This window comes from Oryx dammah, unplaced genomic scaffold (assembly GCF_014754425.2).
Source record: "Oryx dammah isolate SB20612 unplaced genomic scaffold, SCBI_Odam_1.1 HiC_scaffold_11081, whole genome shotgun sequence".
NCBI lineage: Eukaryota > Metazoa > Chordata > Mammalia > Artiodactyla > Bovidae > Oryx > Oryx dammah.
The window spans coordinates 423565-495653 of NW_024080475.1; the positions used below are offsets into that span (position 1 = coordinate 423565).

Here is a 72089-nt window from a genome sequence, read left to right on the forward strand (position 1 = left end):
TAAAACAGACTAATTTAAAAGTCTCTAGCCACATTGAAGACATTTTTTTAAACTAACACGCCACAACCTTATTTTGACCTTTGAAAATCTAGAATGATTCTTTAAAAATGTAGTCTTAATAACTTTGGGGATATATACAATGATAGTTTATTTCCCACAGGTCTCTGGCAGTCAGTCAAGAATTAAGTAAAAAGGAAAATAGGCCCCTGGTTATCAACATGTTGTATCAAAATTTGATAAATTTATAGGACTCATCCAAGTATTTTCTTCTACTTTACACAGTGTTATAAGTATCTTATTATCTTATAAATTCAAATTGTTTAAACTACACAGTAGGCACAGAGAGTTTTTTTAATGTTTAATTTTATTTTTTTAATTACTTTTTATATTGCACTCAAATACATTAAGCAGAAGAGAATAAACCCCACAGAGGAAACCTTCTTATGTACAGCATCCCTTTACAGTATCGTCTATGGTGAACCCTTGTTTTATGCAAGAATTAGAAACACCACAGTGAAGGTCCACAGATGGGGGACATTTCCCAAGGTTTCTGTGTTTGCTAAGTAATACCCTTTTTCTTTGAAAACCCCACATTTTAAGGCATTTTTTATCTTCCACCTTTTACAGCCTTGGGCCCCCCTGATCCCTAGAGTGTAACCCAGGGCCTCTTTATCAACTAGATATGAAGTTCATTTTCCTGGTCCAAGTCTCACCAGCTCCCAAGAGCCTCTGAATGGAGGAGGCTGGGGTGATATGTATTAAAGCACAGAAGAGACCCTGAGAGACCACTCATTGGTAGGAAAGGGGCTTCAATTACACTGAGCCCCTGTGTAATGTTCCAGACTTCTCAGGGTGAGAGAGCTGTAGTGATCATCCTAGTCCTGCCAGTTTCTGAAACAGGTTTACCTAAGGCAGTGAAGTGACCACTGGGACCTTTGCAGGAAAGGGGCGATTCGTCTTTTCTTTACTGAATTGATCATTATAACGATAAGTAAACATTTAACATAGTGGGCTTCCTGAATGACAGTCATCTTTATTTCAAAAAATATATGAGCTGCTCTTTTCTAAACCATACGCATATTTTGTATTAATGTCAACAATACAGAAATAATCAATTACAGAGGCCAAAACTTAAAAGCATAAACATTAATTGAAGAATATAGACCTTCAAAAATATATGAATACTTTTAGTAAGGGTTCACATAGATACTTTAAACATATTATAGTCCAAAAACAGTAAAAATGCATGAAACATACTACGCACTAGTACACTTTAACTAAAATTGCTATTTCACTTCTTCCCAGGTATTCTCATATCTCTACCATCGCTTTAGCACGTTTTAATATGAAATATACACTATGCAGATGAAATAGAAATTTCTGATTTTCAGACATTTAGAATTATTTTACTCCCTTATCGATACTGTAAGAAATTCTGCAATAACGTTGGCAGCTGGAGCTGTGGGATAAGGTGTAATCTTGGTCTACCGATGTAGTTTCTGATACAGAGTCTGCAGAGCTGGCATAGAGAGCTTGGGGTGGCTGTAAGAAACGTGAAAGTATTTGTTCATTAAAATAAAAATGGATTTTTCTGTGTTGTAAGACACATGAAATCAAACCACATAAAAAAGACAGTGCTTTGCAATAAATTAGGGTAGTATGACCATTGCGTGTGGGTGCATGCTTGGTTTTGTCTGACTCTTTTTGCCACCCCATGGACTGTAGCTCACCAAGTGCCTCTGTCCATGGAACTTCCAGGCAAGAACACTGGAGTGGGTTGCCGTTTCCTCCTCCAGGGGATCTTCACAACCCAGGGACCGAACCCAGCAATGTAAGCGTATACTTTACCACTACCCCACCTGGGAAACCCATTAACCTAGGGAAACTTATAGAAGCATATGTATTGTTTTTATTTGTAAGACTTTATTATAATTGAGATATAATCCATGCATGTTCTTTAAAATATTTTAATCTTCGGGCTTATGAAATTATTGTTGTTTATAAAGCCTCAAAAACAAGGCTTTTTGCTTTTTGAAGGAGATATAAATCTCCTGCTTTATGAAGGACATATAAATCAAAAGCTCCGAGAAGTGTTATGCACTAAAAGGGGAATTTAAAAATCTTTTTTTCCTCAAATTAGGTTAACTATTTAAGCCAAAGCAAATTCTAATCTAGTGTCTAGACCAGGCTTTAGAATTTCTGTTTTAGAATAAAAATTCATGATTATGTTTCTATAACTCATATAGATGATGCATATCCTTATAAAATGGGGCATATTTCAAGATATGTATTAATAAATATATATTTAAACAGAATCAACATATTGTTTACTGTCAAAAATAATATATTTAACTTAGACTGAAGGAATACAGAATTTAGGTAAGATGAGAACAAAGGAAATCAAAATCCTCATGCTACCTTCTTTATGGATGCAGCTCAAGTTAAAAAGTTATCTTCCTTCAAAAAATATCTCAAATGTTATGCCATTGTTATTTTACATGCCAACAAAAAGTCTTCTAAATTTCATCTATTTCAAGCCCTTCAAAATGTTTTTAATGCCCTCATAGATTCTTCTTACCTTCATGTTGAAGCAATAATCTTTCCACCAAACTACTAGAAGTCGCTACATCGACAGGTCGCAGAAGATCTGTGTTTTTGGCATTGATATCCGCTCCAAATTCTAGCAGTAAGTTTACAATTTCTGTACAGGACTGTTGAGCAGCAGCGTGTAATGGAGTATCCCAATATTTGCCTTTTTGTACATCAGCGCCTACATGGAAATGAGGAGTGATGGTTTGTGAGACGGAATCACCTACCTCAGCAAGGGGAGGCCGGTGTGTCAGCCACAAAGAGGGCCTCAATTCTCTATAATAAGCTACTTCTTTGTATGCAATATATATGCACAATGCAGATTTCACAAATATGCTTCATACATATATGTATTAAATCTTAAAATGCAATACACCTGGATGGAGAGTTCACACTTTTGTTAAGTCCTCTAATATTTTTCTCTATGCTTGAAAAATCTCATAATAAATTATTTTTTTAAAAAATTTTAAACAATTCCCAAAGTAATCATATTAACTAGTATTTATAGTGCACAATTAGGTTGACATATCCATTTGCCTCACAATGGATCATTCTTAGGATTATTCAAGAGCTTATTGTTCTTATTCTTTTCATTTATTTTAGGGCAATAGAGCTCTTTGGTTTCTCAGAAAACTTATGACTGTAGATATGTGAGTTCTTTGGGTAAAATGTATACAGATTTGTCCCCCTCTCACTCAGGTAGTTTAATTCAATAAATATATAAAGGAACTGAGCCTTTTCAGTAGAAGAGCACATTATATTTCTGCATTCAAAGTAAGTTTTTTAAATGCTTATATTAAAATATCCTTCCATGTTAAATTACCTATTACACAGTTATTTTATCTTGGTGCAAACCCCTGGCACATGGTGGTCATTTGACGCATGTGCAATGAATATGTGCTGTTAATACTGTAAAGAATAATGATCCCATTTTCCAATACATAAAAAGTTACAACACCAAGACAGGCCTGTTAATAAAAATCCATTAAGTTCTTCTCAGCTCTGCTTTCTGACACCATCAATAAAACCGATGATGTTTATAAGAAGCAGCACATTTTATGAGTCCCTCTATGGCCCTCCTGATACTCTCAAGTTTCAGTAAATGTATTTGTTTTCAATATTTTTAAACCAAATGTAAAAGATTTAGTTGAAAACATTATATTCCATAACAAAATCTCCACAGAGAAAGCATACATTTCATTGGTTATACCAATTTTATGGGAGATCAGAGCCTGAAAATAACAACCAATCCACAATTACTAACAATACTGCTTCAGATTTTTTTTTTACCCAATATAAAAATATTGGGAAGAGAATAATATTGCAAGCAAAATAAAGCAGGTTGTAAAAAATAAACTCTTCTGGTTATACAAATTTATGGGTGAGCATAGCCAAAATATAACAATCTGCCAGCCATTGTTAGCAGAACTCATGTTTAAGACTCTTACTAGGTATAAAGAGAAAGAAAGAGTGGATACAGACACTGCTTGAAGAAGTGTATAATTTAGCCAAGATGAAGTGAGTAACACATAATAAGCTTACTAAACATATATGTGACTTCCCTGGTGGCTCAGATGGTAAACAAGCTTGCCTGCAATGTGCGAGACCCCAAGTTCCATCCCTGAGTCGGGAAGATCCCTTGGAGAATGGAATGGCAACCCACTCCAGTATTCTTGCCTGGGAAATCCCATGGACAGAGGAGCACGGAGGGCTACAGTTCAAGGGGTCACAAAAAGTCGCACACGACTGAGTGACTAATGCTTTCACTCTCATATATCAGAGTCTGAATGAGTGTCATAAACAAAAACCACAGAAATCCATTTACTCATTTTATGTATATTTTGAGCACCTGCCACATGAGAGGCATTGGGCTAGAGGGAAGAGTTGATGGAAAAAAAAGATATAATTCATATCTTAAAAGGGCTCGCAGTCCTAGAGTGGAAGATACCACATGGTCTCAGAAGATTATGAATAGTTTCTTAGGGATGAAGATGAACTTTAAGGAATCGGCTTGTTTCAAGAAAGTGAAAGGGTATTAAGTGTTTTTGGGGAAATTACAAAGTGGGGCAAAGTCTTGAAAGACAAGGTTACCTAATCAGTTATAATCTGTAACATTTCTTTTGATAGGTTTGCTCACAGAGATAGAGATATTGGGCACCATTATATCCAACCTTGAGGATTTTAATTTTATAACCTTTTATAGGTAGGACTTTTGGAGTTTTGAGGTCAAGTGGAGTTACCACAAATGTGCTTCCTTTTATGGATTTTAGAGTTATAGGTGAGGATGCTTAGGATAAGAACATTTTTATCCATGAGGTGTAATTTTTAAAGAAGCTTATTTAGAGAAGTTAATACGAAGCTGAAGAACTGCTTGTGTGTACAGACAGAATGGAAGATGGGGTATAGAAAATTACCAGCGTAAAGAAGCTTCCGGACACAATGGAACTGCTGGGACATGCAAGCTACATACAGAGGGGTTCCCAGATGAGGAATGTCTTGGTCAACATCTACACCCCAGGATATCAGGATTTCCAGGCATTCGTGGTGACCTGCCAACACAAAGCACAGGTGAGTTTGCATCTCCTGAACACCTGTTCCCCCACCTCCAACACACAGCTGCCCCCAACACCCGCCCCAGGCTTCTCCCTGCAGCCTTATTGACTATGCCTGTGGCTGAAGGAGCTTTCTCTCCTTGTCACTTCACCCAGTCACAGTCACCTTTGCTGGCTGCCTCGTGCATAGGGGAAGGAAGGCAGGACTCCAGCTGCGGTTTGGCGCCGTATTCCAGGAGCAGTTCCGTGCAGCTGGTGCTGCCTTGTGAGCACGCGTTGAATAAGGGGGTCACGCCGTCTATGGTGATCGCGTTTACCTAAACCAAACCAGAGCTCTGAGAATGAGAGTCCCGGAACCACTCGCCATTCCTGGCAGGTATGTGCGCGGAAACAGGTATTAACTGAGAAGGTGTGTGCAGCAAATGTGACAAACCCTGTCTAAGCGCACACATCCGTAAGCAGAGCTTGAACACGCTAAGGGATAAATAGAAACATGATGTGGAGGACAGTCGACAGGAGTGGGCATGGAACTAGTGGAATTATGGAAAGAAAATACTCTAGAATCAAATACACAGAAATGAACTAAATGATTAGGTACTTTGTAGTTAGGGGAAAAAAAGGTACAAATGTAATAGTGATGAAGCCACTTTGCTGGTTGGCAGCTGAAATTGGAAATCCTATTTCTGAGAATTTATCTAAAAAAAAAATTTCAAAAGATGAGCACGCATTACAGCTTAAAGATGTTCATCTATTGTTATTTAGAATCGCAAAAGCAGGAAATAGCCTGAGGGATACTCCATACCCTGCAGCGTGCTACCCATCTTTTACAAAGATTGGAAATCGTGCTTGGAGTGCTAGCGGGCAATTTGAGAGCTTTCTTTTTGTTCCGCTTTTGAAAACTACTAAAAAGGCGAGAGAAGCGAAATGAGGACTTTGCCTGCTTCTCTCAGTCAGCCCATGTGGGACGGGGAACGCTTTTTCGGGGCACTTACGTTGGCTCCGGCTTGCAGAAGCGTCCTGGCGCAGGCCGCATGATCTCCAAGGCAGGCTTCGTGCAGCGGCGTGACATGGTCTATGGTTACTGCGTTGACATTATAACCCTAAATATGACATCAGTAATTTTGAAACGTGAGCAGAAAGTCAGAGGAAAATCCCCTGTGTAAACGGTCATTAGAAGGTGACGGCAAAGACCAGAACATCTCAGGAAAATCGGGTTTCAGTTTAGCAGGCATGACCAGCTCAAACCCCCAGAGCCAGGCAGCTGTCAGATCCCCTGAACCAAACTGTTGTAACCACCATATTGCATCCCACACAGCCTTAAGGGGTTTGTCCAACAGATTCTGAGCCACCTTGACATATTTGGGGCAGTCCGCTCTGAGCCCCATCAACTAGATTAAATGCTGGTGGTTAACAAGTCTCAATACAGAGTCAGTTAGATGTGAGTTTGAAGCGCCATAATGCAGCATTTTTTTTAAATTTGGATTGCTACTCTAACCTCTAAATTTATTGGTACAATTAAATGAGATGATACATGCAAAGCAATAATGATTAAAATGCCCAGCATACAGAAAATGTCTTATTTTATTATTCAATCAAAATTAAGTAAAATCTAAATATTTTTATTCCAAATAAACTAATGATATCAGTCTAAAATATTTAACTGTTGCTAGGGAAAAAAGGTTCCTTGCCTTCCTGCTATATCTGATAATTCACTCTATGGACAATCATACTACCATCATCACAGGAAGATTTTTGTGGCCAAAGCCCCATAGCATCTTATAGGTTACCATGATCTATAATAACACCAGGAAGGACATGAAGAATCTTGAAATGAAGGCAAGAAAATAAATATGACCCCAAATCTTTGCTACTAGGGAGTGGCAATTTTTTAAGATTCCTTGAATCACCCTGTCAGAGGTTTCAGATTGGCTGGTCTGTAGCCAGACCTGGAGAGCTGATTCCCAGCCACTGCCCATGAGGATGACCGATGACAGAAGCCTCTGAAAGGTCCAGGTTCCGTCTCACAAGGGCTCTGGACACATCCTCTGACCCTCTCAGCTGGCCTGTCTGTGGACATGCGCTTACAAATCTCCTAAGACTCCTCCTCTCCAAGAACTGCATGATCCTTTCAGAGGGGTTGCCCTTCAGCAGTTACTGATGTTTTGCAGTTTTTATTGTATATTTCATCAAGTGATGAGCAAACCACATAGTCACCAGATTATCCCAGAACTGGAAGGCCCTAAGGAGTGTCTTGTTCTGCAACCTCAGTTCACAGGTGAGTAAAAGGAAGCTATGACATGCTGTGGTTCACCTCAAGTGCCAGCCAGCAGTCCAGGTGACCGGAGCCCAGGGCAGTGTTACTTCGAGTGAGTGACACAATCTTTTCTCCCCTCATAGTCATCTGAGAAAACTCATGTCTCCCTGATTCTGAGAAGCACCAGGACAAGGACTTCCAGATCTGGGTGTGCATTCATATCCCATTGGCCAAGCCCGAGTCCCTTATACTTCAAAAGGAATCTGTGCTTTTCTTTTTTCCTCCGGTGAGTCTGATGATCACAGAGGTGTAAAAATGACTGTTCTGTGGCGTTCATAGGCAAACCCCATAACATACTACAGATTACCATAATGTAAAAAAGCAGTGTTACAGCATCTGGTCTGATTATCCTTTTTTGGATATTGTATGACCTAACTAAGCCTGCAATTAACTGCACACCATTGTACCGATGTAAGCATATTTAAAATGTGTGATGAAAAAAATAAATAAATAAAATAAAATGTGTGATGAATAATACATATATCCAATTACTTCCTGCTTAAATATGTCTATCAGTGAACAAATATACTGTGTGAGAAATTTGAAATACTAAGGCATAAAACTATACCAAAATATTTTTAAAGATGTTTCAAAAGATAAATGAGAAACTATGGATTTGGCTAAAAATATGAGTTAAAATAAAAAGCTAGTAGAAGTTATCAAGCACTTTTGCTGGTTTTGAGTTGATCACTATTGATAATGAATGCTGTATGCTCAGGGAAGAGAGACATATTTTAAACTATAGGTTATATCATAAACTTATGTATTATAATATATTACGTTATAAAATTATATGTTATATTTTACCTGTGATAATAATGTTCTCAGAGCTAGAAGACGACCTTGACTGGCTGCTTCATGTAGTGGTGACCGATCTGCCCAGGAACCTTCCAGAAAAGAAAGAAAACAAAAATCTGTGAGTTAGAGCAACCCTGATGGTGGTGGTTGCTGTCAACTCTTTTTAACCCTATGGAAATGGCAACCCACTCCAGTATTTTTGCCTGGAGAATCCCATGGACAGAGGAGCCTGGCGGGCTACAATCCATTAGGTCTCAAAGAGTCAGACACAGAGGAGCACGCACGCACTCGGCACCAACTCTTTGAGATACGTATCATTATTATTTCTGTTTTAAAGTTGAGGAAGTAAAAGCTCTAGAAGAAATGAAAACATTTAAAAAGAGTCACATAGTCTAATTGCAGAACTGAATTATTACAACTCCACTGCCATTGTTTTGCCTTTCCATCCAGCATTATTTCCTGCTTATCCAAAAAATTAATAAGCCCAACATCCAATTCTTTGAATTATCAACTGAACAAAGAGTTATCTTTTATTAGTTTGGGGGTATTGTTTCTTTCCAGGATGCAACACTCCCATATCATATTAAAAGCAGAATTGAATTAGTGTACCCCAATAAATATTGGTTAATAGGGCAAATCTGGCAGGAAAATAATAATTTATAAAAATTGAAGCCTTATGTTCTCACAAAATAAAATGCTAAAGTCACCATCATAAGTAAGTCTTTTGGGGAAACAGTTATGTTTCAAGTTCCATCTATGAAGATAAAATTCAATGCTTTCAAAATCATATGCAATTGTTTGTTTTATCATTAAACAACTTGACTGCAGAGCACAACTCTGGAGGACTTCAGAACATATATCAGTTTTCATGGTGAATGTTTAAATAAGCAAATTATTAACTTCCCAAACAGACTGCATGTGTAAAACCACTGTGTTCATTTATTGAGCACAGTGGTAGTAAATTAACAAGGTTTTAAGTAATCAATGCTTAAATAAATGTTTGAATTTAAATATTCATTTATAATATTTGTAATGATTTATAATGCTCCCTCCTTTATAAAGGGTTAGTAAGTTTCATTATCCTTAATTTATCACTGAACGCTGTATGCTGAATTATATGAGGCTGATCTGTTATCAGTTCTTCCACCGTCACTGGCTAATGTGGCGATTAACCAGATGCTGGCACTCAGAACAGTCTACAGAAATGGCCTTTTGGATCCATTTTTGGACTCATTTCTTTCTAGTAAACTATTAAGACTGTAAGGGGCAGCAAAATTAATAATACTTACAACTGAGGGGTACTAGATATTCCTATTTTACATACAATTTATCCATCAAAATGATTTCATTAGTCTTCTGGACCATTCAGCATTGCTTGCTGTTGTTCACAAAAGACAGAAAAAATGAAAAAGTGTCATTCAGAAAATAGGCCACATCAGGGCCAAAATAAAGAAATGTTAAGTGTTTACTGAATTTACCACCCATCACCGCCCCCTATTCTCCTCCATGATGGTCACAGAGCTTTCTGTACCCATTGTCATTTTCTTTATTACCAAGCCTCAAGTCCTTTACAGTGGAAGAAAAAAAAAACAAAACTGAAGCCAGAGTTTTGTATGCGCATTTGCTATTATCTCTATTCATAGGCCCTCCACCGGCATGAAAGGGGAGTGAAATGTCACACGGTCTGCAGGAGAGTGTGGGTGGTGGCCAGTGAGAAACCCACTGGGAATACATGGTATGGGCGAGGGCTCCCTTGGCCTGAAAGGCAGGGGTCCGTCTTCTGAGAGCCACACCCTGTTACTAATGTTTTCCTGGATGAACTCAGCTCTGCTCACCTGCCCAGGAGCCCAGCTGCTTGTGGCCTAAAAGCAGTGGGGTGGGCTAGAGGAGGAGGAGGTGAGAGAAATGGAGACCAGGAGGAAGAGAGAGATGAGATGCAGGTTGGAGCCCAGAAGGGTCATGGAGGAAAAAGACTGAGGAACTGGGCAGGCCTGGCCTTGAATCCCACATTAGGGTGGTGGCCTTCAGGGAGGACCTAATCTCTCTGCGGGTCAATTTGCTCATAAAACAGGAAAAATACTACCTGTGAGACAAGATTGAGAGCAGGCTAGAAAGGAGCATGCTAAGTACAGGCCTGCCCTGTAAATGCACAAATAACACCTAGCATTCTTAGCTAAGTATGAACTGATAAATACAGGAGGTTTTTAATATGAATTTAAAGGAACAATTCTTCTCCAAAATTAGGGGAACTCAGCATCTATTGACCAAAATGATTTTCAGTGCTATCAGCTTAATTAAATAAACCATATAAAGCAATTGAATGATTCATAAACGTATTTAAGCCAATGATCAACACTGTTGCTATCTTTTTCTTTCCTAAGTAAGCGCTGAGAAATAAAGTCATAGCAATCCATTACAGGAGTAATTTATAGCACATGCTGGCGAGTCAGTGAAAAAAGTTATTGTTTTGAATTCTGCTTACTTAACTCCCAAGCAACCCCACCTGGTCTGCTTCCTTATAATTCCTTAGATGAATTTCTATAATTAATCTGGTAACATGTGAGAATCAGAGGATCCATCACGCTCCAGTTTCTGTTTTGAGCTAAACCTTCATCCCTCCCTGCTGCTCCCTTTCAAAATCTGAGAATCAACTGCAAATTTCTATTCAGATATATTCAATATTAAATATCTTACTTTTCAATACAGATATGCTTTACAGTAGAAAGATTTATAAGCTTTCTCAAGACCAAACAAAAGATAAATATCTTCATTTACAACTTTTTAAACTCTACAATCTTGTTAGACTTTACACTGGGTATCTAAGATTTAAAAAATAAAAGTTCAGTTGAACTCCTTAGGATAAATTACTCAATGGGAAAATGTTTTACAAAAAGTCTGTAACTTTCACCAGCTAATCTAATGCCCACTGCTTTGGTCTCTCTGTAGCAACACAGGAGGCCAGTGCCTATATTTAGAAATAACACCGGTTCCAGGGCATCTGGTATATAATTTACAAGGAGAGAGCCTGTCGTATTCTGTAAACAACCACCTTACCAGAGCAAAAACATTCACGTTCTCAGATATTTATGGGTCCGTAGGGGTCTATAACATACCTAAATCACCATCTCCCCACGGCACTTCAAGCCAGCCACTGTTGAGGTAAATCCGACTCATATCTTTTTTTTGATCAGCATTAAAAAAAAAAAAAAAAGTCACTTGCCATGTATGTGTTAGCTCTGTTCAGCCATTTTATGCAGCTCTAAGCTCCTTGTAACGTAACCTTTTACCTCCAAAAAGAAAAACAGCTTTTAGAAAATCAGATTTCTTTTCAGAATTGCCTCTTACTATTGCTCACTGCTCTTTGAGAAACTGACTGTTCCCAATTCATTTTTCTCCTCTCCTTACATTATGTGCTCTGCAATGAAATAAAAGTATTACACTTGGATCTCTGCCCAGGGTTATGATGAAACCATTTTATTTTTCAGAAAGTCTTTGCCTTCTGCCCATCCTAGTCCCATCAGCAGATGTGGAAGCAGGACTCATCAGAGAGCAAATTTAGGAGCGGTGCAGGGGGCTCTCTGGGTTTGGGTCACACCGGATTTTCCTAAGTGGTCCCAAACAGGAATGTCAGGACGGTCATCTCAAACAGGAGATGACAAGGAGAGGTGAAAAGCAATGACATCTTCATATATGAATCAGAGAGCAAACTACTAATACACTTTACAGACTGCTGGTCTTAAATCAATAATTCTCCTTGTGATGGATGTGGATTTACTGTGAAGTCGAGAACCTGGAACTTCCACGGCCACTTTTTAAAACTATGCAATTTCATGTTATTTGTCTTAAAGAAGATCCAAAGATGTGGCGAAGTTTCAGACTCAACGACATCTAATGCATCCCTATCCACAGATTTATAAAATACTTTAAAAATCACCGGGGATTTACTGACCCTTACTGAGTACTTTTCTGTTGAGCAGATTAATAGAGCCATACAAATCCCTGAGGACGTGGTTGATTAGGGAAGTAACATGTTGCCAAAACCAGTTTCTTCAAAGACTGAGACTGTCCTTGTCTTTCCACTCAGATTATGTCCTTGTCGTTAATTTCCTGAACATAATGCTAGTCCGGATCTGAGACCACCAGAGCGAGCTGTACCCTGGAAACTTCGAGTACATGTGCGGACTTGCGTGGACCTGCGGACTTACTCTGATTGATTTCCTGCTCTGATCCAGAAGCCCTCCGTTATCTTACAAGAATACAGGGTATGGGCAGGAACAGGAAAAAAAAAAAAAAAAACCAACACCCACACAGATAAATGAAAGCATTGCTGCAGTTTGTCTCAAGAAATAGGACTAAATTTTTAACGAAGTAAAGATAGTAATTCTCCCGTGAATATCCAAAATCAAGGGAGAAAGACTATTTAACACACTTCATAAAAACCAGTGACCATTGCTGCTGTGGACAGAGCCTGCTGGACTTCATCACAGAGACCTGAGCTCAGAGACCTGAGCTCAGAGGCCAGCACAGATGGACTCTTGAGCCTCAGTTTTCTCACCTTTAAAGGGAAGGATAATTCTGTTTCCATCACAGGATTGTAGTGAACGAGAATGTACTCAGCACATTTGTACTAAATGCATTTGAAATATGACAACACAATCCAAATTCCATTTTAAACAAATACCTCTGTATGTCTGTCCTATGAGCTTTTCACTACATCTTCTATACAGGAAATAGAGTAATTTAATTTATTTAAGATAAGAAAGGGCTTCCCTGGTGGCTCAGAGGTTAAAGTGTCTGCCTGGAATGCAGGAGACCTGGGTTCGATCCCTGGGTCAGGAAGATCCCTGGAAAAGGAAATGGCAATCCACTCCAGTACTTTTGCCTGGACAATCCCGTGGAGGGAGGAGCCTGGTAGGCTACAGTCCATGAGGTCACAAAGAGTTGGACACGACTGAGTGACTTCACTTTCACTTTCTAAGATAAAAAGACTTTAGCTCATCTTATTCCTCTTACATGTATCTGTAGGAGATATAAACGGACAGGGAACAGTCAAAATTCAGAGACAGTGGTCACATCCACACAGAGAGCTCGTCAATTTTTGTGACACGTTACAAAACTTAATTCTGGACACTCCTGTAGATATTTTGTTGGCATCTCAAGACATTTCTAAAAGGAAAGTCATCACCTTTCTCTCAAAACCAACTATTCTTTTTGCTTCTTCATTGCTTTAAGACAGTGTTACCATCCCTTCTGTCACCTGGCACTAATAATACGGCCTTAAATTTAAGCACAGCAGTTTAAAGGGAAACTTCATATGTCTTAACTATTTCCTTTGCTTTTTGCAGGGAGGCAGTTATTATTAAACCAGTTACTTCTCCTCACTCTTATTTTTCGTGGATCCGCATCTCAAGCTCAGTTCTTGCCTCATCTACACTCACTCTTGGGAGGATCTCTTCTTCTAGTCCCATTGATGTAAATATTATCCACATGTTGATCACCCCAAATTTGTATCTTCAGACCAGCTCTGCCCTCTAAATTCAAGATGTTTATTTCCAACTGACGCTTCACCTTTTCCGCTTGGCTATCTAAGTAGGCCTTGCAACTGAACACGACGAAGACTGAACCTTGGCTGTGACCCTCCCAGCTCTCCTTCCTATCAGTAAGTGGCAACACCGTCACCCAGGTGCTTCAGCACCAACAGCCTTCGTGTATTCCTGAGTTTCTATTTCTCACACCCCACAGTCAAACACTGGTAGGTTCTTTTGCCTCAACCATTCAAATATAATTCAGCTTTGACTATTGTCATAACCTCCACTGCTACTACCCTAGTCCAAGCCACCATTATGCCCGCCTGACTTAATGCAAACGCCTCCTGACAGGTCTGTGTGTTTCCACCCACGTGCTTCCAACAGTCTATCCAAAACACGAGGATCCTTGTAAAGTGAGAAACATTCCAATGGCTTTCTTTCTCCCCCAGAGTAAAATCCAAGGAATTTCTGACCAGTGTGACCAGTTCCATCCCTCCCCTACACCCGTGGTCCTCGTTCAGCCATGCTAAACATCTGGGCTTCTGGGCCCTCTGCCTGCGACGCTTCTTTCTGAGAGACACACATGGCTTCTGGCCAGCTTTTATTGTCCACTGGAATCGCCTCATAGGGGAGCTCTTCTCTGACCCCCTTTTATGAGACCCTCCTACCCCTATGACAGTACTCTTTCTGTCTCATTTTCCTGCTCTGTTTCTCTTCGTAGAACTTATTGCTACTGCAGTGGAACATTTTAGAAAGTGGGACTTGCTACAGTTTGCTCACTGCATATCCTGAATACCTACCACGTCAATAATGTCTATTGATGGATGAATAATTGTTAAATTATCTTTTTTGTAGTCACCTGTTTTTTTTTATCCATGCTAATTTGTTCTCAATCTTTATTGATCACCATATTGTTAAAAAGTAATGAAAAAGAAATGTATGTTGGGCTGGGTGGTTGGGGCGGGGGAAAAATCAGATTGCTTTCTCGGCCTACTAAAGAAATGAGTATTTTATCCTATTTAAAAATACGATTTGCATGTTTTACAAATTTATAACAATTTCTAAACAATATCCATCAGACCCCAACTATTCTATAGTAAATGTGACTTTTACATTGTAGGGGGGTAGGGGGTTATTTTTATCTCTAAATCTGCACTTCCAACATTAAGTCTATCATCGACCATATTGATGTTTTACAAAAGTGTACACTTGTTCTTTTAAAAAATAACTCCCTTACACAGTTCCTTTTTGGCACTGTGCTCATTCTCCTCCATGGCTTTCATATTTTTATTATTAAAACTAAGAGCTCTATGCCAGGGCACTTTAAGGAAGTGCTTCTGTTCATTTCCTTGCCTTCTACCTTAAATGTTTCGAAATTCCCATATTTAATTGCTTGGAAATACTCTTTTCTTGCTCAATAGCAGCTTTCCTGGCTCCCACACCAACTTAGAAACACCTGCTGAACTGGAAAGGTAAGCAACCCAGGGACTACTGAGTTTACCCGGGTGTTTAATACACAGTCCTAAGAATGAGTCTGCAGGGGCAGTTTCCAGACGCTGTAAGGTGAAGGATACAGTGCAGCCCTTGGCCATGCCATACATTTCCAGGTCAGAGTCCACATTCTGGAAAGCACCCACAGCTTCAAGTTAGTACTTGCAAAGACAATATCGTTTATTTCAGGACACCAACAGACTTGCAATGGCCGCTCTACTAACCTTGACTGGTCAGAATACCCCAGCTAGCTTTTCGCTTAGAAGAACATTCTTCTACGCTCGCTAGCCTTCTTTTCGGGAGGGTCTGCTTAATGCAGTTCCCTTCAACAGAAGCACCGTCTGAGGGCATAGTGGGGTTGGCGTTTCTGCCTGGACAGCCAGGGTCTCGAGGCAAGGCTCCAGCCAGCAGCAAGGTCAGCAGCTGGATTTCTAACTACTTTCTTTCCTTCCCTTCGTGCTTTCACAGAGATTCCTGTGTGCTCACTGGAGGAGGGCCTCCACGTTGAACTCTGTGCAGAAACACGGGGAGCAGGGCTGGCAGGGGTGGGGGCTGGGCCAGGAAGGCAGTAGCTTTTCTATTTTTAAAGTGGAGACCCAGCTGTCGCCAGAGGGATTTAACTATCTGCGTGACACAGAAAGCAAAAATGTGCAAAAAAGTCACCTTCCCTAGTCAGAAACAGAATAGAAATGTGCTCTCTCTTGCAAGCATGAAAGCCTGTGTGAAATCTCTATAGATCCATCCAATGTAAAGTCGCCGGTTGATAACAGCAGTAAACAGCCTTGCAGCCAGAAAGCTCGGTCGTGACGGGTGACCGGCAAGCCTGTCTCCTCCATCCTCAGGAATAAATAGTGTGTGTGCATTAGGGTCAGCTGGTAGCGAGCTCATGTTCTCATCTTGTAAGGATCTAAGTTTAGAATTGGCCTCTGTACAAAATCACAGTCTTCCTATTTATATAGGCATAGTTCCCTATTGTGATTTTTTTTTTTTTTTTCTGGAGGTCATTTCTAGACCAAAAGACGTCAGGAGTCAATTTAAGTACAGCTGAGATTTTTCACCCTAAAAGGCAGAGGATGGAGCAGCTGGACAGAAGAGAGGAAAAAAGCGAACCTGTGTCTGGTATTTTTTTGTTGGCATGTAAAGCAGAACAAGGAACATGGTCCACGACTGAGTCAAGAGCAGTGGCTGAACCATGACAGGGTGCCAGGGATTAACTGAGCTGGTGATCCTGTTACATGGTATTCACCTACTGAGATGGGTCTAGATGAAAAATGGTTACAGATTCCATTATCTCCATTTTTCACCCACTATTATTAGGTTCTACTTTCTGTTGATATAATGGGGAAAAAATTATTGGGGTACTACTTTCTTATAACAAGCTGGATAAGGGAAAAAAAACATCTCATGAGTAAGATTATTTCCCCTGTTAATATCTGCTGCCACATTGCATTGCCAATATTTACTTCAAAGTTATCGTGAATGAATACCAAGAATATCTTTTCCTTATCTCGGATTAATCTCTAATCCTTGGAACTATGTGACCTGGGGCAAATAGCATGGTGATACCTCAGTTTCCTTTTCTATAAAATGAGGAGCTTGGAGGAGATGGTTCCTTTCTGGCTCCAACATTCTTTGATTCAGAGTCTAGGACTGATATAAAAGGGCAGGGTGGTTATATGAGCTCTGGGCATATGATATCACTACACAAGAGGCCAAACATTTCCAATAAAACTGGAACTTGGAATCAGCTTAGTTGAGTCTATTTGTATGGGGGAGACATTCCTAGATGGTGAGAAAATCTTAGAGGGTGGTCTAGAAAGGGGCTTTTAGAGTCCAGCATGGTTGCAGGAGGCAGTTGTTACAAACCACTAGTTCTTCACCACAGGCTGGTACCCATAAACAGAGTTCAAGGATCTAAACAAGATGAACAGTAAAAGTAAATACTGATCTTTGTTTCTAAAAACAAACTTCCATTTTAAGCTTTTGACATTTCAGCTTTGCACTTTTCTTTTGTTGTTGTAAAATAAATATAGAATCCTTTATTATAAGAATTGGGGCAGCTTTTGGTCTTAACAATTTTGGACTTCTGGTCTTATAAGGGTCTATTTCTACATCTGTCTCCTCTACGAGGCTGTGAACTCTGAGTACGTACATCTGTCATTCGACAGGTCCACCACTGCACCTTTTATAATGGGCAATCAAAAAAAATGCTAGTTTAAAAGAGTAATTTGAATATAGGATTCCCAAGAAGCCTCAAGAAGGGCTTTCTATAGTCCATATTGGGGAATAAGCAAATTTCCAGTGCAGTGGGGGGGAAAAAAATCACTGGATTTGACTATAACTAATACTTAGTTAGATGAGATGTGTGTGGCTTGCGGAATACCTATAATAATTCACATAAATAATTAGGAGAACAAAGGAGATCACAATTACTTCTTCCAAAAACTTTACATACATCAAAAGTATAAGTAATTTTTTAAAGCAACTCCATGGAATTGAAGGAAAATGTTTCAGTTAATTTGCTGGAGAAAATAAAAGATGAAAGATTGAACTGATTGTGCACAGCTGTATGATTTCATTAAAATATGCACAGTGAAGAGAATATGTTTGGGACAGCATCATTGAAATGCTGGGTATCTATGCTCATATGAATAAGAACGCACTGTGAAATCTTCAGATGTAGCACCTTCCCAAGTGTAAATAAAAAAGTGGATTAGATAAACCACAGGATATTTTCAGGCTCTGAGTAGGCAGATGTTTTAAAGCAAAGCAGGATTAGATAAAACACTAAGGAAAAATAAGAAGACTTATATTTCATAGATCATATTGGGCTCTGAACATGTGTCTCAGAAAAAGTATCTGAGATAGACTATAGACTGGAGATGGCACTCGATTACTACCCACGAAGACGAAAATGAAATTTTACACCTTGTAGGAAGGATGTGGGAAGTGAACCAGGTCAAGTCTCTTCCCAGGAGTCATTCTGTTCCTGTTTTAACAATGCTAGTGTATCTGAAAACACCAGGACCTATGTTTGGTCTGGTTACCAGTCCTCAGTGATAAAGCGACAATTAAAGTTGAAAAATCAAACTAGTCAATCCTAAAGGAAATCAACCCTGAATATTCATTGGAAGGACTGATGCTGAAGCTGAAGTTCTGATTCTTTGGCTACCTGATGCGAAGAACTGACTCACTGGAAAAGACCTCAATGCTGGGAAAGATTGAGGGCAAGAGGAGAAGAGGGCAGCAGAGGATGAGATGGTTGGATGGCATCACTAACTCAGTGTACATGAGTTTGAGCAAACTCCAAGAGATAGTGAAGGACAGGGAACCCTGGTGTGCAGCGGTCCACGGGGCTGCAAGTAGTCGGACATGACTTAGCAACTGAACAACAAAGTTGAAAAATCTTCACAGAAGGACACTGAAAATCATCATAGAGATGGATGGGCTTCTGTAGGAGAGAAATCTTATTACTTTTAGATACTTCAAAATAGAAAGTTGGAATCTAAGAGGGATTATGATAGAAATCTACATAATCATATAAGCCGCAGTTAAGTGTGAACAAACTTTTTCAAGATATTCTGAAACACTAGGAAGTTGGATCATGTTCTGACAGTTTTAAAACCTATATCTAGGGGACAAATGTAAACTCCTTTTTTTGTTTAAGTTTACACAGTTACAAACTTCAGGAGCTCGCTGCTCCAGAATGGTGGTATTTAGGTAAACTAATGAATGAGTCAGAGGTTAAAGCGTAACCAACAGGTAAAGATTTTTGAGGGTGTATTCCTGAGCTGGGGGACTTAGATCATTGGAGATCCTCCACCATCAGGAAAAGAAGACTAAGATGAACAGACTCCTGCTTGGATTGGGGTTGACACCTTCCCTCATTATAACCACAAAATATTTCAAACACACATGCCATCCATCACCCAGGTTCAGTTACCAACTCACGGTTAGTCTTATTTCACCTACAGTTGACCCCTGTCCCTCCCCATCTCTATTCCTATGATTATTTTGAAGCAAACCCCATCATGTCTTTCCACCTACAAATATTTCGGTATGTATCTTTAAAAGATGCAGGCTCTTTGTAGTTGTAACTACTATATCATAATCTCACAAAAACACTATTTCCCCAGTATATCAGCTTCTACAGGTCAGCAGTTCTTATTTTCTAAGGAGCCATCCAGTTCATAAGCTGCCCCCATGCCTAAATTGATTAAATCCTTTATCTTGGGGCAAAAATCTGTAGTCTCTCCCCTTTCTAAATGTCTTAAAAATATAAAATTCCTATTCTTAGAAAAAAAAAAAAAAGAATGCCTGTTTTCTCTAAGGTACCAAGGGTTCACTAGCTACAGGACACTATCATCACCTTAGGTCATCACCAAAATACAGCAGAGTCCCCCTTACCTGTTAGTGTCAAATTTCCACCCTTGCAAAGTCGCATCTGGAAAAGGCCATTATTCAGTTCTTGGTGGCTGCCTTGCTGTGGGCTTCGTTACAAAGCTATGTGTACATATAAGTCTTAAGCGTCATTGCTGAGCCCCATTCTTGCTCCATTTTACTTTTTAGTGTTTTTTCTAAACATGATTATCCACATCTAATGGCTTAGTGATGGGGATAAGGGCAGATGGGGTCTGAAGGTAAACTTGATCAAAGTTTCTTGGGAAAAATAGAAGGGATTGTTACCTAATAGTCAATCCTTGTTTCAAGGGTCATCCACCTCTTATACAAAGGTTGCTGGAAACCTACAGTGACATCTTGTGGTCCATGACAGCTCCTGTCTTAGTAGGAATTGAGTGGTGAGGAGAGGCCAGGGGGTCAAAGAAAAATCCCAACTACCAAAAATACAGTTGGTGTCATTACAAAACACAGCAGTGCCTAGATGCTGTGGTGAACGATACTTTCTGAGTTTGAGTGCATAAGAGTTTGAGAATAGATGTTATATAAGAAGGTCTTCCCAATTTTACCAACCTTGGGGGCTATGATTAAAAAACTTAAAGCCTAATTAAAAATTCCAATTAAATATAGTTTGAAACAGTAATATATATGCACACACAAAACATCTTTTCATGGTAGATCCTGAAACAAGATGGTAAACGGCTTCTGTTGAGGAAAATATAGTCTCCATTGTCCAGGGAACTAAGCAAGGAGGAATCATTCTCCCTCAGCTGTGCTTACAGGTGATTTCCACCAAACTCCAGTGTTTGTTAACATTGAGAGCTAAACATTTTGAAAACATCTTGTATAACATTATAAGTGAAATATCAGCAAAACAAATCTAGCATGAAAAATAATTTTTCTAAGAAGTCCCCTATAATAAGGTTTCCTGTTTTTAAATAACATCCAGGCCCATAAACAGAGCAGAAAGATAATGTCCTGTTAGGAGATCCAACCTTGCTTTTGCAGAAGTACACCAAGCTGCCAGAGTTATCTTGGAATGCTTCTGAAGCAGGTAACTAAGCTGACACCAAGCAAGAGTGTCACAGGTAGCAGGGCACTGAGTCCATGGGAAGAGAGGGGCTAGTCTCTCGGTTTCTCTACTGTCAAGGTTCACTTATTAGAAATATTTCTGTTATTATCTACGATGCTTGGTAGAAATCATTGATAAAATCATCTATTCTTAGAGATTTTTTGAGGAAGTTTAGAAACTAGTGATTATATTTATATTGTGATTTTTGGACTATTTAGGTTCTTCATTTCCTAAAAAAGTCAGCTTTGATAAATTGTGCTTTTTAGAAAATGGTCTATCCCATCCAAATAGTCAAAATTGTTGGCACTAAGTTGTTATGTAACAACCACTTATTGAAAAATCTCAGTAACATCTGTTATTATGGTCTCTAATTCCATCTGTTGTTTATTTGTAGCTCTGATCCGACAGAGGTATGCTAATCTTAGTTTTTCAACAGACTATCTTTTAGTTTTGTTTATAGTTTGTTTATAAAAAGTTACTTTATTCATTTCTATCTGCAGCTTTATCATTTTCTCCCCTCAGTCTCTGGAAGTGGATTGTGTTATTCTTTTCATAATTTTGATTACTTGACCTATGAGTTACTTAAAGATATTTTCTCAGTCTCCAAACATAATGAGCTTTTTGTTTCTCTAACTGCATTCTGTTAATGATTTCTACATTAATTTCACTGAGAGCAGTGGATGTGTTCTCTATCAGAGGTCAGCACACTGTGGCTCCTGGCCCAAGTCTGACCTACCATCTGTTTTGGTAAATAACGTATTATTGGAACAGAATCAAATCCATTCTATTGTACATCATCTGTGTTTACTCTAACACTATAACTGCAGAACTGAGACTGCATGGCATAACAGTAACTAAAATATCTATTCTCTGATCCTCTGCAGAAGAAGTTTGCCAACCTCTGGCCTATATAATACTAGACATTTGAAATTTCTTGAGACTTGCTTTATGGTCCTCTGTATACTCAATTTTTGTAAATATTCAAAATATACATGAGAAGAATGTGAATGTAGAGTTCCATTTCTTAGTAAGATCTATGTTTTAAATTTCTCCTATAGCTATTGAAACTAATATTGCATGGTTTAGATGTGGAGCAAGTTCACAAACAGAAAGGCATGATAGACCCTACATTTACTCAGAGCAGGCCCTGTAGCAACTGTAAATCATAGCATGTATGGCTGACTTTCCACTAAATGATGCGAATATAATTAGGTATCCACTTAGGAAAAACTGGACTTACATCATTCCAAAAATCAATTCCAAGCGGATAACTGGAAAGGAAAGCTTTAAGAAGAGAATATAGGAAAATACTTTCATTATCTTGAAATACAGCAAGATTTCTTAAAAATTAATTACAACAAATTATTAACCAAAATGGAAAAGATTTCTAAATTTGACTATTTTAAAATTAAGAGCTCCTATTCACCAAAAGAAAAACCTATAACAAGTGAAAAGCCATGAAAGATACTTATAAAGAGCTTCTTCACATTGTCTTCATTTTCTATCTAATGGTTAGAATATAAAAATAACTTCTAAAAATCCATGAAAAAAGGAGCAGACAACATAATCAAATGGATAGCAAAATATTTGGAAGGCACATCACAAAAGAGAAGTACAGATGGCTAATAAACATGAAAATGGCAATACTAGAGAAATGAAAATTAAACCTGTGTGTTCACTAGATTGGCAAAATTAAGAATATTGGCAATACCAAATATTAGCAATAATAGAAAGCACCACAAATTTATATGGTGCTGGTTTCACTATAGACACAACTATATTGGAAAACAGTGTAACACTATCTTAAAAAGCCAAAGATATTCATGCTGTTTGACCTGGCAATTCCCGTCCTAGAGCCATACCAACTGATTAGTGCTGGACATTTATAGCAATATCATTCCTAATTACCCTAAACTGGGAATAGAATTTATAGCATTGAACATGAATAAACTTCACACATACACAGATAAATCTTCCCATCATACTGTTCAGTGAAAAAAAAGCAAGTCATGAAAGAATACTTAGAGAATGATTCGATTTACATAAACTTTAATATCAGGCCAAATCAAACCTTATCAATTTAGGATGCACACAGAGGAGTGAAAACTATAAAGGTAAGAAAATGATTACAGTCAAAGATAGTCACTCTCTCTTTGGGGACAGGAAGATGTTGTGGTTACAAAGGTTCACCTGGAGGGCTTCCCGGGTCCCAAGCACACTCTACTTCTTGACTTGGTTGGTGGTTTCATGGGTTTCTGCTTTGGTGTTTTATTAAATTCTGTAAATGAGTTCCCTGATAGCTCAGTTGGTAAAGAATCTGCCTGCAATGCAGGAGACCCCGTTTTAATTTCTGAGTTGAGAAGATCTCCTGGAGAAGGGAAAGGCTACCCACTCCAGTATTCTTGGGCTTCCCTGGTGGTTCAGCTGGTAAAGAATCCGCCTGCAATGCAGGAGACCTGGGTTCCATCCCTGGGTTGGGAAGATCCCCTGGAGAAGGGAAAGGCTACCCACTCCAGTATTCTGGCCTGAAGAATTCCATGGACTTGCATAGTCCATGGGGTCACAAAGAGTTGCACACGACTGAGCGACTTTCACTTTCACTTCATAAATGAGTTCTGTTCATTTTTTATTTGATATAGTTTACCTTTTGATCAAGAAGATGCCAATTAACAAAGACAGGCTAGCTAAAATAGGTTGTAATTTGAGGGGGTGGTGGTGGTTGTTGCTTAGTTGCTAAGTCGTGTCCGACTCTTTCGAGACCCCATGGACTGTGGCCCACCAGGCTCCTCTGTCCATGGGATTTCCCAGGCAAGAATACTGCAGTGGGTTGTCACTTCCTTCTCCAGGGGCTCTTCTTGACCAGGGGTTGAACCCGGATCTCCCGCACTGTAGGCAGATTCTTTACCATTGAGACACAGGGGAGCTGGAGGAGGAGGTTAACAGAAAACAGAACCCCAGTAAGAGACAGGGAGGTACTTGGCTCTTCTCACCCTGGTGTCCTTTACTCTAGGGGCCTCCCCTCCAGCCCCCACCCCCGACAGCCTAAACCTGCTGAATACCTGCCCTGTGACTGAGGGAGCTTCAGACCCTCTCCTAGGTGTGCAGACAGGTTACCGCTCACCTCCAGGGAACACACAGAGATGACCCAGGAACTTTCTCTTAGCACAGAAAGTGCCTACTGTGGGAGGAGGGAGCAGCGCTCCAGCGTGGCTGAGGGCAGAACTGTCAATCATGTGGGCATCAAATGACCTTGGGTGACGGCAGAGTGAATAAGTGAAAACGTTTGTCTCTTTGTCTGCAAGAGCAAAGAGCTGGGTCTGCTTCTATAAAATCAGGTAGTTCACGTTATTTGGTGACCCACAACAGTTGTTCTGAACAGCTCAGTTGAGAACATTCTCCGTGCTCTGGAATAAGGCAGGTAAGGTTATGGGGTGATACATCCATACAGAGTAGCTTGGGTTCTGAGTGCTAAAAGCTTCTCCGGTACAAAAAGGATTCAGCAGTAGTCAACATAACGTGAAAGAAACGCTATGTGTTTCAGAGCTACCAGTGGACTTCAGATACCATCAACTTCCGCTACTCACAAATGGCTTCAAAAGCCCTGTGAGTTCAGCAGGGCCACCTCGAGTGCATTTGCAAAGCGTGAGCTCTGTCTTCAAACAGTCTTGCTGCCACTCCACCAGCTTTACAATTTGAACTTCCAGACTGACATGCACACACACACACAGAGTCAATGACTTAAAAATAAAAGGTCCAAAACCCACCCATCCATCTTGCCTAACTCCCTCCCTTCTGCAGATGATGAAGCAAGCTGAAGTCGAGAGAGGGTAGAGGGTGTCCTCGGAGTCACCTGGAGTGTTACCAGCAAAGCAGGACTGAAAAGGAGACCGTCTGCTCCCTGCGTGAGTTTTCCCAACCTGCAGTGTTGCTCCTTAACCACAGGTGGGCAAATCGAAACCAGGGAACATAAAATAAGCAAGGCAAAACAAGACCTAATTACCAACGGCACCTAGATCCTCATGTTCTTGTCGAGATTCAAAGAGTTTAGGACTATACCTGAATATTCACTGGAAGGACTGATGCTGAAGTTCCAATACTTTGGCCACCTGATGTGAAGATCCAACTCATTGGAAAAGACTCTGATGCTGGGAAAGATTGAGGGCAGGAGGAGAAGGGGACGACAGAGAATGAGATGGTTGGATGGCATCAGCGACTCAATGGACATGAGTTTGAGCAAGCTCTGGGAGATGGTGATGGACAGGGAAGCCTGGCATGCAGTCTATGGGGTTGCAAAGAGTTGGACACCACTGAGTGACTGAACAATAGCAACAACAACGTAACTGTGCCTGTTTAGAACAGCCCCTGGCAGGCAACCAAGAACTGGGGTGTTTACTGTTCTCATGAAATGACACTTTTCTTATCCTTTCCGTCTCTTCACCCACTTTGTTAACACACTGTTCTGGTGCTACTAAACATCAGCGTGAAGTTTCAAAAAGGCCACAAACCCATACAAGGAATGCAACCAGCAACCTGTGCTCTCCAGTCGGAGGACAACAGCTGCTGGGAGGAAAATCTGATATGCATCCGGACAAGAGCTTAATGCAAGAACAATTTTACACATAATCCACTCCTCCCTGTAGTTCTAGCCACAAATAGTTTCTTCACCACTAACCATGTGCTCATGGCAGGTTTAGAGGCTGAGTAGCTGAGGAACTTTATCTTGATATTTTTCATGAAAATTGAAGAACAGGTACACTGACACGTGTTTCTGCCATGTTGAATATACTTGCAGAAGCAGGTCTTGGAGCAGAAAGCATAGAAAGTCAAGGGTCCCAAGTGTTCTGGCCTCAACTTTGCTGGGCAGGGCGACATCCCAGACACCTGGGCAGAGTGGCCAGGTGTCCCGAGGCAGTCTGTTCTTGCCCATCCACCTCCAAACAGGAGGCCACCCCACGCTGGGGGCTGCGGCTCTGTCTTGCCCTTTTGTTTCCTTAACCATGGAGAAGGGAGTTCCTGACCCTGAAACGGATCATTCCTCCTACTGGAGTCCACTAGCTGCCTGTGCCTGAAGAAGCCAGTTGAGTGCCTAAACAAAAGCAAGATTTTTTAAACATTTATTTTTATCATTCCTACCACTGTGCTAATTTAAAAAAGTGAAAGTCGCGCAATCGTGTCTGACTCTTTGTGACCTCATGGACCATACAGCCCATGGAGTTCTCCAGACCAGAATACTGGAGTGGGTAAGCCTTTTCCTTCTCCAGGGGATTTTCCCAACCCAAGGATCGAACCCAGGTCTTCCCATTAAAACAGATACTAAAGAATTTGGGGCCTGGGAGTAACATATAGAGGCTTTTTCCAGGTGGCTTAGGGGTAAAGAATCTGCCTGCCAATGCAGGAGATGCAAGAGATCCAGGTTCAACCCCTGGGTGGGAAAGACCCCCTGGAGATGGGAGGCTACCCATTCTAGTATTCTGGCCTGGAGAATTCCATGGACAGAGAAGACTGGCGGAGTATAGTCCATGGTGTTACAAAGAGTTGGACACAACTGAACACACACATGCACACACACACACACACACACAGAGTAACATACAGACCGGCCTGAAGGGGAAGAACTGAAACCTGGAGGACTTGTTCTAGCAGGTATTGATTCACAGTTTTACATCAGCCAAATCCCTTCCTGCAACATCTAAGACCCGACAACTTCCTGGTCTGCTTTACAGACAGAAAGAGCGATCTCCTGTTGGTTCAGTTCCGGTTTCTGGTATGTTTTCTATTCACAGTACACACTTTGAAGTACCATGTTCAATTTTAAATGAATGGAGAAGAAAATGTTTAATAACATATGAAGATTGGCTCAGAAAGTTTAAAAGATTAAGAATAAAAATGCTCTTTGCTTAAAGCAAGAAATCAAAAGGTAAACAAGTAGCGTTCTTCTCAAAAAGGCAAGAGGTTTTTGAGTTCCTACAAGGTGAACAAGCTCCTTGAATATATTAACAAACATTAACTGATCCCAGTAAACAAAATGCACATAAAGGATTTGTTTGTCTAAGGCCAACTCATAGGTTAAAAGGAAACAGGGAAAAGGGACAGTGTGTCTGATTAAGAAAAAAAAAGGAGTGGGTTAAAGTTAAAGTTAAATCATTATAGATTTAACTTCTGGACAGGATGGACTTCCTGTCTTCACTTGTTCCCCTAGAATCTCCAGATTAACATTTACTCAGTGTGCACAGGGGCCACTCCACCGGCCGGGGCAGGATTATAATAGGTGATGCCTTACAAAGGAGTGTGATACCATCCAGTAGTTGGGAGAGGACAGCGATGTGAAAAGGGATCGTATGTGTGGAAAGTCTTTGTGGATTACACCAAAAGCATGACATTATCATCAGAAAGGGCAGGGTAGGTTTTATACGCAACATATGAAGCAAAACCATGCACAAACTCTGGTATATATACATTTGATTGGTATTTTGCCAACTTCCAAACATAGCCTTTGAAGCTTCTGCACGAGTGCTAAGTCACTTCAGTCATGCCCAACTCTCTGGCACCTTATGGACCCAGAGGAGTGGGGTGGGGTCGGAGGTGGGAGGGAGGGTCAAGAAGGAGGGAAAATATGTATACGTATGGCTGATTCATGTTGATATACTTCAGAAATCAAGACAACATCATAAAGCAATTATCCTTCAATTAAATAATTTTAAAAATAAAATTAAAAAAGAAGCAACAGTTCCTTAAAAGCTCTTGAAGGGGCATTTTGCAAACATGTGTCTAGGTTCCCAGATAATTTAAATACTGATAGACTTTGAAAGTATTCAGTGATTCTGTGAAATAATTCTGCATCCTCTTCCCAAATATAGTCTACTCATTTTTTAAAAGGTTTACTTTTCTCTTTCCTCATAAGAAAAAAAAAAAAAACCACTCTTTTGTAAGACATGTCCAGTGAAAAGCTGTTTTGCTGGCTTCCTGGAGAGACCAGCTGGTAGCAAAAACAAGCAGAGAAAATAAAGGGAAAAAGCCAACTTCCTAAACAGGCTGACTCAGCTCTTCGGTGTTAGTGTTGACATGATTGTTTTTTTTTTTTGTCTTCCCTATTCAGCTGCCAGGAATTAAGAGAAAAAATAAAATCGTGAGAAGGACAGTTCAGTGGAGGAAGTCAACATTCAGGGTTTTGCGATGTTGGAGGTTCAGAAGCGTCGGCCCCTCCTCTGGGGGATGCCCTAACAGAGCAGCGGAAGTGTGGTCACTGTTACACACCACTACACACTCTAGAATCCTTCCAGAAGAACCTTGGGAGCCTTCCAGAAGAACCTTGGGAGTCTTCCAGAAGAACCTTAGGACCCTTCCAGAAGAACCTTAGGACCCTTCCAGAAGAACCTTAGGACCCTTCCAGAAAAACCTGGCTTCCTACAGTATATTCACAATCAGGTATTGACCAGGATTGCCCAGGAAAACATTTCTGTCCAAAGAATTTCTGTCAAGAGGAGTTTCTTAGACAGGGTAATAAGAGGGTAGGAAAAAAATGTCTGCAAGTCATTGAAAACTGAACTAGCCTGCCCGCACCACAGCATCCCCTCCAGGTCCTCGTCATTCTCTCCAGCCTGCGGACACCTGGGCTTAGATCCCACACGACAGCTCAGAATGTCCTGCTTTTTCTGTGGAGCCTGTCAGAGAAAAACATCTGAACAAGAATAGCTTGAATCCTGAAGGCACATAACCAACTTCTCATTCTTGCTTATAGTTGGGGGAAATTTTACATTTCCAATACTTTTTTTAATTTTTAAAAACATTTATCTATTTATTTGGCTGTGATGAGTTAGTTTCAGTATGTGGGATCTTCGCTCTTCCTGGTGGCATGCAGAGGTTAAGACTCTGCGCTCCCAAAACAAGGGGCCCAGGTTCAATCCCTGGTCAGGGAACTAGATCCCATATGCTGCAATGAAACACTTTCTAAATAGTTAATATTCTCTTTGGAAAGAGCCAGTGGAAAAATCCCATGGATGACACAGACACCTTACAAGCTAAAGGCTTGGCGTGCTGCAGTCCTTGGGGTCGCAAACAGTTGGACATGACTCAGTGACTCAACAATAACAACAAAATCACTGTGTTGTCTGCAATATGATTTATGCAAAGGTCAGGAAGCCCAAATTATAACTTCCTTCTTCAGAACAGCAGCAGCTTTCCCATAAATATTGAGCTTACTTAAACAGACCTCCCTGTCTTTCACGTTCCTGGAAGGTCACACCAATTAGATATGCAAGCATGGTTTCAGGGCTTAATATTCACTATACAGGGAGCAGTTCTCTCCAAATCAATTCAGTCTTGTTTTGCTCCTTCCTTTGAGTCACAGTAAGGATACATAAAACTTCATTCCTTTACTAGATTTTAACAGATGAGCAATTTCATCCTAACTACAGGGAACAGAGAGAGAGAGAAAACCTCAGAGCTCATGGCCTGTAGCCTGCCAGGCTCCTCTGTCCATGGAATTTCCCAGGCAAGGATACTGGAGTGGGTTGCCATTTCCTTCTCCAGAGGATCTTCCCAACCCAGGGACTGAACCCAAACCTCCTGCACTGGCAGGAGGATTCTTTACCGCTGAGCCATCAGGGAAGCCTGTGACGTTCTATGTACTTGCACTGTAAGAGAACTGGTACATTTTCCCCATCCTGACCATGGCTCAAGAGGGAAATAAGACCCAAAGCTTTCCATGCAGAAACTCCTTTGGTGTATCATTTCATTCCCTAGATGACTTACTACTTTGACTTGATGGATGATGGGGCTCGTCATTTCTCTAGCGAAAGAGGCAGAATTTGGAAAACAGAAGGGCTCATCAGTCTTCTCAGTGGTTAATCAAGGATGTGTTTGGTTGTTCCTGAGGGATTCACTCACAGAGTCATCATGACTTATACGCTCATTATTTAACTGCTATCCTGTCTCTGGGTGCTGAGAACTCTTTAGAAGGAGACCATCTGTTAGCACTTTGACGGCGGACTACCTGCTTTAATCGACTCACTGCAGCGTTACGAGGGGAAAGAACAGATTTTCAATGTACCAGCCTTAACTTTAACTGCATCCTTGTCAGTCTTCATTTAAATCAAGCTGCACACTTGATGACAGAGATGCACTGATGTTGCTATTTAAGAACATCAATGGCATTTCCGTATTAAATGTCAGTTTGTTTGTGCTCTGCCCATAGCTTAAGACCGTAAGCCTTCTGGAAAGAGTGTATGTATTTCTGAATGTTTCTGTTTTGGTCAGTAGGGGTGATGGTGACATGGAAATTTTAGCTCCTCTGATGGAGAGAAGATGCCCGCGTGCCATTGGACATAGTTATGCCCATTCCTGACGGGCCCCAAATGTTTTCTGTTGTTCTAATCCCTAGGAAAGAATGTTGGATAGATACTCAGTCAGGACTCATTTTATAGAGTGGTTAGGGTCTGTAAAGATGTGTGTTGCTGCTGCTGCTGCTAAGTCGCTTCAGTTGTGTCCGACTCTGTGCGACCTCATAGATGGCAGCCCACCAGGCTTCCCTGTCCCTGGGATTCTCCAGGCAAGAACACTGGAGTGGGTTGCCATTTCCTTTTGCAATTCATGAAAGTGAAAAGTGAAAGTGAAGTCGATGTGTGTTAACTCACATCATATTTTAAATAAAACGGGACAGTTTAAACATTAAAGAAAAATTCCTCTTGCAGTCCAACATCTGAAGATTCATAAAGGTCAAGCGGTTCTGTTCACGAAGGAAAAGGGGCCATGGGAACCTGTCCCCTCACATTGCCCTAGCCTCTCAGTCCTTGAGGCTCTTCTAAAAATCTCCTAAATCTTCTCAGAGGACTGATTTTAAAAATCTTGTCCCCCAGTTGTCCATGAAGAATTACAGGATTGAGAAAAGAGACCATTCTAACCATTACATGTCCTCCTTAACCTGCAAGTCACAGAGCATGCTTGTTTCACTACAGGCCACCTGGAAGTGCCAACAGTTGAACAGTTTTTAGACTCCTTAAGCCTCCCCTCTCATGACCTGATATTCTTGGGGCATTTCCAATCTGAAAAGCCAATGGTCCGCTTTGCAGCGTTGCTGTGACAAGGCTGGGAAGAATGAAGGATTTGTTCTTTGTGCAGCTGGTGAAGAAGAAATGCCAAAAGTTCTTCATAGGCTGTGAGTGGACACTTTCTTCCTTTAAGAAACTATTTGATGGTGGTTTTGGAAGAAGAGGCATTCCAAATAACCCCCCTTGCTTTCAATGGCGTGGCCTGTCACCAGGGATCAACTTTCCTCTCTCTTCCCCAGGTTGGAAAATGAGCTTCCTGTGCTGAGATGAAGCAGGAATCCAGGATTCTCCGTGGGTCCATTCTGAGGATGTGCAGAGCTGATTTGGCACCCAGGAGGTATTCAACCTCTGAGTCGTAGTTCATGGACCACACATAATAACATGTTGACTCATTACACCTGGGATTTTATAAAGGTACTCACGGTGGTGCTGGTTTCCCTCATGAGTCGGGGGCTGAGTCCATTGGAAAACCTAAAATAGAACTTTTGACTTTAGGACATGCAATCTGAGGATACATGTATTTTTCACTTTGGTATTGACTCTTTCTCTTAGCAAATATTTATCCTTCAGCCTCTGGCCCCATGAACCAGGCTTGCTCAGTTCCACATCTAAAAGTTCTCTCTTTTTTTTTTTCTTTACATGCAGCTTGGTTCCATCAGCACTTATACATAACCAGGTATGTTCTGCTTTTGAAGTTTTTCCTTCAGTTCCACCTTCTTTAGGATCTGATACTCTCAACGGACTTTCTTAGGGAACATTCATTGCAGAACTTAACATTGTTCAATGTAGCACTTTATGAATTTCCTACGTGCTGTTTGCTGGTGTTACATGGACAAAGTTTGGCTCCACTGACCCAAGTTTCCTATGACTCAAAAGCAACTCGTACACTCTATGTGTTAAATACATGTATGTACAGCCACATATCTACACATATATGCATTCAGCCATGTTCACATAGCACATAACATGGTGCCAGGAGCAGAGCAGGTATTCAAGTGTTTACTGAACTGAACAAATTCAAAATTGTGTAAGTTATGTCAACTAATAAGAAAAGCAGCTTATTTTCATAATTTACCATCCTCTAAAAGACAGTGCAAATTGAAAAGCAGAAGGTCTAGACCTAGTTTTCATTCTTTAACTACAGTTATTATATAAAATTTTTAGAGTTGACTATAACCATACCACCTATATACAAAATTCAATTTTAAATTGTTCAGCAACATACTTTTTATTCTGCAAAAGGCTTAACAGATAAGCAATAAGCACACTGGCTCTTGTCTAAAAAAATTCTTTTGGCAATAAAACTGTGCACCTACAGGTAAAGATTTAGGCAGGAGATAGATGAATTAGAGGGCTTCCCTGGTGGCTCAGACGGTAAAGAATCTGCTAGAAGAGATGTGGGAGACCTGGGATCAGTCCCTGGGTTGAGAAAATCCCCTGGAGAAGGAAATGGCAACCCACTCAGTATTCTTGCCTAGAGAATTCCATAGACAGAGGAGCCTGGTGGGCTACAGTCCACGGGGTTGAAAAGAGTCGGACATGACTGAGCAACATACACACATATGAGTTAGAGGTAATAATAGGTTGAGAGATGGAGAGGTGAACGGGGAGGGCCAATCGGGGACTGGGAAGCTCTGGAGCATGATGAACGAGGATGCGTGCGTGATGATGGAGAGAAGATGCCTGTGGTTAGCGCAGCTTTTGTTTACCTGACGAACCCCAGGCAGAACCTTCTTATCTCCACACTCTCTCCTCAGTGCTCCCCGAGCACCCCTTCAACCGTGCAAATCAGCAAATTACTTGGTCATCAGTTTGTCTCTCTCACTAGACTATACATACCTTTAGGAGACAGACAGTGATTTGTCCGTATAGTTCATCCTTAATGCCTAGCACTGCGCCTTTGATACAGAATACACACAAGTAAAAGGTATGGCAGAATATTCCCAGGAAACCAGTCCCCTCCTAAGCAATAATGAGCTATGCTGCATTCTTTAATTCCAAAAATCTAAGCATTTCTCCAAATACAGAGGAAGAGGAACAATATTAATACATTAAAATATGACAAAGCCTTTTGCACCCTGGAAACTTTGTTCTCAGATTCCTGTTTAAATTCACAGTATTATATTCGTCCCTTCCAAAAAAAGTGCTCTGGCATTTCCAAAAAAAAAAAAAAAAGTAGAAATGTGGGCAAAATGAAAGTCTCTTAAAAACCCTTTTGGTAGCAATTTTGATTATAACATCATGTTTCTTGCCATAGAAGAACTGTTCTATTTATTCCAGTTATTCTTATCTGGTGATTTTCCATTAAGTATAGAAAATGTATCCCCAGACTCTCACAGCGTCAAGGTATTTTTATACCTTTATACATGAGCACTATAAAAGAACTGAGCCTACAGGTTGGCTTGACATTTTTAAGTGCTGAGATTCTGAGAAATGTTCCCAACATAACTAACCTCACAATCAATACAGTAGCACCAAAACTCACAGGAAACAAGTTGTTCCTGGGCAACAGGTATAATGGGCATGCCTGTTGCCCTTACTGGCATCAGCAGTAAAGTTAAATCCCTTAATTTGTTTTTAAACCTGGGATGGAGTCTATTGATGGAGAAAAAAGTTACATCATACAAAGTTCTAGCTGCTTTTCCTACCCAGGTTCCAACGTTCTCCAAAATGATAAGTCCTTTGTCATTGACTCAACTCAGAGTGCACGTTTACCCTGTATCCTATTTCCAAGTGTCAACAATAGACTCACTGGAAACAAAACAAAACAAAAAAACAACTGCATGCTTAATGGCAACCCTAAAACCAAATTTCTGAAATCTCAAGCACAAATATTCTACCAGACTATTCCTCATACATTCTATATTCTATATCAAGCCTCAACTATGAAAGGAGTGCTGAGGAGGCTGGGTGTCATGAGATTGTTTTTCAGGCAGCCTCATGGAGTCATTACCTCGATGAATTTTCCACACTCTAAAATTTGGTCCATGGCCTTGCAGGCTTGGAAACCTGATCTGTCGGCAAAGCTGGAGCAAAGTCACATCTCGGAGGCGGACTTACAACTCAAAGAGCACAGAGCACCAAAGAGTGATGTCAAGATGCAAACATATTAATTTACTGCGAGAACCATAAATGTCAGATGGACTGAAACCCTCCCAGGGCAAGCCAGAACATTCTCTCTCTGTGGACAGAGGCAGAGGGGGAGCCAAGTCATAACCCGAAGGTTACTTGGTGACAAAAAAGTGGAACAAAGGGAATAAACAGTAAATAAATCAAAGACAAGACAGGAATTCAGAGTCTAGAGCTATGATTTCCCGACTCACCCTGACATTTCACACTGGAGAAGGTGACCCATCAGACCTGCCAGGCAGCTGAGGACCCAGCTCTCAGGGGTGGCATTACCTGGGAACTGCAGACCCACATGGGTGGGTAATTAGTCCTTCTTCTGATTGACAGACTTTTCCTTTAGGTATGTCACTGTCTAATTCTGGGAGACACTAAGGTAACCACTACTCTCTCTGCTGGTGTATTTAAAGGTACCATCAGGTTCATTCATTTCTTCTTCTTTTTGTTTATTTTTTGTTATCATTCTTTTCTTTCCATTCAGACAACTACCACTGCCAGAAAATCTAGGGCCTCATGTCCTGATGGCGGGGTCTAACTGATCTACCAACTTCAACCCTGTCCCCTTACCCAACTCCAAAGACCACTACTGTGTAAATTGACCTTAAATTAGCTGTTTATATGTTTTCCAAACTTCCCTCATACCAGACACTCCCAGTGACTCCTACTGCTGCCAAAGTTAAGTTCAAATTGCTTAGCCTGCTATTCAAATTCTTTCATATCTGTGCCCAATTTATTATCATTTTTTCTATTGCATGAACCAGGCAAATCTACTGTCTCTTAACAGCATATGTGCACCCTAACTCCTGTCTCTGCTTCCTGCTGGGTTCCTGAGAGTCAACTCAAGATCTTCATTCTCCATGAAAATACCTCTGAAGGTCCAAATCTGAAATTGACCTTTCCATGCTTTAGGCTCATTTGGTATTTAGTGTATCTGGAAAGTAATTATTATACATAGTACCAAAGGGCAGGGGAGCCTGGTGTGCTGTAGTCCATGGGGTCTCAAAGAGTCAGAGACAACTTAGTGACTGGACAACAGACATCTCCTCAATTAGAATAACCTGTTTACAGTTGGGAACAGTACATTTTGCCTTTTTTATATCCTATTTCTCCAATGCCTTGATACCAGGGTGCTCAATAAACAGGTACTTAGAACTGACCTTGTCTACATGTAGGTTAAAACAGTGAACTCCCCTAAGAGCCTAAGATAGAACTTGAAAGGTAGACCCTTAGCTGTTTCTCCAGGCATCGGTGGCACATGCTTCTTCCACACCTTTAGAGGGATTTCATAAAATCGGCATTCTCCCCAACATCTCACTTGCTCTCTGTACTGTCTGATGTAACAGCTGGAGACACCTTTCAACTTCTGTTAGTTTCACTGAATCAGGCTCAAAGTAAAGCACTGGCTTTAAAAATAGACTAGACCTCAGATATGTGGGGACTGTCATCAGGACATTTAACGGCAAGAACCTTATGGAGAAATAGTTACATAGAAAAGCGTAAGAGGTCCCTCCAGTATGATGGTGCAGTTGGTAAAAGGGTGAAAAGTCAGATTTCTATGGCTTATTGGAAAAGCAAAGGGATCAAGAAGGAAACAGTCTTAAGCAATTTTAGTTACCATGTTGATTTTTGTTATTCTTACCTGATCCTACCAGGTCTCCAGCCTGATTGGAGAGTACATTAAGAAAGATCACCCCTTATTTGTCTAAGACAATGAGCTGATTTGCAACAGTATCTGGGAAGACAGAGTTTCTTTTATTTCCTACCAAAGAACTATTGCTCACTGGGAGGACATCCAGACTGTTGTCAACAGGGTCTTCCGTGACTATGGAAGACATGAAAATACACACACCATCTCATATTTCATGGAATTTGGCAGCTCCCCATCAGAAATGTTGGGGAACAATCTGGCTAAGTCTTGAAAGTAGGAACGAGAAACCTAACTCAGAGTGGAACGAAGGTGATAATCTTTCCTAGGAAGGAGGAAATTGCTAGATTAAGCAAAGATAATTAAGCCTGATTGGTTAATTATAAAAACATAAACACAATAAAGATAGTTTAATCATAGTAAATAAAAGAAAAACCTATATTAAAACAGAGTATAATTTCTTCCTAGGCAAGGAAGAATTAATTCTTAGAGGCAGACCAAGAGTTTGTAAGGTTCCTGACTGTCCTCCTAACATTAAAATAAAATTGGAGACTGATTATTCTTACACTGAATACAAATTATCATATATTGTATTGGTCAATATATATGTGAATGCAAGCTATAGGAAATGAGAATCTTGTAAACAGGTACAAAATCACAAATAACATAAAACAGATTTGAAATTTTGATGTTCCCCATTTATATTCCCAGAACAAGTATTTTCTATTAGTGAGTGTTAATTTCTTTCTCTCCTTTTTGGAATATAATCCTCGAGTTCTAATATATCCTAACACAAACTCATCAAAACAGACGGGAACATGGAAGCCATTTCCCAGCTTCCCGGGGGCTTCCCAGCGTGAGCAGACTGAGATCAGGCTAAAGAGGGAACAAGCGTTTCTTTTATTTGTAAATAAGTTCAAAAGGAGATTTCAAAGCTTCCTCTAAACCCTTGTCAATTCACACCAAAAATGTAAGATTTCTAGCCAATATTTCAATTCTTGTGTACAGCAGTTCTCATAACACGTAGACGGGATTTGATTATCATGTAATGAGTTACGGCTGCCCGTGACCATAAACTCCATCACCTTATGCCTGCATCATCTATTTAGTCTTATATATAAAAACACGAGGTTTACTTTAAAATCTAATCTCTTATGTTTGCTAGTTTTTTAAACAGAATATTCCCTTTACCAACACAGTATATACCACATTTAAACAGTTATCCCTTTTCTGAGCTGGTGAGTGAAAGATTAAATGTTGCCTGTTTCCTCTAGAGCCCACCTTCCTTGTCCGGGTTTCATCCTGGCATATAGATTTTCCTCACTTTGAACGAACACACAACTTTCTCATTTTGCATAAGAACGATCTTCCTTGGGGGGAAAATGTATTCCTTATCTACCACATACACCAAAAATATTTTCTACCTTTGTTCAATTTTACATATACCTACAGAGTCACCTAGATTTTTAAAATAAGTTATTCCACAAATTGAAAAATATAGAAAAGCAGATACAAGCTTTCCATTCTAAGCATTCTTTAAAAAAAAATACATTCTCTAATTATGTGGTAGTATATTTTGATTACAAAAATTTAAGTTACTTTAGAGATATTTGGGGCTCTAAAAGTGCATGCTTGCCTGATGACTTTCAAACCAGAAATAATCAAGACTTTAAGAAATTGAAATGTCACCTTGAAGCCCACCATAAGAATTGCTTTTGTTGTGCAAAATAGCAGTCCAATAGAATGTAAAATGTTTTACAACCTTTCAAGTCTATGGTTAAAATGATTGTTTCTCACTTAATTTCAAATTTCAATTTCTTCTAAGAAATATAGATGGATGTACTTGGCTGCATACATACAATATTTGTTCTTTCATGTTCCTGTCCTTTTGTAATCAATTTCTTACAAATTGAGCAAAGCGACAAAAATTCCATCAGGAAAACCCATGCCGTAAATCTTAGTGTTTTCCACAGTGTGCTTTACTTTATAATGAATTAGCTAATCTCAGTCAAATAAAAACTGTGAAAAACAAACAAAACCTTCAAATCTTCTCCTGTAACAATCATTTTACATATTCCTAAAGATTTGATTTAAACAATCATAAAAACTCGGGTATATTAAGGACAATTGAAGTGCAATCAGCAGTTGAACCCTGTAAAAGCATGGCTTGGCAAGTGAAACGTTAAAAGTTTAAAAATATTTATGATTAAGAAAACATCTACCTTAGAGTATGTTCCCATTAGGTTATTTTGCAACCGTACCTCGATTTGATTAAACCCAAAAAAGGAATTTTATTTTATTTTTTTTCTGAGGCCAGGAAGTGACTTAAATATTTTCCATGATGAGAAGCTGGCAAAACAGTCACTTTGAGTCGGTCCCTAGAGGAGGAAACCTGGGGTGTTTTCTTGGGTTGTGGATGAAAGATAAAGTCGGCGTGAAACCAGAGCGCAGGCCGGACACATACCTCGTCCTTGGGTTACTCCGTAAAACTCGGCCGCTATCCGAGCCGCTTCCTTGCGGTTGCCTTTCACTATGTAGAAGTGGCTGAGGATGGCCAGGCTGATTTTCACGAAGAGCTTGAAGCAGAAAAGGGAGAGGATGGTGAAGTAGACATTGGAGAGCTGCTGGGCGAACGGCCGGTTTTCCTCCACCACCGACATCGCTGCGCAGGCTGGGCCGCCGGGCCGGGTCAGATCCAAGTCCTGAATGTGCTTGGCTCCGGTCCGGGATGCTCCTGAACAGCTGGTCCTGAGGAAAGAAAATATCAGCTGGTGGCGATGCCTCCAGCTCAAAATATTTATACTGTCCATAAAAGTGCCTCTCACACGCCTATTGGTCTGACAATATTCTGGGGGAGCGGCGGCAACACGTGCCGGGTTCTGAGACGCCTGACTTTCCAAGCTGGATATAAGATGACGCCCCATCTCCCTGCTCTCAGTTTCAAAATCCAGGTATTGACGTTAATGTACAGAGTGTTTCCTTTTTGTTGTCTGTTGTTTAGTCGCTCAGTCATGTCGGACTTTTTGCAACCCCATGGATTGTAGCCGGCCAGGTTCCTCTGTCCATGGGATTCTCCAGGCAAGAATATTCCAGTGGGTTGCCATTCCCTTCTCAGAGAGATCTTCCTGACCCAGGGATCAAACCCACCTGCTTTATCAACTGAGCTAGCCAGGCAGCTTAGTTTTAGGGGAGGAAATAATTGTCCTGAGAGCTTTGAAGGCTTTGGGTAAGGGGTTCCTGGTGTGAATGTAAGCAAAACACATGATATCAAGGTAAAATGAAGTCCATCCCTTTAAACCTTCGAAATGGTCCTATTTGTAGACTGTGAGCTAAATTATCAAATAGTTAATGACTTGTGGATTTAGTGACCGCTCATCAAATTAGCCAATTATGTGTCTTCCGTCATTGTCAGGGGAAAAAAAAATGTATAAGTGAATAGACTGGAAAGCGACAGGGTCATAACTTTAGGCTATTTATTCATCCACTAAACACGTTTTAAGCACCTGCTATGTGTCAAGCATTTAGCTGGATGCTGGAGAGGCAGAAAATGTCACAGCCACAAAGAACTCAGAGTCTAGAGGAGGAAAGGAAAATGAGATAAAATACAAGTGAGGACAGGGCAGCATAAAGAGGAAGGGGCTGGTTCTGGCAGCAAAGAGTTCAAACGCTTCCTGGAGGAGGCACTATATCCAGAGAGTTTCAAACAAACCGAAGTGCTTCATCTTTACTCTTGCAAACCAAGCAAAAATATATTTTCTTAGGCTGACAGTCTTTGTTGCTGCTGCTACTGCTGCTAAGTCGCTTCCGTCGTGTCCGACTCTGTGCAACCTCACAGACGGCAGCCCACCAGGCTCCCCATCCCTGGGATTCTCCAGGCAAGAACACTGGAGTGGGTTGCCATTTCCTTCTCCAATGCATCAAAGGGAAAAGTGAAAGTGAAGTCGCTCAGTTGTGTCCAACTCTTAGTGACCCCATTGACTGCAGCCTACCAGGCTCCTCCACCCATGGGATTTTCCAGGCAAGAGTACTGGAGTGGGGTGCCATTGCCTTCTCCGCACAATCTTTGTTAGTTCAGTTCAATTCAGTCGCTCAGTCGTGTCCGACTCTTTGCAACCCCATGAACAGCAGCACACCAGGCCTCCCTGTCCATCACCAACTCCCGGAGTCCGCCCAAACCCATGTCCGTTGAGTCCGTGATGCCATCCAGCCACCTCATCCTCTGTCGTCCCCTTCTCCTCCTGCCCCTATCTTTCCCAGCATCAGGGTCTTTTCGGATGAGTTAGCTCTTCGCATCAGGTGGCCAAAGTATTGGAGTTTCAGCTTCAATATCAGTTAAACCCTATCTTATTTAGTTTAGAAATAAAATGCCGCTATTTATAAGGGGATTCTTAAGCAAGCTATATTTTAAAAAGCAAAATAGAATAAATTATTAAGTACAGTAATGTAGAGTGACAGTATTTTGGCATTTAAGTAAAAAATAACATGCCGAGATACAAAATGACATATCATACAGGGAGTTTATTTATACATTTATATGACCTGGCTTGAAGCCTGTTCGTTGTTGTATTGCTTCCTGATTCTTCTGAGAAGTTCCAAAATCACAAATAATAACAAAGACATAAGAGAACAGAAGTGGCTCATTTTGGAACAAAGAAGCATATGATGGGTTGTGCTGGGCAGTGTCGCAGTCTTTTTTATGCTTCGTGTCTTATCCGGTTGCACTGACGTACACAAAACAACCCTAAGACAAAGGAGGTGTAGCTGTAAAATAAATGTGCCAACAAAGCAGGCTTCTCCTTTCCCCAGGGACTGAGTGGTTCCCAGAAAAGTAAATTAGGCCAATGTATTAGAAAGCCGCCACAGCCCTCTTTATGGGAAAGCCCCTTGGTCTTTTTTTCAGAGGCAGAGAACTAGACCAAGTGGCTGTTCATAGGCCCCTGTGGCGCGTTCCACATGTGCTTTGGGAAGTGATGAAAATGAACTGCAGACTCTTGACGGTGGAGTAACTGACTGTGAGATTGTGGAGGGTGACCCTCCCGCTAGTCTTTCCCCTGGCACGGGGAGGCATGCCCGGGGACAGCTGGGCCATCACAGTGCTCTGAGTCACCTGCACCCACTTCCGTGCTGTGGAATCAGAAATAAAACCCACCTGAGTCACGCCTCAGCGTCTTCTCAGGTTTCACTCCTTCCTGTCTACCAGTAAGTGCTATTATAAATAATTATCTCCACATCAGCTCATCAGGGGACTGGATTCTTTGGGGCTGAGGAGCACTTTTATTTCAATAAGGCTGCTATCATTGGAACATTCAGTTTAACTCCCTACAGTTTTTACTAGTAGGAAAATACTAACTCTCCAATATCTAGGACTTTATGTCAAGATGTCATGCTTCATTTTAATGAGTTCCTTGATTTCCCACCTTTCTTTTGTTAGTATAAACTCTCCTTTGGCAACTTTTACCGTCTCTATTTCTATTAATCACTAAATCGAAATTAAGGCTAAATAGAAAAGCTCATAGTAAGGGAACTCATCAAATATAAACTAGATGCTGTATTTTTTTACATTATAGCTCCTTCCAAGCAACACCATAAGTTATTGATATTTTATTAGTATCTAAAGGACACATGAAAAATATTGTGCACCTATTCTCCTGGCACTCATGTTTTCTTAAAAAACAAAATATTGATTAGTAATTTAAGTGATTTATTGAGATAAATACTTTTATCATTTACCATGTTCAGAGGATGTGGTAGAGTGAGGTAGGTGATTAGCTAGCATATCCTAACCCATCTAATCATGTTGGTTTTGATCAATCAAACTGAAACTGAGCTCAACAATTGTGTTACTAGAATAGGAGGAGAGTTAAAAGCACAGGGAGAAATCATTTATTGAGAGTTTACTATCAGCCACATGTTTTACGTAAAGCTCCTTATTTACCATCTTATTTTATCCCAGAGGAGTGTCTATTATAGTCATTTACATTTTAAAAGATGAAGAAAGTGGAGTTCTGGGAGCTTTGGTAACCTATAAAAAGTCCATCTGAGCAGCAGCACTATTTGAACACAGTTATACTCTAAAATAGGTGCTCAAGTCACTGCCCATATTTTCTATTTTTAAGCACTTACTGTGGGAACAAGCAAGTACGATTTCTGCATATGGAGAGTGAGATAGAGTCACACAGAAGCACACACACAGCAGAGAGGTCGGACAAAGATTGCATTTAATCAGGTACCTAAATTAGCGTCTAAATCAGGGGGTGAGCCAGCCAGGCTCTGATGACTCCATGAGATGGAATCTCGTGTGTGCTTGATACCTGGGAGCCAAGGAAAAGGGGATTGTTTGGTGACTGGGCTAATACTTCTGGATGGTTCAAGGCTGATGAGCAGCTCCCACTGAAACAGCAGAGAGGAAGCAGATGGGGTCAGAGAATAGGGCAGTCGAGATGCAGTACACTGAAGACCACACTGAGTGCTCAAAACAGGGTCAAATGACTGAGGAAAAGCAAAGAGAATGAGGACCAAGAAAAGGACAGGAGGCATCACTGGTGAGCTTCAATTCGCTATTTCAGTAGGTTAATGGAGGAGGAATTTTAGGACATACGAGACCAGGGGTGATCCTTAGAGCATCTTTCAAACAAAAAACAAAGAAAACAAAGGTTCGTGGGCTTCCTCTTTCAGGCACCTTTCCGGGTATGATCTCTGCTCCCTCCACCACACAGGTGTCAGAAATAAGACCACTCCCTGGGACCCTGACCTTTCCTCTTTCAAGTCTCTCTTTCAGCTTCCTTTAGCATCCCGAGTACTACATGCATGAGTTGACACTGTGTGTGTGATGTGTTTTCAAGACTTAATTTCATGTCATTCAAATGTCAACTATCATAATAAGTTTCAAATATGGCCAGATTAGTCTATAGATTTCCAGAGACAATGAGGCTAAATCATTTTGACTTAACTACAGCATTGATTCAAATTGTTATACTAAACATGTCAAGAGGATATAATAAAAATTGCCTGTTTCTAGTGCTTTCCAATTGTTAAATCTTAGCATAAATATTTTTTGTGTAGAGGAAAAAGAGTGACCCTATTGAAATCATGATTTCCTTGTTTTCTTTTTTAAAGAAATATGATCCTCCTCTCTGGTAGAAATCTTAAGGCTCTAGTTGACTTTTTATTCATTAATCTATTATTTTTATGTGAATATTAATAACTACTTCAACTGGTTGTCAGGACTATAAGTTACTGTTTAAAAGTATTTGGAACAGTGTCTAGCACATACTAAGTGGTGTTTTATAAAAATCTGTTGAATAAATTAATTGAAAAAAAAAAACAAAAATATGGCAACTGAAACAAACCGATGAAGATGAGGTTGGAAGGTGTAGCTTGGTGTGTAATGAGGTGTAAGAATATCCAATAACATACAGATGCCCTAAATTTCAATATAAATGCCCTATCATTTTCCATGTGAAATAAAAATCAAAAGATATGAATGAATCCTAAAAATGTGTTCAAAATAGACATATTCATGGGAATCAAAACTGGAAATAATCCAAGTGTCCATCAATAGGAAGTGATAAACTGGGATATTTATAAAACATAATACAGTTGAACAATAGAAGGATTAAGCTACTGATATGTGCAAAACATAGAAGATTCTCAAAAACTTCTGCTGAGCAGAAGAGTACATATTGTATGATTTCTTTTATATGAAGTTCAACATTATAAATATCATAAAACAATATAAATATATGGTGATATGAATTAAAAGGTTGATTTCCAGGGATAGGGTTGAGGATTGACTGGAGAGGGCAATGAGGTATCTTTCCAGGAAGATTGGAATATTATCTGTCTTTATTTGGGTGATGGTAACATGTGAGGGCAAAAGGAGAAGGGAGCGACAGAGGATGAGCTGGTTGGATGGCATCACTGACTCAATGGACATGAGTTTGAGCAAATTCCAGGACATCGTGAAGGACTGGGAAGCCTGGCGAGTTACAATTCATGGGGTCCCAAAGAGTCAGACACGACTTAGTGACTGAACAACAACAACAACATGGAGTATATATTTTAAAATAATCTTATCAAGTGTACACTAAAATCTGTGCATTTTACTGTAAGTGAATGACACTGCAATAAAATAAAAATTGACAAAATAAGTGTTGGCTTTTGGTAATGGCAGGCTAGTTAATTCTCCCAGTGGAGACAACAAAAATTTCTGAGTGAAATATTGAAACCACATTCCTGGTAATATCCACTAAGTATGAAGAAAGTGAGAAGTCACTGGCCCAAGAATGTAGGACAAGAGGAAAATCCAGAGAGGGATTTCAGGCCACGCTTGCCCCAAGGACCAGAAGAGATGGCAGAGAGATTAAGCAGTCCTCCTAACAGTCCCTGGGGGAAAGGACATATAAAATGTGGTGTATACAGTCTGCCAAGATCGAGGGCCACGGTACAGGGCTCACACTTACAGCTGATGTCCAGCAGAGGCAAAAGAGGAGTGAACCAGAGGTACACCAGCCACTCTCAATGACTACAATCTACATGGTCTAGAAAATTTCTATCCTGGAGATTGGCTTAAGGTGATTCAAGATTGCTAGCACCCACAGGCATCTGTCTGAAAGAAACAATGAAAAGCATGCTCTCTGGAGGAAGATAATACCACAGGCCTTAAATTACTTCTATACATTTTTTTAAAGACATATGTAGCACTCATTCAAAAATAAGGAAACACAAAAAGATGTATCAATATGAATCAGAACCAGCACAAACGAAATGACAGAAAGAAGCCCATTAGTATTGGGCACAGTGAAGTTTCCAGAAATCTAAGGCGTGTCGCGTTTTTTTTACTAGGCTTATGGAGACGGAAGCCGATGTAGTCCCTCCACCAGGAGCGGGGGTGGAGGCATGCCCAAGGCCATGCAGCCCCCCTCACAGGGGACAGATGAGGGGGTCACGTCTGCTGCAGTGCTGGCCTCGGCCCCAAAGCTAGGCTCCTTCCCTCTGCCAGTCTGTGGTGGCGGATGTGTTACCATGCTCCGTGCCATGATGGCTGCAGGCAGCAATGATGCCAGCCGGCGGGCGCAGACAGCAGCTTGCCTTGGTCTCACCGGGATGAGCCCATTCCCTGGGCATCCAACAAGGGACCCAGCTGGTTCAGGTGGTACCACGGTTTGCTATCATCGTGTGTGGCCTCCAAGAGGAGGGTCTTCAGTTTGTGAACTTGCAGTTTTCCAAGTGGAGACCGAACAGCTAGGCCACTGGCGACAGCCCCAGAATCAATAAAAACTAACGAGGCTCCTCGAGGGGCGTGCTGGCTGAACTGTGAGAACGGAGGGGGGGCGTGCTGGCTGAACTGTGAGAACGGAAGGGGATTCCACCGACCAAGGCGGGAGACCGCGTTCACTCTCAGGTCTGCATCGCGGGCACTGAGGCTGAACAGCTGCCGCGGCGCAAGGACACGATCTGGTTTCAGCGTGGCCAAAGAGGCAGTGAACCAGGCCTCGGCTTTCTGTTCGTGAGAAAAACAAACAGCAGCTGTGCACACCCCCGGCTCTCACAGACACGGTGCTGAGAAACGACTCCCTACCTCCCCCAAAGGACTGACGCTTTCCTTTATATGAAGTTCACGCAAAGGCTTCCCAGGTGGTGCTAGTGGTGGAGAATCCCCCATCAATGCAGGAGACATAGGAGACGGGGGTCCATCCCCGGGTCGGGAAGGGACCCTGGAGGAGGGCATGGCAACCCTCTCCAGTATTGTTGCCTTGGACAGAGGGGCCTGGCGGGCTGCAGTCCGTGGAGTCAGACATGGCTGAACGACTGAGCATGCCCACAAGCAGAATAATCTCACAATATGCAAGATAATGTATAATAATTATATGTATGTGCTATTAAATCCCCTCAGAGGAAGGCATGGCAACCCATTCCAGTGTTCTTGCCTGGAGAATCCCACGGACAGAGGAGCCTGGCGGGCGACAGTCCATGGGGTCACAAGGAGTCAGACATGACTGATGCCACTTAACACAAACATCATACAAAGGCAGGTCTGAACCACTGTTTTTAGGGACACATACTTAGGTGGTACGGCTAAGGCGATGGCAACCCACTCCAGTACTCTTGCCTAGAAAATCCCATGGGCAGAGAAGCCTGGTGGGCTGCCGTCCAGGGGGGCGGGAAGAGTCGGACAGGACTGAAGCGACTTAGCAGCAGCAGCAACTTAGGTGGTAAAATGAAATGAAGAACAGCAAGGCTGTGTTTACCAGGTTAGCGGTTATTTTTGAGGTGCAGGAGGTGTGACAAAGAATGTGTATGTGGCAGGGGACAACATCCTGTGTCTTGAACTTGGGTTACCACTTTATGTATTTGTTTTGTGTATTTTTCACTATTGTTGAATTTCACAAATTTTAAAAAGGGCCCAAGTCCCTTAGCATGTTAATGTGTAGAGGAGTTGGAATCTACAGTTAAAATCACTTGCTCATGTGGGTTACCAGTTCAAAGTTAAAAAAAAAAACAACAACAACAAAAAAAACTCAAGCTAAATTAAGATCCAGATCCAGACCTGATTCTACCAATTTCTTATTCAGCTCAGAGGAGTTCTCACTCAGGAACAGGGTAGAGGTGGTGTTCCTGCACCTTCTCCAGCCAGGATTCTCACCTGAATGACAGTCAGGGCAGCAGGAGCGCTACCAGCAGCTCAAGGCCAGGCCTCCAGAGTTCCTCGCTTATCAAACAGTTCAAACAGATACTAGGTCGGAAAGGATTGTCCACAGCCCTAGCTCTCTACCCAACAAATGCAGAAAACAAAACCAGTCCTTGCTGCTGGCAGTTATCCCAGGAAAAACTAGATTCCTGAAACCCGGTATTAATATCACCAAAACCATGGTAGAAACTCAATGGTATCTGAGTGTACTAGCTGAGGGGGAAAAAAGAAAAATCTGGATTTATCTTGACCAGATTGCCTACGAAAGGACGGGAACTGTAGAACCTCTACATACTGGGCGCTTAGAAGCGATTTCTCAGCAAGAGCTGAATTCGAGTACTGTGTAAATTACTAGGTCTTGGGAGGAAACGCCCACCCAGACACACTCTCCTCTCTCACAGTGACATTTATGACACTGAAATCTTTTTGCAGAGATTTTGAGCTTGCAACGGAGAAGGTTCCAGTCATCGGACCTTGTTTGGGGTACTGTTCCGGCCACAGGTCGCACTTTGCATTTCCCCTGGAGCCTCGCGTGTGGGCACTCGGGGCTCTGTGCAGGAGCTCCACTTGGCTGCTGGCCCCTCGGTTTCTTCTGAGCAGACCCTTCTTGTGCTCCAGAGGCTGCTGCCACCGTCTTTTCCAGTGGAACTGCTTGGTTTTAAGAAACTTGTGTCCCTGAGACAGTTTCCATCAAGTTCTCCACACCTGTTCCAGCTAGAAAATCACCCTCAACAGACTGCTGAACTGAAAGCTACTTTTGGAGATTTTTTAATGCCTGTTCCTAGAGGGACCTTGGGAGGCATTTATGAATCCAGATGCTTTGTTTGTTTCCCTGGGAACTCTAGAATCCCAGTCTGGGTCATGGGCGTTTGATCAGCACCTTGGTTCCAGTCTTCTGTCCTTTTGAAGCTTATCTGTTGAATCTATGAGTATTTTTATATTTGATCCCATGGATAAGTCAGATGAACTCAAGGATATTGTTCCTCAGCCCAGCTTGCACCTACCTGCAGAGTGCTGAGCTGTGCTCAGGTGTGTCCGACTCTTTGCAATCCCATGGACTGTAGCCTGCCAGACTGTAGCCTTTGTCCATGGGATTTCCCTAGCTGCAGACTGGGGCATCCAAATTTTAATTCCAGAACCTTTCTAGTGTTTTGTACAAGCAAAGCAATAAGCTATCCTGTCTTCTTAGGTCTATTTCTCTGTAACTGTGTTAGTAGCTCGGTTGTGTCTGACTCTTTCTGACTGCATGGACTATAGCCTGCCAGGCTCCTCTGTCCATGGAATTCTCCAGGCAAGAATACTGGAGTGGGTAGCCATTCTCTTCTCTAGGGGATCTTCCCGACCCAGGGGTTGAACCCAGGTCTCCTGCATTGCAGGCAGATTGTTTATTGTCTGAGCCACCAGGGAAGCCCAAACCTATTTCTCTATAACCTGGCAAACACTTGTAGAGAGTGGAGCCTCAGTGATGCTAGTGTGATGAGCTGGAATGAGCCTTCCTTATAGAAAAACAGGTGGCAGTCAAGGATTTTGATTTCCCCAGACCTGACAGAGGGCCAGTGTGCCTGAAGCCAGGCATGAGAGGGTGCTGAAGGAGGGAACATGACCTTACTTTTGAGCCACGGATACTGGACACTGTCAAGTACCCACAGACTCTCATCTAGAACGTCTTCTCCCAGCTGCTGACGGTGACGGCCCTCGCTGTTGGTCCCCTTGGGGACTGCCCGTGATGCTCTCCACACACCCACCTGCATGCAGGGCTCTGACTCAAAGAAGCCAACTGCCACATTGCAAGTCCCTGGGACTTTATTCTAAATTAAATGGAAGGTGACTGAAAGGCTTTCCTAAAAGCAAGGGAGAAGGATTTTAACTGGTGTATACAGAATCACAGAGGACAGGGACAGAATCAGAGGACCGGTGATGGCGCTGCTACATGGGCCCGCTAAGGTGACGCCTGGAACTAGGCTAACGAAGTGAAAACTGAGAAAAGTGGATAAAACGCAAGACACACTTAGGGATGGAGTCGACAGAAACTTGGTGACTAATTGGGTAGTGAAACAAAGAAGGCATCAAAGAATAACATCTTTGAGATAGCACAGCACAATCCTGGATGTGCAGGGGCAGAAAATTTAGAGCACCAGAATTCCACGTTGATTTGTGAAGCTTTACACAACCGCGGAAAAGAAAGTGCTGAGAAAAGACTCCGGGGCTAAACAGCTTGTGAGACAATACATGGGCTTCATTTCAGAAAATTGTACCCAGAGAAATATGTAATTGGTGTAAATTTTAAAACATGGCCACGGATGATCAGCATTTCCATATTCTAGCACTATATATTACATGGTGTTTTTCTTATTTCCTAATAAATTACTGGCAATGAGTTGCCATCTGCCACTTTGTAACTAAGCTAAGCATAAACACTGTAAACTGAATGACAAAAATGTAAGAAAACTTGGTTCATTGTGATGTACCAGTTTTAGGCTCAGAGGTCAATCATGGATTAATATTCCAGAAAATAGATTTTAATGATAAGTCTAACGCCACATAATGTCATTGTTGAACAGGGGTTTGTTTTGTTTCGTGGCAAATTATGCTTGCTCAGAGACCAAGAGTGTCTTTGCCAAGAATTTATTTAACACAGATTCCCTGTGGGGATTATAAAAATTTCATAAGCCAACAGCATACAGGATAATGTCTCTTAATAAACCAATAAAGAAATAACAGACTCAAGCCAATAGTAGATTAATTATACCATCACTCCAGACAAGGGGACCTGGACATTTCTATGAGCTGGTTTTCAGGGAAAAGGCTTGACCAACTAGAGCTAATGGCCAGCTGCCAGCACAAGAATGAAAAGTCCCCTGTTGGTAGAACCTGCAGCTTGGAATGACTGCAGTGGAGTTGACAGGCAAGAAGACAGTCCCTCTTGGGGCCACTGCTGGTAACAGTTGCCTTCACAGCAGGAGCTAATGCCCAGAGATCTTTGGAGAGCTGTCTAGATTACCAACGGCCAGCCTTTGCCTGGATGCAACGCTCTCGGGTGTTTGTAACCTAAGTGCCCCCTTGCCCCAGCTGCCTCCCACACGTTCTTAGTGATCAGCCCCCAGGGACCCCTCAGCTGCTGGGCAACTTAGTGCTCAGCACGGACATGGCTGATGACATCCTGACACACAATTTCACTTTTACATCAAAACACTAACTTCATTGGGAAAAGAATCTAAAAAATGAGTGGGTATATAAAGTAGATTGCTATATGGCAGAAACTAACACAACATTGTAAATCAACTATACTCCAATAAAAATTATTAAAAAAAAACTTTGTTCTTGAAAACCACTTCACCCTAAAAAACAGCTTCATTTTATCATAAACAAGTAGATCTGAAATCATAACAAACCACTGGAAAATAGTATTAAACAAGGTAAGCATTTGGGTAATGACTGGAGTAAAAGAAAGCAGAAATTAAACAGTGCAGATTTTTAAAAACAAAGAAAACCCAGCAGAGATAGAAGGGATCTTTCTTGGGATGTGTCCTATCCATGGGACTGCCTGGCTTATCTGACCTTAGACCTGTCCTGCTTCTACCACCAATGACCACTAAGCTACACTGCCTCTGCTGTGACTCTCCAGGCTGGTTCACTCACCCTCAAACTTAAACACCCAGGCCTGAAAACTTGGATGTCAGTCCCCTCTGTTTCCTTATATTGTCATTCAAATCATAGGTTCATTAGGGTTTATCGGATTGGTGAAATCTGAGTCAGATGTCTGTACCTGGCAGCCAAGTGCTGGGAAAAGTAGTTATTGTTCGGATTCTGCACTGGGAAGGAAGAATGCACACCGGGCAGAACTACTGATATTATCATGTGGAGAAAGCACTGAAAAAATTTAGGTAAACATGAATGACAGATGTCCACCATAATTAACATTCCAAAATCTTCACTGGAGTTTAAACTCTATTGATTCTATCCTCAGTGTTCTCAGTTTCTGAATTTATGTTTTACTAAATAAAGGCCAATGCAAGAGATGTAAGAGACATGAGTTTGACCCCACGCTACGTGAAGATTGCCTGGAGAAGGGCATGGCAACCCACTCCAGTATTCTTGCCTGGAGAATCCAATGGACAGAGGAGCCTGGTGGATTACAGTTCATAGCGTTGCAAAGAGTTGGACATCACTGAAGTGACTTAGCAGCAGACCACGGAAGTAATCAAAAAAAATTAAGAACCAAAGAATTCTGGATGCCCGACTTAGAACGTTTCTTATGAATAAAGACTGTTTGAAAACCGACACTAATGTCTTTAGGAATGGATCAGCTGTTAGGCTGCTTTTTGGCAAAGTCAGACATTAAAAAGCATCTCTCTCAGTGGAGCTATAATTGATTACTTGAGCTCACTGGAGAGGGCTGCTGCTTGAGAGATTTATTTATAGTGCCTCAGATCTACACACTGGATTGATAGTCTAATGAAATGCTTCTTTTATAATTCCAATTATAAATGGGTCTTCAAATAATTTACTCCAAGATGAATCAGAGGCAGTGAGGACATGCATGGGCACCATTCTCAGGAGGCAAGCTCAGAATGTTGGCCTTAGGGTTTTCTGTTTGCTTTACTTTGACAGTTCATCTCTCTGCATAGGAATTTTCAGAATTAGGCTGACTGGCATTGGTTGTTCTAGTATCCTTCTTCTTCAAAGCAGATTTTTGGTTATCTAATAGTTTCTGGTAGGAGTCTCTATTTGTCTCAATAGTATCAGCGAATTTCTCTGCTATTGTTCAACTTAAAAAAAAAAAAACCAGATTCTCTTCTGTTACCAAACATTCTTGGCTTAGGCAGGAATAAAACAGTAATGAACACATCTTCTTTAAAGCACGTCTTCTAAAGACACACACACTAAAAAACTTCTCAATAAAGAAGGAATTAATGGGTACTTCTTTGATATCCATATTATACACACAGACATCTCTGTATCGTGCAACACAGTAGATGTTCAACAATTCATTGCTTCATTTAATTACTGTGCTGCCTGGAAGATAAAAATTTAGGGCTTAGATAAAGATCTCTCTCTAGTTTATACCTTGTTTGGTTTTCATTACTTGGCCCTACTTCAATTTAGCAGGGGCTTTGTCTTATTAGTCCTGTTCTCTTAGAGCCTGCTGTACCTGGCATGCTAGGCATTTAGTAAGAATTTTAACTGTATGGCTGTATGAAAATTGAGTGATTACTGAGTAGTACAAAGAAACAAGGGCTCAACAACAGATCAGGTAAAACAGCAATAGGGTCAGAGTATCATTTTCTGGTCTGCAGGCATCTCGGGTGTTCGCACTGTTAGTTTATGGACTCAAAACTTTTTAAGAAGTTAACTTCAGTGGATTTCTGCTCATTGAATCCTATTTTTTAAATTACACACACACACAAAACAAAAACCCACCCTAGCTGCTAACGCAACAAAGGTGTTGGCAGTTTATTTAAGCTCAGGGATTGGCAGTCTGAACCCTACGGTCTCTCAGGGCCATTATGTATTGATGGCTTGCTAAATTTACACTATAAATTTATATACTTTATAAAAATTTAAACTATCCTTTGTGTGGCAAAGCAATTCCACAGGGATCACCTTCTTTGATCCTGAGAGCCCAGTGAGGTCATCCTTTCAGTTATCCAATACATTTTGTGCCCCACCCCCTCCCCAAAAGCTGATGTTCTAACTTTGATCAGGCTTGACAAAGGGGAAGACTGGGGGCTTTATAAAGTGCTGCTTTCAAACGCGACCCGTCAGGACACGCACCAAACGATCTATCCCCGCCGTTGGTTTTAAATGCAAAATAACGGAACCTAAGGACCAAGGAAGCCACAGTTACACACAAGCAGACGAAGATGCGGAGAAAGGACGCTGGGCATGCAGACCCGGGCCGGGCTAGAGGACGTAACACCAAGTGGGCGGGCCTTCCTCGGCGAAGCTCCGCCCCTTCTCGTCGCTGATTGGCGGAAGGACGGGGGGAGGCGGGGCGCGCGGCTCAGTCTCTCGGGCTCCGCGCGCGCCCCGCCGGCTGGTGGGTGTGTCCGGGCAGCGGGGCCGCGCGCGCTCGATCGCGTCCGGGACCGGAAAGGAGGCGGGGCCGCGGTGGCGCGCGTCCCCGGAAAGCGCGGCACAGGCGGCGCGGATCGTCGGGAGCCGGTCCGCTGCCGGAACTGGGTCCCGGCTGTGCCTGTGCCGCGGTGCGTTCTCGGGGCGTCAGCCGAGATGAACACGGTGCTGTCGCGGGCGAACTCGCTGTTCGCCTTTTCGCTGAGCGTGATGGCGGCGCTCACGTTCGGCTGCTTCATCACCACCGCCTTCAAAGACAGGAGCGTCCCGGTGCGGCTGCACGTCTCGCGGATCATGCTGTGAGTGCGGCCGACGCCGGGGGGCGGGGATGGGCGGGCAGGGCGTCGCGGGGCCGGCCGGGCAGCGGGGCCCCTTCCCGAGCAGCCGGCGCCCCCGGGCGGGCGGGTCGGCCCCCGGCGCCCCCCTGCGCCGCGCCTTCGCGGGCTCGCTCTTCAGTTTTCTTGTGGAGCGTTGCTCGGGTCGGCGTCCGCCCTTCCTTCCGGTTCCTCACTTCCGCGCCCGCGCGCGGCCAATGAGGGAGCCCCACGACAGCGCGGCGCGCCCTCCCCGCACCCCCAACCGGCGCGGGCTCCGCGCCGCTCGACCCCCGACCCTTCACCTCCCCGGCGTCTGCTTGTTCCTACCGCCGCCGAAAGTGCCTGTCCACTGGGCCGGAGGGGTGAGGGTGCCTGGGGAGGACGCCACACACCGGCGCTGAGCGACGGCGTGCTTTGAATTTAAACATTTTTGAAGGGCCAAGCCGCTTGAATACAGTCTGCAAACATGCCCCCAAGTAGAGTTTAAAATGACATGGTCCTTCCGCTAATGTCCATTAAAAAAAAATTTTTTTTTTTAAGCTAAGATTTATTCTCCGGGACTTTCTTCTTCGATTCGTAGCATTTTTTTTTCTCCTCCCTGGTTCTCCTATCCTTCTCTGTGCCATCTTTCAACAAGTGCTTTCTCTTCTTCAACCTTCGTTTTATTTCTTAAGTCGGAAACGCGGACCAGCTGGTCATCTGATAGCTATCCCCCCACTATTTTTTTTTTCCTGCCTATGTTGATGTTTTTTAGTAAATGCTTTTTTTTACATGAAGATAGACCCTGGCTGGAACTCCCGAGTCTCTTCTGCTCTGGGAGAGTTTAGAAAAGCGTGGCTCATGGTAAATCCTGAACTGTTAGCTCCTGTGTATCTGGAGCTAGCTTCTTACCTTCCTTGGTCTTCATTTGCTTTTTTCTGAAGTGGAAGTAACACCCAACCCATAGGCATGTTGTGAGCATTGAGAGATTGTCAAAAATACATAGTGGATCTGACAGACACATAGTAAGCGCTCAATAAATAGCAGTTATTCATTTTGTCTTGGTTTCCTTATAGTCGTCTGTAATTTCTTCTTCCAGGTCACTTGACATAAAATATTTCACATTCTTTGAGCACTTTTTATCTCCCTCTGGGTTTTGTTAGGGATTCTTTTATGTTAAATGGAAATAGCTGAAGACCTGCTTTAAGAGTGAATTAGAATGTTTGTTGAAACACAAGTTTCTCTGATTTTTACTTGTTTGTAGGGTACAGCTAGACCGTCTTTCACTTATGTAAAGAACTTTATGAATTTTGTATGCTGTTAAGTTTGAAGGATGGTGAAACTTAACTATCTTTTGCTTCTAGAAAAAATGTAGAAGACTTCACTGGACCTAGAGAAAGAAGTGATTTGGGATTCATTACATTTGATATAACTGCTGATATCCTTTTGAAAAAATATACTTCATTGCTTGTATAATGATATACATATTGTTCAGTGACTTGGGGGCGCAATGAATGTTTATCCACTGTTATCAGTCAAACCTTGGAAATTTCTGTGCTTGTGTTTTCATCAGTATAATCGTGCTAATGTCCCCTCATTCACACCTTGAGAAAACTTGTTTATAGATTCATGAGTTAAATCTAAAGCTACAAGAGTTTGAGTGTGGATTTCAGAAAGAAAATAAAGTTAGATCATTTAGCTTAAAGGAGGAAGACTGTTACCAGCACTCAGCCTACCTAGATGCAGTGTTTCATGTACCATGCCAAAGAATATGTCAGTATGTTGTGATAGCAGAGGGAAGCATATGTTAAAAAAAAAGAGAATTGCATGTGCTGTGGTTCAGAAGGTCATTATCAGATGATTATTAGTAAAAATGCTAGCATTCTGCCTTATAGTTCTTTTATAAGTACTTACATAGTAAGAGAAATCTTAATGAAAACAATTACTTAAAGTGGAGGTGATTTCAGTATTTTCTCTTTATTTTGAATTTCCACCTTTTGACTCCTTTTTGGCCAGTTTAATCTTCTTTTAGGGGCTTAGATTACTATTTTGGCAATATTCTTCCCAGTCACTTCTAGGAAGTCACCTGCCTTTTTAGGACCCCAGGATTAAAATTGAATATGGAGGTTGAACTGTCTGAACTTGTGTAAAGCAGCTGTCTTCCCCGATTGTGTACCTGGGAAGTTTACCTGACATGCCCCTTTACTACCCTGGAATTACTTTTAATTTCATTAAAAAAAAAAAAAAATTATGGGGTTTAGAAGTAGACTAGTAATTAATTCTTTAGGCACTTTTTTTTTTTAAGGGAATAGAATACACCATCAGAAAAGTCCTGTGGCAGACTTCTGCTATTAAGTCTTCATATCTTTTTTTTTTTTTTTTTAATCTAAGCTAGTGAGGGAGTTTGGATCTAGTGTAAAAGTACGAATTTTGTGTATTGGGCAATTACAGTGAAACTTCCTGATATTTCAAGTATTATATATTCCCAGCTTCATCATTTGTAGTTTAGATTCTCTTAACATGGGCTGCTAAAAGTTGAAATTGTACCTGTCCATATAAAGAGATATCCAAGACTTCAATTCTAAAATAGTGATTCTTAGTGGACACATGTCCAAGAGAGGAATGTCATGAACCTGTTCCTCTTAGCATGTAAATGGATATAGTGAAATGACTTACCTAAAGTATGATGCTGAATGAAATCCAGCCGTTAACTCGGCTCGTTTCTTAGTGCCACTGTGCTTAGTCGCTCAGTGTGCGCTCCTCTTTGTGACCCCATGGACTGTAGCCCAGCAGGCTTCTCTGTCCATGGGGTTCTCCAGGCAAGTGGGCTGCCATCCCTCCTCCAGGAGATCTTCCCAACCCAGGTCTCAGTGCCACTAGTGTTGTAATTAATCCTGGTGAGTGTTTTCACTCTTGTAAACCAAATTGGTATTCATACTCTCACTTTATAAAGCACATCATGGGTTGAGACATTCTGATCTCTACTGGCATGTGTCCATAAACAACATGTCCTGTTTACTGTACTTGGTTCAGTTCAGTTCAACTTGTACGGTTTACTTGATTTAGTTACTTGAGCCTGTTCTTTTTTGCATAACATGAAGTTGCCTTGTGATCATTGGTTATACTCAGAACTCCAGTGGTGTCATGTATGTTTAAGATACTAGGTCCTCTTACTTTTAGACTTAGTGGGTTGATTTTACAGAAAACTAAATTTTTATTTCTTGGTTAATTTCTTTTATTAATTGAAGTATCTCAGGTAGTAATGCTTAGAGGAGCAGGGAAGGATGCTCTTAATCTCACTGATATTTTTTGACTTTGGAATGAGCTGGATTTTACACTGTATTATCTTTTATATGTTTTTATTAATGCACCAGTATTGCTATAAATTATCAATTTAAGAATAACTAAAGTCTTTTTAGAGTTGTATGCTGCTTTGTGATTTATATACTCCTTAATTTATTTACATCTAGAAAATATATTTGATTGGAATGTTAAGCAGTTGTTTCTTTATTTATCAGCTGAATATTCAACAAAAAATAATGTAAGTACCTGTGTGAAAGTATTTTTGTAGCTATTTAAAGCCTCATTCTTTAGGAAAGAATATAAATTTTATGTATTTGAAATATCTGACCTGAGTAATTTAGTAAGCCCATGGAGATGGTGACTCTACTAAGAAAACTATGTCTTTTGTAGCTTCTGTCTTTTTTACAGATGTGTTTTTTCTCCATTTCATGTCCTTAATTTCCCAAACTTGTTTGTGATCTGTCAAAGCAGTGACTTGAAAGGATTGTCTGACCCCTAGGATTTTACCATAGTGAAATTTCTGTTTCTCCTAGGGTGTCGCTCTGAAGAGCACATAAGTCTGAAACCTTGCATTGAGCTTTAACGGCTCTAAATAATAGGGTTGTCTTAGCAAAAGAGGTGATTTTCCTTAGGGAAATGTCTTTTGTCCAGGAGAAGTTGGACTCCTGTGTCTATCCACTTGTATCATTTTGTCTGCTTTAAGATTTTAACAGTTCCCTCAAAGTGAGATTCGTTCATATAAATAAGACTTTATTTACCAGTACATCTGAAGTGACTGAGATGCTAATTTCTATTGAATTACCTAATTAATTTTTATTTTAATGCAGGCTCTGAACCAGGTTGTCCTTTGGGACAAGATTGTTCTGAGAGGTGATAATCCGAAGCTGCTGTTAAAAGATATGAAAACAAAGTATTTTTTCTTTGACGACGGAAATGGTCTCAAGTGAGCAACTCTTTGTCATTTTTTACATGCGATGCTACGAGAAGGGGAGAGAAAGACGTGATGTGTTTTTAAAGAAAAATGTTACAGGCTAAAAAGAAAAGTTGAGAGAGAAGAAAAGTATTTACATAGCTCTGAAGTGAAAGATTGAGCAGAAACAGTGCCGTGCAAGCCAGAGTCTAAGTGCTCGGCTCTCTCACCTTCTGGGAACTGAATAGTCAGACTAGGAGGGCCTGGGGCTCCTGCCCTCAGGAGTGCAGCATCCTGGGCTGCTGATCCTGGGGTGGGAACGTTATCCCCAGAGGGCTCCTCTACGGGTGTCAGAGGAACTGCCAGGGAACCTGAATGAGGAAGCAGCCTGTTGGTCCAGGATTTGATACTGAGATTCCTGGTTTTGGTTCACTTAACCTCTCTGAACCTCAGCTTCGTTTTGTACAAAATGAAGGAATTAGAATGATTGATCTTTTGGGTTCGCTTTGGCTCTAGTCTCTGTGGGTCAGCTTTGGAAAGGATTTTAGGGAAGAGCTATTTTAACCAAACCTGTTTTTGTGGATAAAAATTTTCCAGCATTGAGAGATTTTTATCAATTCAGGTTTGCCCATGTGGATAATGATAGAAGTAAGTTTCAAATCATTTCACCCTGGTTTCTAGCTCAAATGTGTTTATGTTTCCTGTGTTTTACACATTTACACGTTTTGGTTGATGGCTTGCTTAACTGTGATGCTTAAGTAACTTCAGGTGGGTCATTACGGGAAGCTTACAGTGAGAATGGTGGGGTTTTCCAGCATTGTCTGAGATTTCAAAAGACTTGAGAAAATGTGTTTGTAGATTAGAATTCCACTTAGAGCTGGTTAAAACATAAAGTGTCTGATACCACAGTGCTTGAATTAAAACATTTTTGTTGAACTACAGATATTTCTGCTGACGTCTGTTTATGATGTCTCGTTACAGGGGAAATAGGAATGTCACTTTAACCCTGTCCTGGAATGTCGTACCAAATGCTGGAATTCTACCTCTCGTGACAGGATCAGGACACGTATCTGTCCCATTTCCAGATACATATGAAATAACGAAGAGTTATTAAATTATTCTGAATTTGAAACAACATATTTTTATACCTAATGAATTGTATCTCGTTTCTCTCTTCCTTGCATCTTCATTTGTTTTGCGTTAACTTTTTTTTTTGGTATAAGAATGAACATCAGAAGGCATATTTGAAGGGAAAGACTAATGTACTACCTAATTTTCCAAATAAAAACAAACCAAGGCCACCAGAGTGGAGTATTATAAGAGTAAGACAGCCGCATCAGAAGATTCTGTGAAATACTTGTATTTGAAGTCTTTGCTGTATGTCCTTTATTCTGGATGGAATATGAGTGATCATGAAGGATAGTCAGTATTTTCAGGTGCCTGTGGAGTTGGGAGAACTCTATTTAAGCCTTGCATTCATGCAGGCTCACATTGGATGTGATTTAGAAGCAGATATTTTCTTTTATCTCTTTTAGGGTATATTTCAATACTGGAAAAATTAATACTAGTGAGAAGCCTGGTTTACAAAACAGCCAAACATGATGGAATTTTATTCCATTTGTCTTAGGAATGCCCAAATGCTTGTTTTTCTGACAGGTGACTAGCAGCTTTCTCCACTAAAGACTAAATACCTCTTCATATGCAGTAAATCATTCTCAAATCATTTTAAAGTCACTTAAGTCTGTGTCTTTCAGTGCTTTCTCTAAAAAAAGCTCCTTGGTATTACATCTTTGTGTGATTTTTTTTTTTAACATTGCCATAGAAAGTTGAAAATGTTTGCATGGTTTACTCTCTTGAGTTTGTTCTCCTGAGCATGCCTAGTGCCACAGAGTGGTAATTATTTAAATTTTTTTCTAGGTCCACATTTTAAGAATTATTGGGGTAATAATAATCAATATTGTTGGTGTGCTTTTCTATTTAAAAGCACTCACATATATTTGACTGTATGTGATTCTCAATAATCTAATGAGGTAGGTAGTGCAAATGTTAGCTCTTTGCAGATAAAGAAAATGACCCAGAAGTTTATTGAATTGCTTCCAGGTTATTACATAGCCAGCAAGGAAGGGCATTGACCCTTGAACTCAGATCTCTCTCTCTGAGCATGTCCTTTCTTCTATACCTCAGATGACAGACTAGTCAAGATTCACTTCTGTAATTTTTAATACAGCTTTTGTTACCCTGGATGCCCTTTCTATTAGTTAAAAGAGTTCCTTTTCTAAATGAAAGTAACTGGTTTTCAAGTTGCCAACAATTTATATAGAGGTAATATGTCACTCATTCTCTGCATAAATTAATTCTTCTCACGTTAAAAGTAAAAGAATCCAAACGTATGTAAAAATAATTTAGAGATTGATTATATGATCATATTTAACCATGTTTTTTTCTATAGTGGACAAATAAATATCCTCAAAGGAAGCAATTGCAGATCAATCATCCCTAAAAGCTAGACCAGACACTGCAGGAACAGTGTCAGCAGTAACCAAAAAGGGCTAATGTTTCCTAAGCATCGTTTAGTGGCTGACGTTTGTCATGAGAAACGCATCTCCATTTACTTACATTGCCTGGAACAGCTTGGCTTGTAAGGGCTTGTGCTCTGTGGAGGCCAGAGGTACAGTGTCACGAATACTAGACTGGCTTTGGCTCGCAGCTTTTTCGTTAAACTTTTCAGGGTCTCCGTTTCTTTATCTGTAAAATGACAGAGTTGGACGAGTTAACTTAAATAGTGATTCTTTTATACCATACACATCTGTAAAATTCATTGTATCTCTTCGGCCGACTGAACAGAAAAGCACCTTAGTAATGAGAGGGCAGATGTAATAAGATGACTGAAAGATAATTAACATAATTCATACCGATCTGACTTTATTTCTGTTAGATTTTACACCCAGAAGATTTAAATTTTCGTATAGTTTTTGTACAAATTCTAGACACAAACTTAACATCTGTCGGCATCAAAGCTTAAAAGGGTGTGTGCTCCTTGAGGAGGGTGCTCTCGATGGGCCTGCACCCCAGGGCAGACCTAGGGCCAGCTGAGACGCTCGCATGCCTCTGGACACCTGGGTCTGTGTTTGCTGTACATGAATGTGGAAATTTACTCCAGCTACTGTTGAGTCCAGGCTTACCCCCTTTTTGGAGTTAGGTGAGGAAGGGGAGTAGAAAGGCCCACTAGCATAATAAATCGAGTTTTTGCTTTCATTTGAAAGAGAAACTGCTCAGGACAAGGATGATCCAACACGGGAATACAAAACCTTCCTCAGGAACTCATTTTTGGGTTTGCACAGCTTTGTAAGTCCACTGTAACTGCATGAAAAAGTTGGACCTGTGTTCAATTGATAACATTGTCTAACTTAGCATCAGTGTTTTTCAAAAGTCTTGCATTTCCACAAGACTGAAGGCTTCATACTTTGGATTAGAAACATCTGAGTCCCGGGATCATCCTGGGAAAGATGATTGCAAGACTCTCTTCTAATGTGCTCCCATGCTCCTTTCCTCCTGCAGTTTAACCTGGACCAGCACATATATCTTGTTTTCATGCCCAACATTTGATTACATTTGGTTTCTTTGTGCCTAAAGGAAGATAACAAGAAACCAGAAACCCTTTATGGTGTAATAGGAAAAGGGGTTAGTTTGAGTTTCTGTTTTTGTAATTATCTTACAGCTCTTTGGTGAGTCTGGCCAGCCTAGTGATAGCACTGAGAGGCTTTAAGGCTATAAGAACTATCTAAACCTTAAAGCTTTGGACCTTTGGGGTACAGGTTAATGGGGCTGTATTTTATAATACTTTGAACTGACATGAGTTTATGGGGGCGGAAACCATAAGCTGTGAATTTTGATAGTCAACATCTGTCCATTTCAGAAGCCTCCCTTGCTTTTAGCAGACAGCCTATGTACCTTTTATGTGACTGCCAGTGGTTTAAAAAAATCTGTTTCAAAAAATTGTTGCATGTTTTGATGCAATTTGGGAAACTGTTTACTTTAAATTCATAAGAAAAACATGTCGATACTGAAGAAACATTTGAGGCTTTTAATTGCAATAAATATTCAACGTTTTTCTAATGAAAATGAATTTTGTTTATGAGTAAAAGGTATGCATTTAAAAGACTTTCAGATGCTTTTTTTTAATGTGAAGCTGCTGAACTAAAAATGGATGAAACCAAGTCTAGTAAACTTGAGTTTTTTTCTTTTTTCCTTTTCTCTGTCTTTTTCTGGGGCAGGTGTGGGGGAGGGTAGTCACACCTAGCAGATCTCCAGAGACTGCTCCTACCCTAGACTGTAAGCTCTTTGAGGGCAGTCTTGTGGATTTATCTTTGTATCTTCCCCAGCACCTAGCACAGTGCTTTGCACAAAATAGGTGCCCAATAAATACTGATAATGAGCCAAGTCATTGTGTCTCTAATGTGGCCAGACCGTGGGGACTATTTTGCAGGTAAGTGTGCTCCTTTGTAAAGGCTGCTGTTGTCACTCGAGCTCCCGGTGACGTTAGATCTGACTCTTCCTTCCTTTCGTACCTTGGACATGGCCCAGGCCAGGCAAGCACTGCGCTCCTGTTGCCAAGACCGGGGTTCCCTCAGTGCCAGGCTTCTGGTAAGAGCCACGGGACAGTAACCGAGAAGACAGATAACAGTTGAAAGTCACCACACAGACCTGACTTTAAAATACTCTCAAGATGCTGGTTGAGCTCATGAAGAAACAAACGGGGCAGATTAGACAGGTGACTGCGTTTGACGGTGTGGTGCATCCAGCCTCCCTCACACTCGGCTTCTAGGCCCACCCTGCGAGCCCACCGAGCTGTGGGAATCCCATCATTTCCATTTCTCATTGTTTCCCAGTGAACTCAAGACAACTGCAATGATAGAAATACTCCCTCAAAAGAAGAGAAAGTCGGATTCAGAGGGGAAGTTAGTTTTCTTTTAAACCAAAGTATATTTTTCTGGGATGATACAAGAGGTCAGCTGGGAGTTCTCAGCCCTGCCTTTAGGATTTATCCAGGTACAGAGTCAAGAAGTAAAACGCTAGTCATTATTAATGACAGAAGAAAAACGTCTCCTGGAGGAGGAGATGGCAACCCCTCCAGTATTCTTGCCTGAAGAATCCCATGGAGAGGAGTCTGGCGGCCCACAGTACGTGGGGTCATGGAGATGGACGTGACTGAGTGACTGACACTCCAGGGTAAAAGGTGAGTTGCATCATCTGGTTGGGGTGACTCCAGGAGGCCAGAGAGACCCATTCTAACAAATCTAAGTCCTGTTGACCAGTTCCCTTCCAGGAAGACACGTTGGGTGAGAAAAAAATCTCCATAGCAACCTGTGACAGGCCATGGGTCTTGTTCAGTTCAGTTGCTGAGTTGTGTCTGATTCTGCAACCCTATGGATTGCGGCACGCCAGTACTCCTTGTCCATCACCAATTTCTGGAGTTTACTCAAACTCATGTCCATCGCATCACTGATGCCATCCAGCCATCTCATCCTCTGTTGTCCCCTTCTCCTCCTACCCTCAATCTTTCCCAGCATCAGGGTCTTTTCAAATGAGCCAGCTGTTCACATCAGGTGGCCAAAGTATTGGAGTTTCAGCTTCAACATCAGTCCTTCCAATGAACACCCAAGACTGATTTCCTTTAGGATGGAGTGGTTGGATCTCCTTGCTGTCCGAGGGACTCTCAGTAGTCTTCTCCAATACCACAGTTCAAAAGCATCAATTCTTCAGTGCTCAGCTTTATTTATGGTTCAACTCTCACATCCATACATGACTACTGGAAAAACCATAGCTTTGTCAGGACAGACCTTTGTTGGCAAAGTTATGTCTCTGTTTTTCAATATGTTGTCTAGGTTGGTAATAGCTTTCCTTCCAAGGAGTAAGCATCTTTTAATTTCATGGCTGCAATCACCATCTGCAGTGATTTTGGAGCCCCCCAAAATAAAGTCAGCCACTGTTTCCACTGTTTCCCCATCTTATTTGCCATGAAGTGATGGGACCAGATGCCATGATCTTCGTTTTCTGAATGTTAAGCTTAAAGCCAAGTTTTCCACTCTCTTTCACTTTTCATCAAGAGGCTCTTTAGTTCTTCACTTTCTCCCATATGGGTGGTGTCATCTGCATATCTGAGGTTATTGATATTTCTCCCAGCAGTCTTCATTCCAGCTTGTGCTTCCTCCAGCCCAGCATTTCTCATGATGTACTCTGCATATAAGTTAAATAAGAAGGGTGACAGTATACAGCCTTGATGGACTACTTTTCCTATTTGGAACCAGTCTGTTGTTCCATGTCCAGTTCTAACTGTTGCTTCCTGACCTGCATACAGGTTTCTCAAGAGGCAGGTCAGGTGGTCTGGTATTCCCATCTCTTTCAGAATTTTCCACAGTTTATTGTGATCCACACAGTCAAAGGCTTTGGCATAGTCAGTAAAGCAGAAATAGATGTTTTTCTGGAAGTCTCTTGCTTTTTTGATGATTCAGCGGATGTTGGCAATTTGATCTCTGGTTCCTCTGCCTTTTCTAAAACCAGCTTGAACATCTGGAAGTTCACAGTTCACGTATTACTTTATTAGCGTGTGAGATGAGTGCAATTGTGTGGTAGTTTGAGCATTCTTTCGCATTGCCTTTCTTTGGGATTGGAATGAAAACTGACCTTTTTCAGTCCTGTGTCCCCTTCTGAGTTTTCCAAATTTGCTAACATATTGAGTGCAGTATTTTCACAACATCATCTTTTAGGATTTGAAATAGCTCAACTGGAATTCCATCACCTCCACTAGCTTTGTTCGTAGTGATGCTTTCTAAGGTCCACTTGACTTCACATTCCAGGATGTCTGGCTCTAGGTGAGTGATCACACCATCATGATTATCTTGATTGTGAAGATATTTTTTGTACAGTTCTGTGTATTCTTGCCACCTCTTCTTAATATCTTCTGCTTCTATTAGGTCCATACCATTTCTGTCCTTTATTGAGCCCATCTTTGCATGAAATGTTCCCTTGGTATCTCTAATTTTCTTGAAGCGATCTCTAGTCTTTCCCATTCTGTTGTTTCCCTCTATTTCCTTGTATTGATCTCTGAGGAAGGCTTTCTTATCTCTCCTTGCTATTCTTTGGAACTCTGCATTCAGATGCTTATATCTTTCCTTTTCTCCTTTGCTTTTCACTTCTATCTTTTCACAGCTATTTGTAAGGCCTCCTCAGACAGCCATTTTGCTTTTTTTGCATTTCTTTTTCATGGGGATGGTCTTGATCCCTGTCTCCTGTACAATGTCATGAACTTCATTCCATAGTTCATCAGGCACTCTATCTATCAGATCTAGGCCCTTAAATCTATTTCTCACTTCCACTGTATAATCATAAGGGATTTGATTTAGGTCATACCTGAATGGTTTAGTGGTTTTCCCTGCTTTCTTCAATTTAAGTCTGAATTTGGCAATAAGGTGTTCATGATCTGAGCCATAGTCAGCTCCCAGTCTTGTTTTTGCTGATGGTATAGAGCTTCTCCATCTTTGGCTGCAAAGAATATAATCAATCTGATTTCAGTGTTGACCATCTGGTGATGTCCATGTGTAGAGTCTTCTCTTGTGTTGTTGGAAGAGGGTGTTTGCTACGACCCTTGCCTTGGCCGTTGCCCTGCTTCATTCTGTAATGAATTCATTCTCTATCAGTACCTGTGCTTTTATGACACCTTCATGTCACACACACGTAAAATTGCAGTTGAAGTTTCACAAAGTAATACCTCGGAGTATGAAGATAGGCTGGTTCCAAAGTCCAATACAATGTCCACCATCAGGACAGATGCTAGTTACTACTCACTTACTATGTGTTACCTATCCTAACTCTGTGACACTCGCCTCACATTTTCTGGTGAACTGCAGGAAAGGAGTCAGGTAGGTACCCCTGGCTAGAAATCACATAAAATGCTTATTAATAGAAGAAAGTCACCTAGGCCCAACAAGCTTTAAGATGACTAGGGGAAAGAAGCAAATATATATCCAGTGTATCACTGTTTTACTTATTTAGTGAGATGGCACAGGAGAATTGTTTTCTCTGTATATTCATATGTATATTTTCATGTAGAATTTAATACAATCCAGTCATGAAATTTTCTATATATACATTCATATTCTACATTACGCATTTTAAGTTCAGTGGAACCTATAAAATCACTAAAAGAACTGAAAGTGAATGTTGCTCTGTCGTGTCAGACTCTTTGTGACCCCATGGACTGTAGTCCATGGGCTTGTCCAGGCCAGAATACTGGAGTGTGTAGCCGTTTCCTTCTCCAGGGGATCTTCCCAACCCAGGGATCGAACCTGGGTCTCCCACATTGCAGGTGGATTCTTTACCAGCTGAGCCATCAGGGAAGCCCAAGAATACTGGAGTGGGTGACCTGTCCCTTCTCCAGCGGATCTTCCTGACCCAGAGATCGAGCCAGGGTGTCTTTCATTGCAGGCAGATTCTTTACCAGCTGAACTACCAGGGAAGCCCTAATATAAATAAATTAATCACTAGAGAGGGAAGTAATTTTCATCAATACAGTTTTCCTAGTTTCCTGATTTTAAATTTTAATTTTTTTTACAGTAAGAAGCTTTTGTGTACAACTATTTTACCCTCCTGAAGTGGAAGTTCTTCCCCCCCAGCTGTGGAAAAAGGATCCACCATGGTGCTGTTTTTCTGGAATGTGCCTGTTTTGCTGAGTGGAGCTTTGGTGCCCTCTGGTAGCAGAACTGAGAAAAACAAGTGACAGGTCTCCCGCAGTTCTTGCTACATAGTGTTGCTATGACTATGGACCTCTGCCCTCCAGAAAATTCTGAATTTTGGGTTTGATTACTGCTCACATTTAGGTTTTAACTCCCTGGTCTTTTCCTCCTTCCCTTGGAGCTTTCAGATATGTTCCTAAGAGCTAGGCACGGTGACACTGTGTGTATTCACTTCATCTGGGGGCTGGTTGAATGGCTGCAGGAGTGTTTTAGAGTCTCGCGTGCAAGAAGCTGAGGAAGCCGACACATCTTTTTGCTGGGGAAGAAAACAGTCCTTAGCAGCTTATACAGAGCGATCGATTTGGTAAACACATTTTTTTTTTCTCTCTTTCCTAATAAGAGAACGCCAGAAGTTTGCCTTTATAAAAGCTCAGGTAGATTTTACTGTCTTGTCTCCAGGCATAAATGCTTTGTTTTCTGCTATAATCTAATGAGCAGGAAGCCTAATTCTACCCCATCTCACAAAATGTAATGCTGATTTAGAACTTTGGGGCCATCGTGTTGACAGAGTTCTATGAGCAGGGTATCTATTAATATACATGCATACCAGAGGGTGGGGGTCTCTTTCCCACAGATTTCAGGGACCTGCCACTCTACTGTGAAGTGTCTAGAGATCAGAAATTTGGGGTGGAGATAGAATTTCACTTTTAAAGGCAGATGGCGACTCCCTGTGCCCCCTACTGCTGTAAAAGTTCTACTTTGTCCTTTTATAATTTCTTTGACCCCCTTTCCAAGTCTCTTGCTCATTTATTAAGGTCCATCTTTTATTTTTAGACATTTCATATGTTGTCATATTGGGTTCAGGAGACACCCTATTGCGGTGTCTGCTCCAACCCAAATGCTGAATCACCTGGTAAGTCAAAGGCTGATGGACTTGAATGGGGCCCAGAATAAAAGAAGAGCCTTCAGTTCACCCCGTTTGCTTTGTGAGCAGTTCTGCCAAAGTCCTAGTGGGTCCAGGGGTGCTTCCTGAGTCTGCACCTGACTGGGGTGCTGGGAGAGCCCAACGAGAGCTCTGACAGGTGAATCAGAGCGAATGCCTTCAGGGTTTTGGGGCAAAGCTGTGCTCTCTTCAGAAAGTAAATATTGTTCTGAGAATAATTCTTGGCTCACTATTAGGCCCTGAGATGCCAGTAATCAGGAAACTTGAGAGGCAAATCAAAATAAGTTTTGTCTGATCTTGTAAGCCTCAAGTCATCACAACTCTCGGACATTTAAGTGAAGGGATTATATGAGATCAGGCAGGCCTTGAATGAACTGGCAAACCCTGTCATCCATGCCTTTCTCAATTTACATCTCTGACCTTACGTGGAGTTATATGAAGACAGAAAAACTGAGATTGGCTTACTGATGGCTCACTGTGACATCCTATGTTAGGCAAGAGAGGTAAACCATAGAACCATAGTCCTTGGGGGTGACTTAGGATCATCTGATATGATGAGAGACTGGTTATTAAGAATAATAGCTCATAGTTAGATATTTATGTTTTTATAATATCCAAGTAAGTTGTTTGCTATATTCCATAAATAGGAGTTTGAGTTATTCTCAAGCAAATAACATTTTTGTTGCAAAGAAATACCTGTTGCAGGAAGTCTCCCACCATCCTTTAAAGATGAGGCTGGCTGCTGCTGCTGCTGCTAAGTCGCTTCAGTCGTGTCCGACTCTGTGCGACCCCATAGACTGCAGCCCACCAGGCTCATCTGTTCCTGGGATTCTCCAGGCAAGAATACCGGAATGGGTTCCATTTCCTTCTCCAATGCATGAAAGTGAAAAGTGAAAGTAAAGTTGCTCAGTCCTGCCGGACTCTTAGCGACCCCATGGACTGCAGCCTACCAGGCTCCTCCGTCCATGGCATTTTCCAGGCAAGAGTACTGGCTTAGCTGTTGCTGGAATCTGGGAGGAATTGCAGAAGAAAGCAAGCATTTCTGGTTTATTTCCACTAGGTGGAGCTAATGAGTTTAAGAGTCAACCTGCTGTATCTTTTAACGCAATAATTGAACTAATCATAGAAGATATTTATATTATGTTACTTTCCCCTTTCACAATAAAAGAAGTAGTAAGATCACTTTTATTCATTGTAGAAGTAAAATAATCACAATTGTAACCTCAGGAAATTTGAAAACCCCGTTAACTTCTTAAGGAGCTAGGATGATATTATCTGATATTTTTACTGTAATTCAGTGAAATGATCTTTTATTTAAAAATGTAGTTTTGGGGTCATTTTTACACGTGTTGTGAGTTTTGATCATAGCTATTTTCCTCTTTGGGCAAAATGAAGTTTTAACTTTCAGATGACTTAAAGAATAGGGGCTATGTGTTTTCATTTTTTTTTTTTAATTGGGCAAGAAAATACCTTGAAAGCCTGTGCTTGTGAGTAAAAAGAGACTACCTCTGACTGCATCATTTCACTTGAGTTGTCATTAGACATTGTAAACAAAAATAAAAGTTTGAAAAAAGAAACAGCACTTCTTTCAATGACTGAATAGTAATTTCCATTCCTGATTCTGTGAGTGTTTGATTGCAGAAAAGGAAGGAAACCAGCAACTTGGTTTAGGTTTCTGTTCTGTGAATACACAACTGGGAGAGACGTTCGGAATTACCTAATCCACGTCCATTGCTTTAGAAATCAAGAAACTGAGAATCCAGACCACATTTAAAAATGCACTTGAGAAAGACAGGAAAGATGCTGAGTACAGCTTGACTGGCCTTCAGGTCTTTTCGAAACAGTTGCTTGTAGACAGTGTCCAAGGGCAAGACCACGTTATGAGTAAAGAATCAAGGTCTTTGGTCAGAGTATATGGATCATTATCTGTTGTCTTTAGTGAAAGTTGCACAGGTAACGCATGAAATGGCGTTGGTGCTGGCATTTACGAAAAATACTGTGTCCCCAGAATCAGCTTGCATAGTAAAAAGGGCAGACCTAGGAGTCATCTAGAACTGAAGAATGACAATTCCTCCCTTAGAGCCTGTGTGTGTGTGTGTGTGTGTGTGTGTGTGTGTGCGCTCAGTCGTGTCTGACTCTTTTGTGACCCTGTGGCCTGTAGCTCACGAGGCTCCACGGACTATAGCCCACCAGTCCATTATCTTTAGTTAGTCCATGTCATTCTCCAGAAAAATACTGGAGTGGGTTGCCATTTTTTTCTCCAGGGGATCTCCCTGACCCAGGGATCGAACCTGCATCTCCTGTGGCTCCTTGGCAGGCAGATTCTTTATCACTAAGCTACCCGAGAAGCCCCCAGCTTCCCTATAACAGGAGTTAAAATAGCTACAGCATGGAGGTGCAGGATAGCCTAAATGTACTAACATGGTAGGCTCTTAATAAAGAGATATCCTGTTACCTCGTTAAGAAATAGGTTTTAAAAACGGAAAAAATAAGTTGAACTTAAAGGATGAATGAACAATGTCTGACATCATAGATCTGTCCATTTAGGTGCTGAGCTGTGTTCTGACCCTTCTCATGATGGTTCGGATGAATTTCTTGGCCCTAGATTTGCAAGGCTCATTTGATTGCTTACACAGATCCAGCCTGAGTCAAGCGGATGGAAAGCTGCAGATGACAGAAATCAATGATGAGGTGTAGCAAACCACAGGCAACAGAAGCACCGTGTTTATCACAGTTGCTCTGGGGCTGAAGCTACCTTGATTGGACCCACAATACCCACTCCAGTGTTCTTGTCTGGAGAATCCCAGAGACAGTGGGCCCCCGTCTATGGGGTCGCACAGAGTCAGACACGACTGAAGCGACTTAGCAGCAGCAGCAGCACAACGGCACAGAATGACACCTCCTATTTTCTCCTATCGCACCCCATTACGCTTTTGTTCCCAAGGATTTATGTCAACATTGTTACGTTGTTACAGAGAGCAGACATCACTGGGTTCTAGGATGTTGAAAAGTATTTACATAGCTGACTTTTTCTCTTTTCATTTCTCTTTTTATCCAGCAGATGTCACTCATTATCTTTAGTTAGCCCATGTTTGGTCTCACCTGCCTAGGACCAGCTGAAGAGAAATCACCTTTAGTTATTATGTCAAAGTGACATGTTTGTTGAACTGGAACAATAATCCTTCTCCCCATTAGTCTATCGGGGACTCGAGGCATCACCATACTCAAGCAGTGATGAACTTTTATTTTCTCATTTAATTAAAAAGAAAATGTCTATAACAGGCTCCAAAATGTATAACTGGGAAATAAATGAAGGAAAAAAAATAACAGGGAACACATGTAGGGAATTTACATTTGCCTTTGTGGTAAAATAGGTTCATGAGAGAGGACAAACTCATCACTGATGCCGATGTAAGGTTTGATTATACTCTAGAGTTTAGAATAGAAAATGCAGTTTATGCAGTTCATAGTGTGTGTCTGTGCAGATGTGTGAAACAATGTGCTTTTTAATCATGCCTGCTGCAATAACAAATAATCATTACATTCATGCTGGCTTTGGGCTTGGTAACTGGAGCTAATTTTATAAAACTGGAGTAACACAAGCTTAACGCATAAGAGGTAAGTTTCCTTCAGTTTCTAAAAGTAAGAAAGTGCCTCTTAAAAAAAATACATATTGCAAGCAAGAGTCTATGTATCCTGTTTCTCCAACTGCCTCTGTGTTTTAAATCTACTTTTTCCTCTTAATAGGGATTGGTGGGTGATCCTCCGAGTATGTTCATTAAAGGGAAAGACATTGCCGGTCTTTCTTTGTCAGCAAAAGCTGAATTTATTATGGGAGAAGAGACCATCTCTCTGCAAGCCTGTTTTTGACGCTTGTACTTCCAATTGGCCTGTTGGAATAGCTGGACTGGATGCAAAGCTTCAGTGCAGGCGTTTATGTTCTTAGGTGATGGTGCTTCCTGTCGGAGGCGTTCTGCGGTGGGGGTGGCGGGGTGGGGGGGGGGCGGTGCTTCGCCAGGTGGGAGATGGGGGCTCAGCTTAATCTGCTCTGCTCCTGGTGCAGCTCCTTGTCTCTGGGCCATTTGCAACCAGAGAAACAAAAAATACCCAATTTCTCTTCATTTTACTTATTTAGAAATTTTTGGCTTCGGATATAACTTATGCAGTTTTTAGATACAAAAAGCCAGTTTGAAAGTGTCTATTAAACAGCAGCTATTCATCAGGAAACACAAAAACAATCAGTGACGAAGAGATGCCAAACTAATAAAATTCAGGAAAGAAGAAACCGACTTGGATACTGAACAGCTATTTGATAATGTTATGGAAAAAATAGTACAGCTTAGTAATTTGAATAGGAAAATAGGCTACTATTCAATTTTGAAAATCTGATATGCAAAGTTTTACAACATAACAGTAGTGTCCAGAATAGACAGCAAAGATCATTTTTATACTAGACATTTCCTCATGGACCCCAGTGATACCCTAAATGTTACATTACTGACGCATACGTCAGAATTTACAAAAACAGTCCTCTCCTGTCTCCTGGACTCACACTTCATTCAGTTTTTTAAAGATGTAAAACATTTAAACATTTTTTATTTTTTAAGTTTATTTATTTATTTTTGCCATGCGGCGTTTCTTTTGAGAAAGACCAGGGATTCAACCTGCACCCTGGGCAGTGAAAGCTCGGAGTCCTAACCACTGGACATCCAGGGACCTCCCATAGCTTAGTAGTGACCAGGCACTCAGTTCTCCAACCTAGGCCATCCATGTGGGAAAGGGAACAAATGATAACAAAGGTAGAAGCAAGAGAATATCATGGAAAAGATAATGCAGGTCCAGGACAAGATGCAAACTGCAGGATGAAGCGGGGGACGGGGAGATGCGTGCTCCTGGGAGAACCTTGTACTAATGAGCCGCTAGCATCCAAGATACACTGATGAGCTTTTCTGGCAGTTGCTCCACAGCCGTGTTCCCATGAAAAATCACAACTGCTATCATAGTATCAATGCCCAGTGAAATACACACACTACTTTTTGCATGAACTGGAATATTCAGTGCCAGAGACGGGTACAATGGAGGTGAATAAACCGTCTCCTTCCCAGATTCCCACATCTGCACTTTTAAAGAGACGTCCCAGCTGTAGGAGGCTTTAGGTCCCTGTAGTTTATTATTTTTCAGCACCGTATTCAAAATGCAATAGAGATCTCTTGAATTGAATTTACACTACAAAGGCTAGTGATATGAAAGTTTTGTTCAAATGAGTCCTCGCCATGAAATATATTGTATATAAATGTGACAATTATCTTTCATTTGAAATACGGTGATGATTGTTGTTTACAGAATTAATTGAATGTAAAACTTTATATGTTACTATACTTTCTCCAAATGTTCTGCAAATGCAGTTTCTATTTCAGGTGGCTGAAAATGTAGGATAGATGCTTAAAACAAGAATGCAGTCAGAACCAGGGGCTTGTCTACATTCGACAGTTTATTAGGATTTCCCTCTACCACCTGTCAATCACTTATAATTGGGCTTGAAAGTGGAGATAGGTTTCTGGTCAGAAGCTGGACTCTCTAC

At 41.2% G+C, this 72089-nt stretch overlaps 2 protein-coding genes across 2 annotated transcripts; one reads left to right on the forward strand and one right to left on the reverse strand.

The window, feature by feature from the left end:
• Positions 1–571: 571 nt before the first annotated feature.
• On the reverse strand, positions 572–38515 carry LOC120860533 (ankyrin repeat and SOCS box protein 5). Its single transcript, XM_040236356.1, has 7 exons — positions 38024–38515; positions 8263–8342; positions 6134–6241; positions 5308–5458; positions 5004–5138; positions 2579–2770; positions 572–1542 (listed from the first exon to the last, which is right to left on the reverse strand). Exons 1-7 carry the CDS (start codon positions 38481–38483, stop codon positions 1415–1417), a joined length of 1254 nt encoding a protein of 417 aa, XP_040092290.1. The 5' UTR covers positions 38484–38515; the 3' UTR covers positions 572–1414.
• Positions 38516–52275: 13760 nt separating this feature from the next.
• Positions 52276–61268, forward strand: LOC120860534 (signal peptidase complex subunit 3). Its single transcript, XM_040236357.1, has 5 exons — positions 52276–52623; positions 53985–54058; positions 56085–56161; positions 56751–56866; positions 57815–61268. The coding sequence occupies exons 1-5, from the start codon at positions 52481–52483 to the stop codon at positions 57945–57947; spliced, it is 543 nt and encodes a 180-aa protein (XP_040092291.1). The 5' UTR covers positions 52276–52480; the 3' UTR covers positions 57948–61268.
• The last annotated feature ends 10821 nt before the right edge of the window (positions 61269–72089 follow it).

Excerpts from the sequence above, each read along its gene's own strand:
- LOC120860533 (XM_040236356.1), bottom strand. The coding sequence starts at position 38,483 with ATGGGGCGTCATCTTATATCCAGCTTGGAAAGTCAGGCGTCTCAGAAC. Across the intron at positions 5,459-6,133 it reads TTCTGCAAGCCGGAGCCAAC|GTAAACGCGATCACCATAGA; the intron begins GTAAGTGCCCCG and ends GGTTTGGTTTAG. Across the intron at positions 5,139-5,307 it reads GCACGAGGCAGCCAGCAAAG|GTCACCACGAATGCCTGGAA; the intron begins GTGACTGTGACT and ends TTGTGTTGGCAG.
- LOC120860534 (XM_040236357.1), top strand. The coding sequence starts at position 52,481 with ATGAACACGGTGCTGTCGCGGGCGAACTCGCTGTTCGCCTTTTCGCTG. Across the intron at positions 52,624-53,984 it reads CACGTCTCGCGGATCATGCT|AAAAAATGTAGAAGACTTCA; the intron begins GTGAGTGCGGCC and ends TTTTGCTTCTAG. Across the intron at positions 54,059-56,084 it reads TACATTTGATATAACTGCTG|ATCTAGAAAATATATTTGAT; the intron begins ATATCCTTTTGA and ends TAATTTATTTAC.